Here is a 72,089-nt window from a genome sequence, read left to right on the forward strand (position 1 = left end):
ATGAACTCACATCAGTGATATCAGCATCATTATTGCCAACAAATCCTGACAAAAGTTCTCGAAGGTAGTACGCTGCAATCATAGGCAGTATTTCCAGCATAAACGAAGTATTTACAGCCCCGTCACGTCAGTGCCGTGATCAGGGTGGGCGACTGCAGTGCCTAATGACTCGGGATAGAACCTTGTCCGCAGCGGTCGTTTTTTGATGGAGGTGAAAAGCAAACCTCTGTGTGCGATGTATATGCATATTAAAGGACTCCAAGCAGTCAAACTTTCCTGAGCCCTTCCATACTGAGTGTCTGACTGATTCAATTTAGAACGTTAAATCCCATAAAAAAAACAAAGACTAACATTGAAACGTAGAAGTGATTAGCATATTCAAAATTTCATATCGTAAGGAAGGATGAACGCATATCAGGTGAGTAGAAAGCAGAAATGATGGTTCTAGCTGCCTGTCTTAAAAATCAACACAACACAAAACTAAAATCGTCTATCGCGCAGTCGTCGTTTTTAGCACTTCAGAAGTTTGCTATTCAGAATTATTCAAACAGATCAACAATTGATTATTGCAAACGTCTACACCTAGCGAAGCGGTACTTAAGTGAGTATTACCCTATCTAACATCATGAACCTAACAGTGAAGTTGGTTTATGACTCACGCGGATTAGGCAAGCATAGATTAGCATTTATGTATATGAAATAAAGACAAAAAATGCGAGCAGCGCGAAAATGTGATCAATACAAATCTTGCGTCTAAACACAGTTCACGGAAGCCGAAAGAAACATTTCCAAATATCAAATATGTCTTTTGTTTTCAGCTCAGCCCTCTCCTAAGAGAAACTGCTCCCTTAACTAACTTTTTCAGGTATACTTTAAAGGCTGAAAAGAAAATGTTTTACTGAGGAAACGTTTTTCGCTGTTCCACACAAAGAGCGAAAAATCACCTCCCGTTTGAGGCATCAATCTCTGAGGTTGCTTACGTGCGAAGCAACACATCGCCAGTAAAGGGGAACATTTGCATGACTGCCTTCATACGAATGCTAACATATACTATGAGAAAGCACAGTGCCCTTTCCAATTTCAGCCCCTGCTGTATACACCAGCAGTTAATCGATGGCGAGTGAGATATATGGCTTGTTGTTAATGCTTCAGAGTTATACCGTTCTGAATACCTTTTTATCAACTAGACAATAATAATAGTGAAAAGACCTCAGCAGCTAGTATGTGTGAGCAGTATTTCAAACTATATGTAACCTGCTTCATCCACCCTCCTTCCCCTTCAGTACAACATGACAATAGTTTCATAGGAAAAAGAGACACGTATCTTGAACTTTTAGAATTTAAGAAGTTTCGTGAATATTAATATTTTCAATAATGATTGCAAGCTTTTCGCAGGCTTTATGCACTCGATGAGTCTCATGTATGCTGGGCGACATCAGCCTGGGTCTAGGCTAGGTGTTTTGTCTGGTAGCTACAAGTGGCGAAGCGACAAAAGACAAGATTTATCCGTAACAATATGTCTTGTAGCATGATCATTCATCAGTCGTGTTAGGATGAATTCCCAGCCCTAGGTCAGACGATTCATTGAAGGACCTTCGAGTGAACTCAACAATGGGGGCAGAGCCATCCACTCCGTGTGGACAGCAGTGAAAGTGGCACTACGATCCACATCGGTTGGACCACCAAGAAAATGTTATGTCAATATGGCCTTGAACTCCGTCCAAACAGAAGACATACTCGCTCGACGGTGCGCCCGACCTTAACTTTATTGTGCTTCCAACCGAGAAAAAACAAATTGGCAGTGGCTTAGCTCGGCGACGTCAGGATATATGTAGCGACTGGTACGTTTACTTGGCTTTGCTTGGAGTGGTAATGTACGTGTAGCAATGAGAGACATTGGGCATGCATACATTTTATTCATTTTGCTGGACAGCGACGAAGGCTGCCCGATTATCTGTGAAGTATATAGCATGCATAGGTCTTAGTTTTATCTGTACAGTATTTCGATTTCGCAGTCTGCAAACATAGTCTCATACATTGAATTACTCTCTGATCTCCTGTCCAATCGGTGTCAAAGTCCCTCGCACACACAACACTTCTTTCCAAACGAATTGTTCACAAGGTCTGCTTCAAACATACGGGTCGCACATGCACTTTCGGACACTCGAATGGAAGGATCAGTCGCACAATGTGCCTTCAGATCCTCTTCTGTTGTCGCATGTTGAATTAACTCTCCCATAGGGCCAATCTCGGCGGCTAAGCTCCGTTTATACCACTCGGCAGTCTGGCATAACAGTACACTGGCAAGCCGTTCCTCTCTCTGCTCGGGCGTCTCCGCTGTTCTATTCGCCTTCTTATGCTCAATCGATCTTTTCTGATATGCGCTGCTTTTTACTCTCTGCCGGCTGCTAGGTTTGGCGGAGAAAAAGCGGAAAGACGTCCGTGTGCTGTATGCGATGTTAATACACGTTGAAGATCCCGAGGTAGTCAAATTACTCCTTGGCTCCCCACCATGGCTCACTTTTGTTTCTTTCCATGTCCTATCCCACCTTCCTCCCCTTCGGTGCAGCGCGGTCAGGTGTCCACAGAGCAAATGTGACATATAGTGCGCCTTTCCTTTCCCAGCAACCTAACCAGCGGTTGCTGCGAAACCGCGCAAGGAACGGTGCGACCACAGCGCGGCAACCGCCACAGAGAAAATACGCAAATAGGCTTAGCACCGAAGCCAACGTGTGCAGCTCGATACTCTTACACTAGCATTATTCAGGAAAACAGAGTGAAAGCCTCCACAAACTGTTCCGGTAAATGGCCACGACACATCCACACTCGTGTAATTTTGAGCTACCACCAGTAGAGGTTAATGGACATTTGATGTAGCCAGTCGTCACATTTACGTCATTTGCCGAGACGTAACATTAAGATGCCTCGTATGGTGTGAAGTGCGTCAAGTAAATGACGAATTTCTTACATGGCGAAACCGGCAAAAGGCGATTTTTCGGAGTTCCAGTTCCCACACCTCCCTCTCTCAACTCGCATTTCTATTCAGGCATGTTGCGGCACGCTATGCGGCTTTCGCAAAACACGACTGTGATAAACATAAATTTCTCTCGCTTATCATTAGCACTGACAATGCAATAGCTTGACAGAATATTTGTTGCCTCCCATGGATGACAGCAAACATAACAATGTCAAACAATACAACATAAAAAGCGCATGATGGCATCGCTTCGTGGTCTTCGAACAGGCGAGGATCTTTGTGAAGGCCTTATATATCATTTTATAGAATTTCGTTTTCATGTGCATGAACTGCACATCATGCAAGGCTGAACAATTCCAAAGAAAGGACAGAATTCATGACGAAAAAAAGAAAAAGCCGTCGAGTCTCTTTTTAAATATTTTAAGTTCTCACGCGAATAAAGCTGTGAGAGAAGCCGTAGCGTAGAGCGCCAGAATTATCTACCACCAGGACTCCTTTAACGTCAGCTCCATCGGCAGTACACGAGCGCATTGCTTTCCTTCCATCGAAAAAAAACGTGCCAGCGATGATTCGATCTCGCGTTTTTTCTTTCAGCAATCGAACAATGTAACCAGTGAGTCATCGCGATAAAGTCATAATACTGATTGCAAGAGACTGTACACAGGATAGTTGAATATATCCGATAGTGAATACGTTTTTTGGAAACTAGGGAAGACAGCTAAAGCACTCTCTGCAGGTGTGTTGTAGCAAGTGAAAGTTATGTGAGCAACACAGCCCAATATTAGATAATTATTTAACCGAAAATGGCCAACCAAAGTTTTGTTTCTTGTTGAAGACACAAAAAGATTGTCATATGACTTACACCATGCGGCGTCCACTCTGGACCACAACGGCGACAAAGCGGCTGCTGTCCCCTGTGAAATTCACAGACTAGGCTGCCGTCATATTAAAAAATCTTTCCCTGGTCCACGTGCACGGCCATGCACGTGCACACCATCCTATATCTATATGAATGTTAAGTGCAGAATATTGATCCCAGTACATTACGATACTCTACCTGTACGGTCGGGGGTGATGCTGCCGTACTGTGCGGCATATGTGCTGCCCGAGTTAACGTAGCCCAGTCAAAATGTACTACAGAAATACTACAGAAAAAATAGTTTGTCGTATTTTTGGCATGTCGTAATTGTGTTGTCTCTCTTGTGTAGTATTTCTGTAGTCTTGTTGTGTAGTGTGTCGCATGTCTCTAGTCTGTCTTTTGTAGTATGTCGCAAGTATATAGTCTGTCTTTTATACTGTTATCCTTCTGTAGTCTGTCCCCTGGTGTGTAGTATTTGTGTAGTGCGGCGCATTTCTGTAGTCTAGCTTGTCAAGTAGTTGCGATAGATAAATTAACATGCAGCTGCGGAGCAGTAGTCCAGCTCTGCATTCCATGCATTCTTAAGTTAGGCCATGCACATCAAAAACACCTTACTCGGGGCAAAACAATTTATTAGCACAATACTCCCGGCTGATGACGTTCCTTTTCCTTCTGCTTGTGCGAGTTCAGCATGCCCTAGCTGAAGAAAAAGCGAAAGACTAGAAAGACTGTGAGACTGCATGCCCATAAGAAATACACGTAATCTTTGCAGAACTCATAGGTATGCAACATGTCAACAAAATGTCACCTAGCTGTGCAGACCACTGCAAAATTTGGGAGACATCTGTTGACTGCGACAACACATTTCGAATGCAGTGCATAGCTCGAATGACCAATTATGGAGAAAACTACACAATTTTTATAAGAACAACATGCTTCCTTGATAACAGGTAGTGAACTCTCACCCATCCTGATCTTTACTTGGCAATTTGGTCAACTTGAACTCTGTACGGTCCTAGCAAAAGTGTGCATAGCTCTAATGGTGTCCAATGCTGGTGGGTCGGAGGCACTTATTTGTGCACCAATTAATACAAACCTCAGGCATTCGCAACTCCTAGATTTAATCTATACAATGCTCGACAGATCAGTGGTGCACGAGGTGGATAAGAGGCGTTAGGAGTTTTTTCCCTGCCTACTGGCTTGTAGTTTGCTGACTGAATTGCAACAGGCGATATTCCTTTTGCTCGCCTCTCACTGGCAACATATCAGAAGAGCTCGACAAGGAATACAATCACCACACCCATGGTGGCAATCATTACCTGCTACTGGGATGCTGAACAAATTAAAACAGCCAACCAAATAATTCTGCCTAAACTGTACAGAAGAATCAAACGCGACCATGAGAAGATATTTAACGCCGCAGGTCACAGCACTTCTCGCCAGGCACCTTGCCTCCTTTTTGTGGTGCTTCTGCAGCTAATCGGCAGGGCAGGCCTTCACCTCCAGGTAGTGGCACAAGGAATCTGCAAACTTAGGTAATAGGTAATATCAGTGTGGTTAAATATCAATATTACAATCTGATTTGGAACAAAGCTACAAACACTCATCCATAAGACTACAGTGCAGATACAACCTGCAAAGCAATATGGGAACAACATGAAAGCAAGAACAATGCATGCAGCATCAATGTCCGATACAAATCGACTAATTGCACAATTACTGTAAGGGTATGGGGAATTATAACCATGTGGATGACAAAAAAGTTAATGCAATTAGAAATTGTGACACTGTTTGCATATATACTACAGACCCCAGTGCAATATGGGTTGCAAGTTAAGTTTGCATCAATTATCGACATCATAAGGCTGGTTCCTTCCACTGTAGGACAAAATACAACCCATCTGATTTTCAATTCTCACTGTTTTGCTCTACCTGCAGCCATCTGCCCTGCTTCAAGCATACCAGCCATATTTCCCTACCAAATTCTTTTCTATTTACAGCTTACAATTTCCTAGTCTCTGAAACTGCTCCACTACTCAAACTGACCACAAGTTTCCCTTATACCCTCGTTACACGGCTGGCTTAACCATGGTTACCGAACTTAACCATGGTTAACCGCCAATCGTCGTTCGCTGCTGTTACACAGCTCACCGCCGTTCTCGGTTACGGCAGCTGTTACTCATTAAGTACAACAGCCGAAGCGACGTAGTGATTGCCGGAATGAGGCTGCATTTACAAATATCCTATTTATAAATGGTTCCCGGAGTGTCGTCCTACGAGGCCTCCACAGCGTGCTAAAGCACCGCACGATGGCAGCACCTCCTCGACCGCCGTAAACATCACCGCGGTGGCCCCTCCTCCCGCAAACCGTACTTAACAAAACAGCGTATCGCTTGTGCCAATGTCAGAAATGAAGGGAGCAAAATTTGTTGGTGTCTGGAATACTGAGCAGATTATCAAAAACGAATCACTCTTGAGAATCGCTTACCAGTGGCAAATTGCTGGTAAGAGCGATAACCGCAAAAAGCAAGTTTCTGCTCAAGCCAAGCTAGCTGCCGCTGGTGCAAATTGTGCTCAACCGCCCTGCTTGTACTAGCTCTGCGAGTAATGCTTCGCCAAAGTACCACATCATTCTTTTACTATGGCAGATTAGGATTCACAAACGTAGTTTCACGAGTAGACCAATTACGAAAGCGTCGCTCAGTTCCAAAGCGCCGACCGCCGCTTGTGCTTAGAAATGGTTTGGTTTATGCCTGGAGAGTAGTTAAGCTCTTCTGCAGCCGCTTACCGCTGGAATTACCCGGCAAAGAGCTGCATTGGCATCCTTCGCCATGGATTCAGCAGTGCGTGGCTACAGTACATGGGCGGCTGTAGTAACTGATTAAGAAAAATGAATACAAAAAGCTCAATGTATAAGAAAAGGTCCACACTGTTAAACTCCTGGGTCTATTGCTAGCGCATAAAAGGAGGACAACGATATGAATGACTGGAAGTGTGTTTTTCATAAGACGACGTTTTTTGATGGACTTTCTGCTGCTCCAAGCACCAATTTACTGTAAAAACCAATTACTACCGGCAACTATAGGGAACTAGGAATCATATTTCTAGCACTAAGAGACAGAATCGTATAGTTTTTTGTACGATTCGCTTATAGTAGGGGGCCAAACTTTCATCCTGGTCGATAAAAAATGTTTTGCGCCTGTTTTCTAGTATAGATGCACCAATGTCATTCACAGGTTAATATACCCACACAGGCTTTTAGGAGCGCTCTTATTTTGTTCGCTTCACTCTATAGGAGAGGTGCATGAGCACAACTGCAACGTTCTGCACGAGCGCTTGCAGCGAAATTTGAGCGATCTGCTCTTTTTTTATTATACTTGAAATATTTTTATTTAAATGCACGTTATCTTATACTGCCTATTTTGCACCACTCATAGCCGAATTCAGTTTGGGGAATTAAACTCTATATACCATATGTACCATAGTTAAATATGCTGCTCGATCAGAGCTAGGTTTTACGTGAATATTTAATTTGTTCTGCAGGTTCCTGATGACCTTGAAAATTTATTGATCTGAGAAATAACACCGCGTAACATTGCCAGGATACTAGCGATGTTCACTCGCTTTCTAGGACTGGTTATGAAGTCACTCGTTGAAACTCGTGAAAGTGAAAACAGAAAAAAGCTACTTCAAAAAGCTACTTCATAAGACCAGGCCTGTGTTAGCAATATCGGGTTGGAGCGACCGCTCAAGATAACTGCAGTTACCTTCGCAGCTGCTTTTGTGTCCTTTTCTGTACGAACACGTGGGCCCTGCAGGTGAATCGGTTGTCACAAGCAGTTTTGCTGTCTTCGATTAAGATTTAACTTCGTATGGCTTGACAGTATATAAAACAAATCATCCGCAAGGTGCAGGTGTTTGCGATTGCGCTGTTCGTTGTGCAGTCAAAAAGAAGGTGCGACAATTAAGATTTGTGAACAACCTGATCAAGTTGCAGTGCAGGCAATCCGCCGCCAAAGGCTCTACTTGTAGCGCTCACGCTGCCCTTTGTTCTCACCTTTATCTGACCGTATGAAAACAGGTGCCATTTTCTTCCTTGCGACTCGTGGTGTAACCAACCGCACCACAGATTGCAGGAATATCCAGAACTATGCTTGAAAACAAAACAGACGGCTCGGGTTTTTGCCTACACCCCAAAAATCAGTGCTGTCACCAGTGCCACCGCATCTCCACTGACGTCGCTGGCTGACGCTTGTCTATATAGTATCAAAAGCGTGAGCAAAATGTCATCTAGCTCTGCAGACCCCAGTAGATCTAGGGAGCGATCTGTTTACTCTAAGATAGAACACATTTCACATGCACTGTACTGCCCTAATGTTCAGTTATGAAGTAAACTGCACTATTTGTTATAAGGAAAATGCACTTCCTTGAACAGCTTGTGGGGCGAATTGGTGCGATACCCAGAACAGCAGTGCAATGGAGACAAACACGAAGAGAGAAACTCTACGCAAGCACACACTACCAATTATAATTTATTTATTTATACAGAGTACCTACAGCGCCCCCACTGGGGCATTGTTGTAGGGGAGAAAGAGCATAAAAACAAACAGACGACAATACAGTAAATTTGACAGATGATGCAATGAGACAAAAGGAAAAAAAAAGGAGAAATGTTGCACAAAACTAAACATGCGTACGACACACTAGATAAAATAAAAACTACGAAATGCAGCACTCCTTTGGCAATACAATAAACAATAAAGTGGGAAAATGACGCAATGTACTCAGGCAAATAATGAAAAATTGCATAATAACAAGCACGCGTGCGATATAGGCGACGGAAAAAACAATAACAGAACAAAATGCACAATGATCATAAATAATGCTACACAGATGCTCATGTAAAAAATTATGTTAGTAGTAATATTAACAGTCATATTAATGTATTATCACAATCATATTTGCAGGTGATTTTGTAAGGTGGTGAATAACTGTGTGGGAAGGGAATCTATAATTTACCCTGGCAAGCAGTTCCAATCATGTATTGTTCGTGGAAAAAAACTATTTTTGAACGTGCTTATTCGAGCATTGTACTCACGCACTTTAAGCGGATGGTCAGTGCGGGCTGAAATGTAAGTTGGTTCGCATATGTATTTTTGTTTTGGAAGGCCTGTTTGACCGTTAATAACATTATAGAAGAAAGAGATCCTCAGATATTCACGCCTCTGTTCGAGTAGAGGTCACCCCAAATTGTCTCGCAAATTTAAAGACCTTTCTAAGAAATTGAAATTGCCAGAGACAAACCGGGCAGCCCGTTTTTGGACGCGCTTCAGTTGATCAATATTCGGTTTTGTGTATGTATCCCAGGCGACGCAAGCGCATTCATGTATAGGACGCATGTTGGTTATGAATAAGGTCTGTTTCAGTTTGAGTGGAGCATCCCTAAAATTTCGTCAAAGGAAGTTTAATGTGCTACTGGCTTTAGCCGATATGTAATTTGTGTGGATTCAATGACAGCTCACTCGAAAAAGACTCCTAAGTATTTATAGGTCGAAACAGCAGATATTTCCGCGCTCCCAAGAAAATAATCTATTTGGAAGAATTGTTTCTTTTTAGTAAAGCGGACGAGATTGCTTTTGGAGAGATTTCGTGACATATTCCATTCTTCACACCAAGAAAACACGGAGTTCTGGTCATGTTGCAACATAGCTGCATCTGTTTCTGAGGAAATGTTGCGGTAGATAAAGCAGTCGTCTGCATAAAGTCTGATTTTGCTTGAAATATTGCTAGTGAGGTCATTTATAAGCATTAAAAAAAGAAGTGGACCTAAAATTGAGCCCTGCGGATCACCTGATGTCAAACCCACGCTTGCTGAACTGATTCCGTCACGAACTACACACTGTTTCCTTCCCACAAGATAAGATTCTATCCAGGTCAGAAGTATAGCAGGAATATTTAAAAGTGAAAGCTTCTTTAGTAATAGGCTTCGGGCAATTAAATCAAATGCTTTCCTAAAGTCTAAAAAAATACAGTCGACCTGGCCAGCGGAGTTTAGGGAAGCGGAAATGTCATGGGTGAATTCTACAAGCTGTGTTTCATACGAGAAACCAAACCTAAATTCATGTTGTGTCGAAAAGAACAAGCTATCGTCTTGTAGATGGCGTGCTAATAGGGTATATATGACATGATCGAGTGCTTTGCAAAACACTCTCGTCAGAGATATTGGCCGATAATTGCAAGTTTTAGTTTTATCACCGTTCTTATATATGGGAACGACATTGGCACTTTTCCAGTCGAGGGGTAAATCGCAATCTTCTGACGACTTTTGAAACAAACCAACTAGGTACGGGGCAACAGCAGCAGCAGAATTTTTTAAAACGTGATTAGAAATGTTGCCAGGCCCCGGGGCAGATGTGACTTTAATTTTCTGTAATAAAAGCATGATTCCCCGTTCAGAGATTTCAATTTCATTCATCCTGGTGTGGATGCTTGGAGACTGAAAGGCAGTCTTTGTATCAATAGGATCGGAAAACATCGACTGGAAATAAAGATTGAAAGTGTCAGCTTTGCTTTCTGAATCTCAGCCAAAGTCATTTCCATCGATTATATCAGGCAGAGTGGCACTGGCGTTTTTCTTACTTCTAACAAATTTTCAAACTTCCTTTGGGTTAGTTTTCAGTTTTTGCCCAAGTGTGTTTAGTATGCTCATTTAGCCTTACGTATTTCTTTGGATAAGCTCTTAGTTCATTTTTTTTTTCAGTTCAGAATATAGTGCAGGCGCAGGCGCATCGCAGTATTTACGAAACAGGTGTTTCCGTCTGTTAATCATAGCTCGAAGCTGACCATTCATCCAACGCTTATCGTCACGACGCTTGGCAGAAATGAAACGAGACGAGATGAACGTGTGCGATAAAGATAATATTTTAGTTTTAGATAAGTTCCACGATGAATCCATATTCAAAGACAGTCCATGCGAAATAAATTCAAGAAGGAAGGCATCGAGTTCCTGTGATAATGAAACATAATCCCCTTTTCCATAAACAAATCACTTCGCGTGCTTGCGTGTGCTGGCACTTAGTTGCAACACAAGACAACCTTGCGAGAACTATATCATGGTCACTTATACCTGGCAGGTTATGGCAGAAGAGACTAGGCTGGGGTCATTGGTAAAAAGCAGATCTTTAGCACTAGTAGAGCTGACTCTCGTGGGGGTTTGAACAAGCTTGAACAATGAATGGGCGTTGACGACTTCCCGGAAAGCAGTATACGATAAAGATGTAGCGTTAATTACTGGTTGGAAAGAAGACCATTCTGCGCAATGCATATAAAAGTCCCCGCCAAGAATAATTATGTTGCATATAAAGCTAATAATGCGTTACTAAGTTGAAAAAATGGATCGGGACTGGTAGAACCGGGAGGCCTATAGAAAGAACCGACTGCTAATGAAGTAGCACCACCGAGTAGAATTTTGCACCAGACAGCCTCACAGAAACTATCTATGTTAACTGACATGCTTCTCAAACTGCTATGCACAAGTAGGAACACACCACCACAGCCTGTGTTGCGATCTTTCCTATACCACCGTATAGCCGTGCCTCCGTTCCATTTACCACGTCTGCATTCGTTACTTCCAAGAGTGAGAGGAACTGATCAGTTTTATGTTTTCGACTACGGCAGTTAATGACAATGCCGACAAGTTTCCTTTTAACAGCACTTTGTTGGTTACCTGAGTGGCACAGTGATGGCTACTGGCCTACATAAGTAACAGTATCCGTTTCAATGTTGTACACGAGAGTTCTATTGTCGAAGTTTAGCTTATTATAACCGTAGTATCATTTTTCCTCCACGTTATTTAGCAAACTGGATAAGCTTTTTTTTTTGTTGCCGAACTTTTGCACAGTAGTCTTCACTTATTGCCCAATTAGCATTCTTTAGCTTTCCAGCATTTGAAAAGACACGGTTCTTGTCTTTAAAAGACAAGAATTTAACAGTCAAAGGTCTCTCCTTGTCTGGCGCATATTGCCCTAGTCTGTGCACTATTTCAATAGTCGCTGCATCCACAGAAACATTTAGGTTTTCAGAACAAAAAAGAGATTATCTTAGTTTCAGACTGCTCCCACTATTCATTTTCATTGTAATGGTTACAGTGGAAAATTAAACTATTCCTTCGGGATTGGTTCTCCAAATCATTATGGGTTGACTGCAGCACCAGGCATGCGGCACCAAGTTTTTCAAAATTTTGCGATAAACGCTCTACTTGAGGCTTTAGTGGAAGAACTAGCGACACATTATCTTCAACGAGCTTGACGTTATCAGAAGTGTGGTTAGCGTTTCTTCAAGCGTCTTTTGTTCGAGCAGAACGGAACGCAGCTCTTCGAGCATCTCGGACTGTTGCCGCTGTATCACCCGAGTAGTCATGATAGTGTCGAGCACCTGCATTTCCTTCTCGGAAGATAAAGGCCCTGGGTTTTGCTCTATGTCTCCCGAAAGCTATTGTATTGTCTGAACCAGGTGCGTGTATTTTGAACAGATCGCGGTAAAATCGTACAAAAGGCGTAAAAGTATGCACACAGCCGCTTTGGGATCCAGCGCCGACTTTCTAAACGATTTTCCATTAGCAGAAAGGTAAGAATAACGAGCCTGAGGAAGAACACGATCTAAGCATCTGGCTGCCATGTCGGCACCAGATCCCGAAGTGGCTTCGGTGCCACAACTGCTTATGTAGGTCACGCTCGTGCAGGGGTTTTCAGGGTTGCCAGTCGACGATTCGTTCCATTGACGGGAGTGTTGTAAGGTCCAGTGGTGAAACGCCGGTCCGAAAAGCGAGAGCAGCAGGGCAGACTGGTTCGGTAGCGGCGTCATCCTTCAACAGCAGGGGCGTAGATAAGGCGGCAGCATCGAAAATCGCCATCATCTGTAGGACCTGAGGAAGAACACGATGTAAGTGTCTGGCTGCCATGTCGGCGCCAGATCCCCTTATTATAACACAAAACGGAAGCCCAGCTTTCACTTTCACATCCAAGCACAACTTCCTCCTCTACACCCAAGTACATCACACTAAAACAACTACTATTTCCCAAGCAGATATGCCTGGCCAACAATAGATGAAAGTAACCCTCCCATCCAAGGTGAAAGGTGGACCTTTTATTTCCTAAGCTAGCCATAAGGCATACTATAGAAAATGCTTTACATGATTTTTGAAATGAAGTTTGCAAAATAAAAAGTGCACCCCTTAAATTGTCCGAACAAGATAGTTACAACCTCCGCCGCTTGGACGCAAACTAAAAGATCGCCACTCATCTGCAGCTGCTACGAATAATATTCACTCACAATGCATCTAAAAGGAGAGTACCGTTTGTGAGTCTTGACAGAAAAAAACACATCAAGGCAGCCCTTCTTGCAGTTGCTGATCACTTTGGCTAATCGGCTCAGCTGCAATTCATTACATAACGTGATACCATTTGCTCTACTAGCTTTCTTCTTCGCAAGCACAAAATTCTTAATTGTTCCTAAATTCTTCAGGGTCGCCTTCTCTACTATAGACCAGCCAGAACCACTGTGAAGCCCCCTTCTTCAGTTTGAAGACGAAGGTTATCCTCTGAAAACATTATCATGACTTTTAGAGTATGTTCCTGCGGTACTAGATCCAATGTCTGAGAAGTCCTTGCGGTACCATCCAGCCCATTCAATATTTCCCTAATGCACCACACAATTCTGGGGGCTTTGCAGTGGTTCCGGCTGGCCAATACTAACACAAGGTGACCCAGTAAGTTAAGAATTGTGTGCTTGTATAGAACAAAGCTATTAGATCAAAAGTCATCGCAGTATGTAATTAACTGCAGCTGACCAGATTGGCCAGGGCGATCAGGGATTGCTAGGGTTGCCTTGATGCATTTTTCCCTGCTAAGACTCACAAACTGGATTGCCCTTCAGATGTATTGCGAGTGAACGCAATTTGTGGCAGTTCCATATGTGTGGTGTTTTTTTAGTTTGTGTCTAAGTGGCGGAAGTTATGACAGTTTTGTTTTGATGATGTGAGTGATGGACCTGGTCTTGCCTTTGCTGCTTGAACGCTACCTGGGATGTGAAGGTTGAGAACATTTACTGTTGGCCAGACATATCGGCTTAGAAAAGAAGAGGTGTGCGAATGTGAAGTATTTGGGTGTAGAGAGGGAAATTGTGCTTGGGCGTCAAAGATGAAGCTTGTTTTCTTTTTTGTATTACAGTTGGTAGTTTGCGCCTGTGTTGCGTTTCATACATAGTGCTTGTCTTTGTTGTACCACACTTCCTTGAGGTTAGGTAGTGAGCTCTCATTTATACTCATGACATTAACTCAAAAATTCAGTCAACTTGGACTCTGCACGTTCAATGTGATTCGTCAATGGTGTTCAATAAAGACATTTTGTTCCACACCAGTCAATACAGCCTTGGGCATTCATAAAACCTTGCTTTGAGCTGTGCAATGCTCGGCACTTCAGTGGTGCAAAGGATAGACGAGAGATGTTGGGAGTTTTTTCCTGCCTACAGGCACATACTTTGCTGACTGCATTACAGTAGCTAGTGTTCCTGTGGCTGGCTTCTTACTTCAGAAATATGAGAAATGTTTAACAGCAAAAATAATTGAACTAGTGATGAGATTCATGAACTGCTATTTGTGAACTAATTATAGCAGCCAAAAACTTCTGAAACCTAGAGTAGCTCATTTCGAATGGTAATGTGAGATCGCAATCAAGCCATCAAGTTGACCCTTGGATCAGAGCGGCACCAGAGCTGCCACCCCTAACCAGAGTAGTTTGCAGGGGTTGGTAAAAAGGGCTTTAAATCTCTGTCTTGTGCTTTCACACAATGCAGTAGCTTACTACTGCATGCTGATACATATGGGCCAGATGATAGAGGCAAAAATAAGAAATTAGTGATTTAGCAAATAGCAAAGTGCCCAGAATATGAAATGAGCATGGGCAGGACATGTAGTGTGAGGAGAGGATAACCAATGGACGCTTAGCATAACAAACTGGATTCCAAGGGATGGAAAGCTTAGCTGGGGCGGCAGAAATTTAGGTGGGCGGATGAGGTTAAGAAGTTCGCAGGGGTCAAGTGGATGCAGCTAGCACAGGACCGGGTTAATTGGAGGAATGTGGGAAAGGCCTTTGCCCTGCGGTGGATGTAGTCAGGCTGATGATGATGGTGAAGGTGCATGTATATGATTGTCAATCTTGACAAATGACAATAAATATGTAAAATAGATATTAATGAGACAGCTGTACAGTGCAGTACAGAACTACATTGACTGCCTACAGAGCTAGCCTTGAAGACAGAATATGGAGCTTGAAAAGCTGCCCACAGCACCATAACACTACCTCTCAGCAGGAGTGAGTTGTGGTCAGTGGCTGCCAAAGCTGAATGAATCAGGAAGACTGCATTCCTATTAAACGATCAAACTCATTAAGTTACGCTCATCGAGTTATGTTTAGTTTTCACTCAAAAAGAATAAATATTGGTGAGAAAGGGCTGAAGACCATCCAATAATACCATAAACCCTCTTCAGTATTGTTTTGGTATTATGAGCAGAAACACACCTTTTGGCTGCTTTCCTGCCTGTTGTGAGACTGCAGTATCAGCCAAAGGGGCCTTGGCACTCCCAGTGGTTCACTGGGTTTGGAATAAAAACAACAATTAGTGTTTTGTCCCACAAATGTTCTACCCATAAAAAGGATTTTTAAATGTGCAATAGCAGCACAGCACATTCTAGCAGAAAAAAAACTTTTTCTATTGCTGCAGTAAAAGAACACGCTTAGCAGTGAGAGAACAGCTAGCATGAACCGAAAAACTATGAAGGAAATATTCAAGATACGTCATACCATCAATTGTGATATACTAAAAGACCGTGGCTAGTGAGAGGGGTGCGTGAGGTGTGGTCCGCACAGGGTGCAGCGCTCAGAGGGTGTAGCTAGGCAATGAGAGAAAGGAAGTTGTGGGGAGCAAAATGAATTAATATGTAAAAGCGCGCACCGGTACTGCTGAGACACTGACTGCAGAATGCGACCTACTTATAAATGAATTGTTCTGTTTAGAGTTCTTGAAAACACAGGCCTTAGTTTATGCCAGAGACTCCATGCCAAATTATTGTTGGACTAGGTATGTAGGTGTGTGCACCCTGAAAACACCAGCATTAATCCGATAACCATCAGAAGCCCCTGCACAAAAGCGTTTTAAAAGACACCCGTCGGCAGCCATACTGCCATGCCTTTTTTTCTTTATATGCAGTTCACTCTCCTTTCTCAAGCGGGCACTGCGGGCAGTAGCTCTCTGGCGTTCATTTATCTCCTGTGCCTTTCTCGCTCCAGTCACATCCACCTCCCACTTTCAAAATGCAGAAAGGCACAGAATGCCTGTTGTTGAGTGGAATGGCAAGTTGATCATGACGTGCTGACTACAAAAAAAATATGAGGAGGGAACTTTCAGAAGGGCCAGGTACTTTAAAAGGAGAATTGAGAGTGAATGTACCCAAGGGTGCTCACATAGTGCATTATGCAGTTACCTATTTTCTCAGTAAAAGGTGAAATCATTGTTAAAATGAGAAATTCAACTGAAAGCATTAACACAAGTTAGCCTGGGGATGCCCGCTGTCTCCCAGCTCCAAAAGGCTATTTGGCGCTTAACATTTTCTGTTGGTATGGGACCAATAAGCATTGGTTAGTTTGCAATCTGGATTCAGGAATCAATCTGCACCTTTTTGAGGTACAATATGACTTTCCATACTTCTCATACTGGGCAATCACCTGCCTTAATTAAGCCGCCTAATTAGGTCACTGAATGTCCTCGCAACTTACACATGCTAGTGTTTCTGCCTTTTTTGGAAATATGTGCTTTTGCCCTAACGTTTTCCTGAATTGTCATTCGTGGGGCAATATCGCTGCATCTAAGGGCTAGAACTAAAAAAAAAAATTACTCTTCATCGCTCTATGTGGTTGGGTGCAAAAGCAAACTTGACTTCAACGGAAAGCATGAGGACAGAGGAGGAAGTTACGATTTGGTGCTTAAAACATGGAAACAGGGAAGGGGGTGTCATTCCTTTGCATCGGGTGCGCGTGACCCCAGAGACGCCAGTGCTAAAACAAAGAAATGTATTCCTTTAATATTTACCTTTTATTTCAGGTTATTTTAAAAAATCTTCAATCGTTTTACGGAAAATTTATTTGTCTTAGCATACCATGTCCAGAACAGCTGCTCCTGAGCGAATTCATGACAGTGTATTGGTGAAACAATTGCAACAGCCAGAAAAGTAAACAACTAAATGCTCAAAGCAGTGAGACTGCAACTCAACACTAATACATCACACCACTGGCTTGCGCCAGTGTACTCAACTTCCCATCTTAGCATCCTCTTCAGGAAAATTACACGTGCCCTTATTCCCCCGTTTACATTCCCCCTCCCTCATAACTTTACGAGATTGGAAGTTTCCTTAGAAGAATAAAAGCTGGACCGGCCTTTACCCCGTCGGTAACATGCTGATGGGAATCTCAAGCAGACATCGGACCAACCATATGCTCGAAGTGTTCCACACCAGCTGAAGAAGTGGGCGTTCGCCACCTGCTGTGAACTTGAACAGGGACAAAGGCATCAAGGACACAGATTCTGCGGTAAGTGGGACTAACCACAATTATTGTGGAAGAGGACTTATCGAAATATATCACCGACAACTATAAAAGCTGGAGCCAGTTCCGGTTCCCTACAGGAAATAATTTACATGAGCTTTTATAATATGCCTTATGGCAAGCTTTCGTAAAAAAAAAGTGATGGCAAACTTCACCTTCCCGCTCAAGGCCGCCTGGCAAACTTGATAAATTTCTAGTGTGCTATCCAGCTGTCCTGATGTTGATGGTCATGATAAAGAAGAGGGCACACCATCAGTGAGAAAGCGAATCGTGCTGTCGCAGAGCACTTGGACGGCAGAAATTAGGAGGTATTTTTCCTGTTTTCTTTTTTTAATACCTTGAGGTTGTTGTCAGTCACATACATCATCTCACCCTGCCAGTTTGGGTAACACGACCTAAGGCATTGCATCAGCCATTAACATGATGCTCTCTTTCTGCTCTAGAGCAATAAGTAACTGAAACTGTAAAAAAATTGCCACGGGAATTGCTTGTTCTTTAATACTCTCTTCAGCATTGTTTCTGTAATGCGTTCGACACTTTTCTCAGCGAGTTCCCTAACAACAGCTTTAATTTAATGGCTTAATACATTGTACCTAATGCAAATGTCATGAGGAGATTGTTAGGAATATGAATCGCAAACATAATCCTTCATCATGAAAAATGAAAGGTGATAAATAATGGCATCTGCTACCAAAAACCCAGCTTACACTGAAGGAATACAGCAGCGGCATCAACAAAACACATTTGTCAGCAAGCCAGAAATTGTTTCATAACATACTTGTTTCAAAAGAGCTGAGAAGCAAGGCACGTTGCCTGGGTGTTGCCTCGGGCAACGAAGAATAAATGCAGACAGCGTCCATGAGCGTTATTTGACTTTTGCGCCAGCCGAGCAAAACTTCAGGCAACAACACACCACCACCCCATGCACTTAAAGGTAGCTGACCGTGTTTTCTGGTTTCCATGCATCAAGGCAGCACTTAAAGAAAACTCTTTTTCATCGCTTTGTTGCATGCCATAGTATGGTGTCTTGCAAGCAGTCATGCAGGCTTCGAATGAAACCAGCTGTACTGGTGCCGCATGTTTCCCTTTCTCCTTCATGCAAAGTATTTGACCGCAGAAATGAGCACAAAGGCAGTATGGGACCATACGAGTGTCTATGTTTTAGGAGCAGTGAAAGAGCATTGCCAAAGTTTTTTTTTTCAGCCAGACAAGGAGCTCGCCAATTGTTCCCGTAGAAATCTCCACAGTGTAGCTGGGTGACAGGTACATATTTCCCGACAGTTAATGTTAAAGTGGCGAGATGGTTGCCAAACCTATGCAAATGTGCTGTTACCAGACGAAGGTTGACCTAATGTTCCCGCAGTCTGAACAAGGCATAAGAGTTTACTTAGTGTGATTGTATGATTCTATCAAAAACGATGACTTGTTTCAGTAGACTTGGCACTGAGTCCGACGGTAACGTTTTACTGGACTGGGGGCCCTCGATAACAGATAAGATTATTTATCTGATTTCATCCAAAAACTTTAATAACTTCTTACCATTTGAGATCGACATGCTCCTAAAAATATGTCATGGCCCCTAATTGAAACAGTGCTAAGAATATCAAGCCCATTGCAGAATTGCAGAGGCAATAATAAAAACAGTATCCAAAAAGGAGTAGCACTGCAACAAAACACGCCATCTCTTACTGTACATGGTTGAAGTGTACATTACAGTAGCTACCGATGCTGCATCTCGGGTAGTTTTCCAGCATACCTGGCCGCCGTACCTCGTTCTTGCAGCAGTTTGATAGATCACGGAAATTGCACTGCTTTTCTACAGTGCAATGTACACTCCTCTTCATTACAACCATGAACAGTAGAGGTGCCCAATGTCACACTAGAAATTGATGTCTGCAATCACCCATGCAAGAGTGAGAGCGAAAGTTTTCACAACTTTTGGCACTTTGGCCGCAAGCAAGCGGCACTACACAAAAATGTAGCCCTACTGATGCTCTGTGGCAATGAGTGGTGGCCAATTTAATTTTTCAGCTGACAATACATGACATATACTACATAGAATGTACAAGGCTCAAGCATTTACGCTCTTATAATTTTAGCAAGATTCATAAAAATTATGTGCCTGCGAGAACATGCAAATGTCTGAAAAGTATAAACATTTCCTACCTGATGGCTGTGGCAGAAGTAGAAGTGGTGCAGTGCTGCAGTGAGACCTATGGTTTGTACTAGCTGAAGGCTGTATGGGACTGAAAGTTAAAGAAATACAGCAGATTGTTTAATTTCTAACAGATATCTTTGACACTTTCAAAATTTTGCAATCTACTGACACTTAGGCTTATGCAACTCAAGCGGGGAGGAAGAGAAAATTTCCTCTCATCTTAAGTTTTTTTTATTGCTGAAGACCACTGGTACTATTTTACCCTCCACCTCTGTAAGAGGACACTTCAGAGACACTAATGAATTTTAAAGGACACTGAAAAGAAATGGTAAGTCAGGTTACACTAGCATGGACCTAAAGCCACTACGCTGGTCTGATTGGTTATTCATTTACTTTCATTTAGAGTTTATATACATACCACACTGTTTAGTATGCAGTGGGTTTTATGCATTTGAATTCTTAGATATACAGCAGGAAAATAGTTTACGAACATTATCTATATTTGTGAAGAACATGAAAACATCTGTAAAAAAAAAAGTTCACAACTGGTGGCTGCAGTGGAAGTATGACCAGTGCAGTGCTGCAGGGGGAACTGTGGCTTGTATCGGCTGAAGGCTGGCTTCGGACTGAAAGCTAAAGGAGCACATAAGATGGTTTCATTTCCAGCAACTATCTCAGACACAGCATTCTAAATTATTCACTCTTTTGCAACTTAGGTGTATGCTATTTGGCTTCCTACAATTGCTTTTTAATTCCCATGGCTTGAGTACTTGCACAGTTACCCTAACAATCACATGAAAGCATCGTTGTCAGGCAAAAGGCCAGTCAATTGCTAAAAAAAATTAATGAAAGCATCCTTGTCAAAAATAAGGCCAGTCAATTGCTAATAAAACATTAATGAAAGCAGCGTTGTCAATTGCTAAAAAAGAATAATGAAAGAATTGTTGTCAGGCGAAGAACCAGTCAATGGATAAAAAAAATAATGGTTTGGTTTGTGGGGTTTAACGTCCCAAAGCGACTCAGGCTGTGAGAAACGCCTTAGTGGAGGACTCCGGAAATTTCGACCACCTGGGGTTCTTTAACGTGAACTGACATCGCACAGCACACGGGCGACTTGCTTTTCGGCTCCATCGAAAAGTGGCCGCCGAGGCCGGGATTCGATCCCGCGTCCTTGGGAACAGTAGTGGAGCACCGTAACCACTGCGCCATCCCGGCGGGGCAAAAAAATAAAATAATGAAAGCACCGTTTCGCGTCAGCGCTGGTATGCGTGCCGCTACACGGATTCGACTACCTCCAAAACCTCGCCGCACGCTCGTCGGACCACCAAGACGCTTTGCACTGCAGCCCCGTGAGGCAGTGCAGCCAGAGCTCGTGCTTCTATAGGGTGTAGGGCGAACTTTCCTCTCTCTTGCGTGCACTCCCTGCTTCCGCACTCCACTTGCATTTCTTTGATTTTGCGAAAATGAAGTAGGCTATGAACCTCACAGCAAAACCCAGTAGAACTGCGTCTAGCCGGACCACAGCTATCGCGCAACCCTTCTTTGTGCGTGAAGGGGGGGGGGGTGGTCGCGGATCCCGCAAATAGCTTGGTAGACCCCTAAGGTCCGCGGTGCTGATATGGCGCACTTTGCCTCATGATTTGTTTTTCACAGCTATCGCGCGACATTTCTTTCCGTGCGAAGAAGGGGGGGGGGAGGAGGGGGTGTTTATATTACGCATTCTGTCCTGTAGTTACCCATGATTTTTTTTTCACAGGTATCGCGCGAACGGGCTCCACAAATCTCTAGATGGACCCTTGGAGTCCGCAGTGTTTATATTACATGCTTTGTGCCTTAGATACACATGATTTTTTTTTCATCTATCGCGCGAACAAACCCCGCAAATCTCTTGATGAACCCTTAGGGTCCGCGGTGTTTATATTGCACGCTTTGCCCTCTAAGTTACTCATTAATCTTTTTTTATCCGCACAAGTCATAGATTGTGTGTCTGCATAATTTTGCTTTTACGCAAGCTTGCCATAAGGCATATTATAGAAACTCGTGTAAAATATTGTTGGTAAGGAACCGGAGCGGGCTCCCACTCTTGTCGTTGTCAGTGAGACATTTAGAGAAGTCCTATTCCCTTGTTGTGGTTAGTTCCACTTCGCGGAGAATTTGTGTCATTGATGCCCTTGTCACTGCACAAGTCCACAGCAGGCGATGAACATCCACTTCCGCACCTGGTGTCGAACACTTCGGGCATGTGGTTGGTCCGATATCTGCTTGCGATTCCCATCGGCATGTTACCGTGGGGGTAAAGGCCGCCCCAGCTCATCCTTCTAAGGGAAACCTCCTCCAATCTCGTTAAGTTACGAAGGAGTGGGAACGTACACGGGGGAATGAGGGCACGTATACTTTCCTTAAAGGCCCCCTGAAACGGCCACCAAGGAGCCACTGATAAATGTGTTCAGTGTGTAGAACAAATCCTTTTGAGCATTAACCCAAAGTATATCTCCTTGGGACAAAGCCACCGATTTATTATTAATTCTAAAAAAACGTCGTGTTTTGAAACTCGCGGGCAGAGAGGTCGTCACTTGGCGGTGTCGCATGGAGCTATTTCCTTAAACCGTGACGTCACGGGTGAGCTGACTGGCAAGGCTTGCTAGAAGCTACCATTTGCTACGGCCACTGCAGCCATGACGTCACGGACACACTTCCGGTAGCTGCGAAAGTCGTCTGCTCGTGCGCTGCTCGAACTATGTGCGGGCTGTTGTTACACAGTTCGCCGCCTTTATCGTTTAGACGGCCATTGCCCGTCAAGTACAACAACCGAAGCGACGCAGTGACCGGCGGAACGAAGCTGCATTTACAAACATCTTATTTATATGAGTATCATCCGAAGAAATGTCAACAGCACGGTCAAGCACCGCACGATGGCAGCCCCTCCTCGACCGCCGTAAACACCGCCGCTGTGGCCCTTCCTTCCGCATACCGTTCGCTAACGACACGGCTGATCATTAGGAGCGATGTCCGAAATAAAGCGTGCTAAAATTTGTTGGCGTCTGGAATACTGAGCCGAATATCAAGTATGAAGCCCTCGTGAGGATCGCTGACTAGCAGCAAATTGTTGGTAAGAGCAATAGCCGTGATACAAGCAAGTTTCTGCTCAAGCCAGCGGCCGCTGGTGCATTTCCGCTCATCCGATCTGCTCGTACTAGTTCTGCGATTAATGCGTCGCCAGAGTTAATCCTATGAATATTTTACTATGGCAGGATTCACATAAGGCAGTTTCTTAAGTAGGCGATTTACGACAGCGTTGAACAGGTCCAAAGCGCCGACCGCCGCGGCTTCGAAGCGAAACAACTCAGGCATAGCGACGACTAGGGACGGTCACGCACGGCGCCGTCGTTCTACCGCGGCGGGTGGGGCGCGCGAGCGCGCCCCACCCCCGCGGTAATTGTGTAACGTACATCAGCCTGCTCGCGGCATCCCGTGTTGCAAGAGTTGCGAACTAGTGTACTTTCGTAGCTAACGCCGCGCATTTTTTGACGTTCTGCTCAGCAACAAGCTGTTCAAACGATACTGCAGGCAAGACAAGGACTGAGTACGCAGTCGCTGCGCTGTCGACCGTAATCGAAGATGTCCGGCGGCACCTTATTCTATACATCGATCTTTAAACGTGATACAGTGGGCAAACGAATAACTTTGTGAAGCATACCCGCTCATATGTTTCGCGCATTCGGGCGCCTCCCACTGAGAACAGAATATCTTGTAGTTGTCTTGATATGTCTATAATGGACACATATATCTTGAGCTACCAAAGACAGCTACAAGACGTCGCTTAGTGCTAGTCTAGAGAACATCATCGGCAAGATGTCTGGAACCTGTCTTGCGAAGGATTTTAATGTTTTCAGCTAGGCAAGGCAGCTAATAGCCGGCCTACGCAAGATGTCTCTTAGAGTTCTGCTTCAGAAGTCTACCATACTTCCTCACAAGTCGTTTCATGGTCACATATGCGTCTGTAATACAATATGTACACAATTTAACTGTACGACACTGTTCTGCATGCTCTAAGTATAAACTGTCCAAAGTTCTAGGAAACGTTTCAGCTTGCAAAATGCTGTATCCAAAATGCCAGCGGTTTTGAATAAAGCATGCAATCTGGGCTGTTTCCAGCATGCAGGACCAATATGGCACCAAGAAATGCTGCTTAGGCAATGGGTATCTGTACACAATGTTCAAAAGCTGCTGACACCTTCCTTTCTGCATCGTTTAATTGGTGCCGCCCATAGCCCCACCAGTGTTCGGCCTGGGGGCGCAGTCCAGTCGGCCGGAAGACTCCAAACTCCGAGTGTTCACTACGGCAAAGTAAGCTAGCGATGTATCCGTGTGGGATAAAAGCCAGTATTTCGCGCAGAGGAACGATTTGCTGCGCCGATGTTAATACGGAACGCCAGCTGGGCACGATCCGCCATTCACAAACTTCGCGCGCCGTGGCCGTTTTGCACCCCTCCTCTTTACAGCGAGGTAGAAAATAATTCACCAAAATAATTACGCAAGACGCAAGTTGTATTTACCGTTTTGAAACAAATACGTCATAAGTAACAGTTAAATTTTCCTTGTAGAGCTTGTTTTATGAATTATATTTCAGATTTCTATTGTTTCTAAAGTTATTGTATCAATGCGCTGCGCGGCCGCCGGAAGTTTCGTCGTGTCCAGTCGTGTCTTCACGTTGGGACGTTGGTTTGTGACTGTATTGAAATGTATCCCGCACAACGGCTGCTACTTCTGGCTCCAAGGCAAGCTTCGCCTGGTGAGTAAGAAATTGGTTCTTCTAAATGAGTCACTTAATGAAGCAGTAAAATGACTGAGTGTTTTATTTTTCCGATAAAAATGCTGCAAGGACCGCTCTATGCTTCCGCGGGCGCAGGATGTATGGGCGAGCAAGATTTCGAGCGTGAACCATTTAGTCGGTACGAAAGGCGGTGTTTTATGGCGCATCTATAGTTTTGTGCATGCAGGAAGGTTTAGCGCTTGTGATTCGACTCGCCGCGTTTCGTGAACTGCCATTGGCGGCGGAACCTCGCGATGTAATTCTTCAAAATAATGAGCTCGGCAATCCGCCGTCTTTCGTTGATTGCCGCTGGTTCTAACACTTCCCAGAAAACACAGTTCAGTTCAGTCGTTCAGTCGTGTCCGACTCTTCGTGACCCTATTGACCATGCACGCCACGCTTTCCGGTCTCTATCTTCCTAACATCACATAACTTCATCTGCAGTGCCTCGAGGATGCCATCTAACCATCGCGTTCGCTGCCTACCCCTTCTCCGGCAACCCTCAACCTTTCCCAACATCAAATCTTTCTCCAGCGACTCCTCTCTTCTCATCAGATGACCAAAGTAGCTGAGCTTTAACTTTAGAATTTGACCCTCCAATGAGCAGTCAGGGTTTATGGTCGACAATATTGACTGATTTGATCTTCTGGCAGTCCAAGGAACTCTCAAGAGTCTTCGCCAGCACCACAATTCAAACGCGTCAATTCTTCGGCGGTCAGCCTTTTTCACAGTCCAACTCTCGCATCCATACATCACAACTGGAAAGACCATAGCACGAGTTATACGGATCTTGGTTGGCAGACTAATGTCTCTGCTCTTTACTAGGCGGTCAAGGCTAACCATTGCTCTCTTTCCCAGAAGCAGGCGTCTCCTAATTTCATGGCTGCAGTCTCCTTCCGAGGTAATCTTGGAGCCCAAGAAGAGAAAATCTGTCACTGCTTCCACTTCTTGTCCCTTGATGCTCCAGGACTTGATAGGGCAAGACGCCATGATCTTTGTCTTTTTAATGTTCAGTTTAAGCCCAAACTTCTCACTCTCTTCTTGTACGCGCATCAGAAGTCTCTTGAGTTCCGCTTCACTTTCTGCAATTAAAGTGGTATCATCCGCATATCTAAGGTTGTTGATACGTTTTCCAGCAATCTTCACTCCAGCTGAAGACTCGTCCAGACCGGCCTTCCTCATGATGCACTCTGCATATAGGTTAAATAGGCAGGGCGACAGTATGCAGCCTTGCCTCACTCCTTTCTCAATCGGAAACCAATCAGTAAGACCATGCCCAGTTCAGAAAACACAACTGGGCACTAAAGTCTGCATGCTTAGCGTGGCCTTCAGTCTGCAGCAAGGTACAGATAATACGTACCCTCGAGTGGAAGCCGCGCATTGTTTATGGCAGCCTGCAGAGCGCTACGCACCAAGTTATGCCGCGGTTGCGAAAAAGAAAAAGAACGATCTCAATAAGCCGCCTTAGAAGCGATGGTAAGGTGCATTCTGGCCACAGCGACTCTCTTAACTGCTAGCAAAACAATTTCGGCCTGTTCACAGGCAAACGTTGAAACACATGGTGAGATAGGAACGGTGTACAAACACTCTGCAGTGATTTAATTTTAATAGTTCATAAAATGTTTACAGTCAGGCATTACATTGCCAAAACAACACCTAGTCCGTAGATATGCAGGGATTAAGTGATTTTATATTTTCATATAGTCAGAAAGCACAATTTAGTTCTTTAAGTTCCTCAACTGCATGCTGTGTGATGTACTGGTGCTCCATTTGCTTTGGTCCTCAGGGTTTTTTATTATTATTATTATTATTGGCGGAAATGTTTTTTCAAGAAATTATAAGCATCAGTTCAATTGGTACTGAAGAAGGTCGGAAGCAAATCTTTCAGAGGGACCTTGTATAACAAAAAGCCTAGTATAGATACCCAAAAACATATCAATTTCGTTTGCTTTCCTGCTTCAGGGCCAATAGACTCTTCCTGTCCAGAACTGGGAAAAGAAAAGAGAGTACTGAATCTTAACTGACTTTTAAGACATATAAAATGAAGCCATGTTATAATATGAGTCCAGTTTATGCCTTCTGGCCGTCCTCAACAACAAAGCTGTGACTCCACGTACATTTTTTGATAGCATATGGACTCCTGCCACAGTGAAGGCGTTTGGCAGCAAAGGTGAAATGTCTTCATTTAATTTAATGCCGGTTTTCACATTGTTCTGTTGTGTCCGTGTCTGGTGCTCTTGTTTTTTTGTGTCTGTGCGAGTTTTCATGCAAACAAAACACTTACCCAACACTCCAGGCAAGTGAGCTATGCATTACATTTGTTTTGCTATCTGGGTGCATGCTCACTGTTTAAGATATTGCTTTCATTTGTTCTAGGAAAAACTGGTGATGCATACATACATACATACGTACCTACATACATAGATACATGCATAGATACATACATAGGGGATGCATTCATACATAGATACATGATACATATATTTATTTCCTCTCTACATATGTCAAATGAAACCTTTGGCAAGCTCACAGGCAGAAACCTTACCCAGCATAGAAAGTGATTCTCAATAAAAAAGGACCGTATAAATCTTGAAAAAGGTGGTTCTCTTCAGGTGTCTTTCGGTGAAGACAAGGAAATGTTTTAGCCTTCGAGGTCATCAAGGAGATCTTAATGTACATGTCTTATACTCAGCACTATTTTGTGCTGCTAGTGCATGTCTTGGTTAAAGATATTTCTATTGTGCACTGAGTACTCTCAACCTTATCTGACGTATCTTGAGGTTAAATTCTTATCCCATAGTGAAATCTGCGCCAGTGTTTTGTATCAGTGGTTTGCTTTATTAAACTTCACAAGAAATCATTAAAGCACTGGAACACCTTGCAGGTTGCTACCACCTCCACAGCTGCCCAGCAACTATCCTTTTCCTGTCTGTGCTGCAAACACAACTTAGCCATGAGGGCCACGGGACTGACATCTCACTGGGCAGTCGTGGGCTACTGAATGAATACACAGGTATGGTTTGACTGTGCCAAAAACTTAGAGTTACCAACAGTGGGACTTTTTCCTTCTGTTTGGGAGCTCATATATCTAAATAGTGCTTTTGATTTTAATCCTGGCAGGTGTGACATGGAAAGCCTTTAACACCAGTGAAACTTGGTTTTGCCGACGTCACAAAAGATTGGTTGGTGTTTGCCTTGTGACCAAGACCAAGTCCACATCTAAAGGCGCTGCGCAACCACCATGAACAGTGCGACAATAGCAAGCAGCTGGAATCAAGGCAGCTTATGTGCTCAGTTACAACTGAAGATTGCAGCTTTGTAATTTCTCAAAGGTAGGCCTCCAACAATTGACAGAGAGGAGCCTCCCAATCAAGTGAGCCACAAAGGAATTCCTCATTTCATGGCAGTAGGTGACAAAAAAGAGGCAGTGCAGTTGGTGTTCAGTACAGGCAGGGAAAAATGTGCCCAGCCTAGTTACCTATTGACAAGGGCTGGAGCAATACCAGTGTTGAGAACGATCTGATTGGCAGAAAAGCCTCCTTTGAGGGGTATTCGCCCCTTCATTCTTAATTTGTAACTGACTGCAGTGGATGTGATAGCCCCGGCAGTTCGGCAGTTTTCTTTTTTTTTTCAATTTTCTCTCTGCCCTCTAGGGGTTGTACAGAATAACAGATGCACAACCCGCGCCAGCTCCCTCATTTTACAATGCTTTCATGCCAGAATGTTGGCAGTGGTATTCAGACCTTGCTGTTTTTTTCAGTGCCTTTTGTCCTTGCGTAATAACAGGCTATTTAGCATAACACAGTCGCACACAAGACAGAGGATATCACCCACTTACAACTGTTCACGGAAAGCACCCCATATACATAGCCTACTCAGATGATGTGCACGGGTATAAGACAACATGAAAACAGCCCCAATTTTGTGAAACTATGCGTGCGATAAATTTTTGTTCAGTCTCACTAAAAAACCAATTTGCTGCTGACACAGCTGAAGCCTGCTTTTTTATATGAAGGGCTTCTAGTGTTTCATGAGCCGTTACCCACAGTTTTCACAATTGGTGCAAACCCTACACTGCAAGACAAGTCGCTCACTTTCATTGTTAGTGTATTTTGCATGTTCCCTAAGTTGACCATTCACGCAAAGTCCGGCCTGTCTAAAATAAGGTTTTTCTACATGACAGTAGAGTTTCATAGATGGTGGTGCACTTTACGAAATGCCGGCCATGTCTCTTCTGACAGCCTACCTGTTTGCTTTCGTAGCTTATGTGATGGCTTAGCTGAGCAAGCATTCAGGCAGCAGAGGATACCACCTATACATTAAACAGCTTCGAGCTGTGTCAGCGACATTTCAGTTTTTCTTTGAGGCTGAACAGATATTTTTCTCATACCTGCTTTGGCAAGATTGGTGCTGTTTTTCTGTTGTCTTGTACATATGCACATCAGCAGTGAAAGCTATGTGTCGACTGCTTACCCCTGAATAAACAGTTGTAGTAAGTGCACGTGGTGTCTTCTTTCTTGTGTGTGTCTGTGTTACGCTAAATACCTTTTTTATGTCTGAAAACCAACTGTCTCAGCCGTTAACTTGCGTCTTTTCATACCAGCAAAATGTGAAGAGCAGCCCCGTATGCAACCCTGAAATTGATTCTTTTTTGTTTCTTTTGCTGTGCCTTCTGTACTCCTCGCAAGCTGTTTGCTGCACTACAAAAGGTAAGGGCAGTATGTGCCATTGTGGCTGGTTCATGCTGCCCTTATCTTTTGTAGTGCTGCAAACAGCTCTTGAGATGGAATATAGTGAGTGGTTGGTGTGTACAATAACAGGGTGCAAACTTTTTGCTCCATTTCTTTTCTTGATGGTGCCTTCTAGTGTTTCTTGTACAGTGATGTGCGACCCTTACCTGCTTCCTTTTCCTTAGTCCTTTCTTGTAACGATAGTAGAATGTAACTATTGTCACGTAGTGGTGACGAGGTCGATGACACAATTGAAGGGTCGATGATTGCACTAAAGAAACTGTTTATTTGGGCTGACTTGCGCCCGCAAAAGAACTAAGCAACTCGGCGGCGGCGATAGAAACAAACGTGCTCGTCGATCGTCGAACAAAGACTGCCCGTCACACTCGGCAACGCTCAATTTAAAGGCTGCACGAACAATCTAGATAACGTCGCAAACAGCTACCAGCACGGGCTGGAACATTGTGGAAAGACAAGCGAGTGGCCGGAACCTTCGAGACAGATCTCGGTGCGTCTAGCGCTACAACAAAACTGATAAAGGTGTGACTCGCGACATCGAGCAGTAACAAAGATTACGGAACTGATACGCGGTCCAGAATCAGAGTGATAAGCCTGTATGCCGGCGGCTGTTAAAAAACAACAAATACTGTTTTGAAGGTTTCGCGGCATTACTCCCCCCTTAAAAAAACATCGCCTCGATGTTCAAAACAAAGGAACTTAAACATAAACACTGCAAAGTTTAAACACCACAGATTCATTAACGCGCGTAATATGGCTTCACTCGTATACAACATGTACAATTTCTGGGCGTGCGTGTCGCCGTTGTGATGCTGATGTTCCGTCGGGAATGACTTCATAGTCCAGTGGTCCGACGCGGCGAAGGATTTTGTATGGCCCAAAGTATCGACGCAACAACTTTTCACTTAATCCGCGACGGCGAATTGGTGCCCAAACCCACACTTGGTCTCCTGGATTGTACTCTGCGTGGCGTCGTCGTAAATTGTATCGTCGGCTGTCGGTGCGCTGTTGGTCTTTAATACGCAGCCGTGCGAGTCGTCGGGCTTCCTCTGCATGCTGCAGGTAGGCGGCGACGTCAAGGTTGTCTTCGCTGGTTACGTGCGGCAGCATTGCGTCGAGCGTCGTCGTGGGCTCCCTGCCGGTCACAAGCTTAAACGGGGTCGCTCTGGTCGTCTCCTGGACTGCCGTGTTATACGCGAAGATCACGTACGCCAAGATGGCGTCCCAGGTCTTGTGTTCAGCGTCGACGTACATAGCGATCATGTCCGCGATCGTTTTGTTCAAGCGCTCCGTAAGGCCATTGGTCTGGGGATGGTACGCAGTTGTTCGTCGATGGCTTGTGTGACTGTATTCCAGGATGGCTTGCGTCAACTCTGCCGTAAACGCCGTTCCCCTGTCCGTGATGAGCACTTCTGGGGCGCCGTGTCGCAAGAGAATTTGTTCGACAAAAAATTTGGCGACTTCTGCCGCGGTACCATTTGGTAGTGCTCTTGCTTCGGCGTAACGGGTAAGGTAGTCAGTGGCCACGATGATCCACTTGTTACCCATTGACGAAGATGGAAAGGGGCCGAGGAGATGCATCCCAATTTGTTGAAAGGGCACGATTGGGGGCGGAATCGGGTTTAGTAGTCCTGCTGGTCTGTTCGGCGGCGTCTTGCGTCGTTGGCACTCACGACACGTCTTCACGTAGTGGGCAACTTCGGCAGGCAGTCGCGGCCAGTAATACTTTTCCTGGATTCGACGCAATGTGCGCGCAAATCCGAGGTGGCCTGCTGTGGGCTCATCGTGCAACGCCTGCAGAATTTCTTGCCGAAGGGTTTTAGGCACTACGAGAAGCTGCGCGGTCTTGTTAGGTGCGAAGTTCTTCTTCACGAGGAGGCCATTGTTTAACGTGAAGGATGATAAATGTCGCCTGAACACACCAGGAGGGGAAGCGGTCTTTCCTTCCAAGTAATCGGCTAGCGCTTTCAGCTCAGGGTCTGATCGCTGTTGTTCTGCGAAACTGCTGGCGCTTACCGGTCCCAAAAAGGCGTCGTCGTCATCGTCCTTCGGGGGAGCATCGACGGGAGCGCGGGATAAGCAGTCTGCGTCGGAATGCTTTCGGCCCGACTTATAGACTACAGTCATGTCAAATTCTTGAAGTCGTAGGCTGCATCTGGCAAGGCGGCCGGAAGGATCTTTCAAATTAGCCAGCCAGCAGAGCGCGTGGTGGTCGCTTACCACCTTGAATGGTCGGCCGTATAGGTATGGACGAAACTTAGAAGTGGCCCAGATGATTGCAAGGCACTCCGTCTCGGTCGTCGAGTAATTGACTTCGGCTTTTGTGAGTGACCTGCTAGCGTAGGCGATTACTTTCTCCTGTCCGGCACTCTTCTGGACGAGAACGGCTCCTAGGCCCACACTGCTCGCGTCGGTGTGAATTTCGGTCTCGGCGTTTTCATCAAAGCGGCCAAGTACAGGAGGGCATTGCAGGCGGCGCTTGAGTTCGTCGAAGGCTTCTCCTTGCGGCGCTTCCCATTTAAAAGGTACGTCAGCCTTTGTAAGCTGCGTCAACGGTTCGGCGATCCGCGAAATGTTTCTGACAAATCGTCGATAATAAGCGCACAGCCCAAGGAATCGGCGCAAAGCTTTCTTGTCGTCAGGCGGTGGGAATTGTGCGATTGCAGCTGTTTTCTCCGGGTCTGGGCGAATACCCTCCTTGCTAATGATGTGACCTAGGAACCGGAGTTCTTCGTAGGCGAAGTGACACTTCTCTGCTTTTAGCGTTAGTCCCGATGACTTGATGGCTTCCAACACTGTCTGTAGTCGTTTTAGGTGGTCTACAAAGGTTGACGAGAAGACAACAACGTCGTCCAAATATACCAAACAAATTTGCCACTTCAAGCCTGCCAGGACTGTGTCCATTACTCGTTGAAACGTGGCTGGTGCGGAGCAGAGGCCAAATGGCATCACCTTGAACTCATAAAGGCCGTCCGGTGTGATGAATGCGGTCTTTTCGCGATCTCTTTCGTCGACCTCAATTTGCCAATATCCGCTCTTCAGGTCCTTCGATGAGAAGTACCTTGCATTGCAGAGCCGGTCGAGAGTGTCGTCGATGCGGGGAAGCGGGTAGACATCCTTCTTCGTTATGCTATTCAAGCGGCGGTAATCAACGCAGAAGCGAAGTGTGCTGTCTTTCTTCTTGACCAAAACGACTGGTGCCGCCCAGGGGCTGTTCGAGGGCTGCATTACGTCATCACGTAGCATTTCCTCAACTTGATCGCGAATGGCCTGGCGTTCTCGCGGCGATACACGATAAGGGCTTTGGCGCAGAGGTCGGGCTTGTTCGTCCGTTATAATGCGGTGCTTGGCCAGTGGTGTTTGTCGTACCTTCGATGATGACGAGAAGCACTCCCCGTAGCTTCGAAGAAGACTAAGAATCTGGTCTTTCCTGCTGTGGGTCAATGCCGGGTTGATGTCAAATTTGGGCTGACGGAATTGGTCCGGTGAGTCTTCCAGCGTTTGGTCGTGGAGGGCGAATACATCTTTGAGGTCGGCTAATTCGTCGAGAAAAGCGATCGTCGTGCCCTTGTTGAGATGCCGGTATTCTTCGGTGAAGTTTGTTACCAGCACCTGAGTTTGACCTTTCCGGAATTTCGCGATGCCTCTTGCGATACCGACACCTCGTTCTAAGAGCAATTGGATATTTCCTTCGACGATGCCTTCAGCAGTTTCGATGTTTGCGCTACCTACGCAGACTGCGATGCTTGATCGGGGCGGGACGGTCAATTCCTCATCGAGGACGTTTAGAGCGATGTGTTGCATCGACGTCGTCGTAGCAGGAATGGCTTTGTCTGCAGAGAGCTTGATGAGCTTGGATCGCAGGTCGATGATAGCCCTATGTTCATTTAAGAAGTCCATGCCTAAAATCACGTCGCGGGAGCACTGCTGCAAGACCACAAAGCTGGTTGGGTAAGTACGCCCATTTACGGTTATTCTTGCAGTGCATCGTCCCGATGGAGTAATCAGGTTGCCACCTGCGGTGCGAATCAGCGGGCCATCCCAAGCGGTGGTAACTTTTTTGAGCTGAGAGGCTAACGGTCCACTAATGACTGAATAGTCAGCTCCGGTGTCTACTAGGGCAGTGACTCTGCGACCGTCGATATCAACTTCAAGGTCACCTGTTCGCGTCCTCGCATTGCACGTGGGCCTTAGTGTCCAATCTCGGCTTCGTCGTTTCTTCAGGTCATGGCCGGGGCATACCGTTGTTACTTCGCTGGGCGGCGGTGTCTGCTTGCACTCTGGTCGTGTTGTCGTCGATGTCGTCGTGTGGAGTGGCGATGAAGTGGCTGCGTCGTCGTTAGTGGTCGTCGGCGGCGGAGGATCTTCGTCTTTTCGCCGTTGAGCAACCTCACCTCCAAAGGTTGCTGCCTTTAGTTTCCCCTACGGGGGCTTGGGGACCTTCCGCGCACACTATCATCATAGTTACGTCCTGGCGACGCAAAGCGGGCCCTGTACGGCGATGGAGACCTGAACCGACGGCTTGGTGGCGCAATCTCACCGCTACGCAGGTAGTTGTCAATTTCTTGTGGTCGTTCACCTGGGCGTGGTCGTGGAGTGTCGACTGCAAATCCGCGGAGACCGATTCGTCGGTACGGGCAGTGCCGCAGAATGTGGCCGGCCTCACCGCGGTGGAAGCATAATGGCCGGTTGTTCGCTGTCCTCCACGCATCGCACTTCCTGGGGCTTGATGGTCGTTGGTAGGCTTGGCGGGCGGGAGCCAAGGGGCGGTTTTCAGAAACAGGCCGGTAGCGGCGAGGGCTCGGAAAGTCATCACGTCGGGGCGGAGGGCGACGTAATGCACCAGCGTAGTTCATCGCTGTTGCCTCTTGTGCTGGAAAAGTCGCAGCCGTCGCTTCAGGAACGCCCAGCGCCTGCTGGACTTCTTCACGGACGACGTCCGCGAGCGTCGCCACCTGGGGTTGTTGCGATGATGCCTGCCTTCGGCGGAGCTCCTCTCGCACGATCTCCCGGATTAGGTCGCGAAGGTTTTCTCCGCTTGCAGATGTGCTGGGGTAGTGGCATAAGTAGTTTGGTTGAAGTGGTCGCTCGTAGTGGCGCATCCGGGTATCCAACGTCTTCTCGATGGTCGATGCTTCACTCTCGAATTCTTCCACAGTTTTCGGCGGGTTCCGGACAAGCCCCGCAAGAAGCGACTCTTTTACGCCTCGCATTAAGAATTTAACTTTGTCATTTTCGGTCATGTTAGGGTCGGCGCGGCGAAACAGGCGTTTCATCTCCTCTACGTAGGCCAGGACGGGCTCGTTTGGTAGTTGAATTCTTGATTGGAGGAGGGCCTGAGCTCTTTCTTTTCTGACAGAACTTGTAAAGGCCATCAAGAACTGTGCTTTGAATATCTCCCAATCCTTGAAAGAAGTCTCGTGATTTTCAAACCAAATTCGGGCATGTCCTTGAAGAACAAAGTAGACTTGCCTTAGTTTCGCGGCGTCGTTCCAGCCGTTGAATTCTGCCACATGATCGAAAAGGTCCATCCAGTCTCCCGCATCTTCATCCGGTCGTCCATGGAAGCAGGGGGGCTCACGGGGTTGGACGAAAACAACCGGTGCTGTAGGCTGGGCCATTGTCAGTGTAGATGCCTTCCGAGATCGAATGGGGTCAGGCAGCAGACCGTGTTCGGGTTGTAGGCCTTGAAGTCGGCGGCTGGCTCGGTGACCTGTAGGCTGGTCTTCCAGGGCGACAGGAACACGGCTTGGGTCTTTGCTTGAAGGATCAAAGGCAGCACCTCCACCAGATGTCACGTAGTGGTGACGAGGTCGACGACACAATTGAAGGGTCGATGATTGCACTAAAGAAACTGTTTATTTGGGCTGACTTGCGCCCGCAAAAGAACTAAGCAACTCTGCGGCGGCGATAGAAACAAACGTGCTCGTCGATCGTCGAACAAAGACTGCCCGTCACACTCGGCAACGCTCAATTTAAAGGCTGCACAGAACAATCTAGATAACGTCGCAAACAGCTACCAGCACGGGCTGGAACATTGTGGAAAGACAAGCGAGTGGGCGGAACCTTCGAGACAGACCTCGGTGCGTCTTGCGCTACAACAAAACTGATAAAGGTGTGACTCGCGACATCGAGCAGTAACAAACAAAGATTACGGAACTGATACGCGGTCCAGAATCAGAGTGATAAGCCTGTATGCCGGCGGCTATTAAAAAACAACAAATACTGTTTTGAAGGTTTCGCGGCACTATGACAGGCATGCTTCAATTCCATTTTTTTTTTTCAGTGCATTCTAGTGATGCTAACAGGAACAGCAGCAGTCAAGCAGTCAGCTTTTTTTTGCAGTGTAGATTTTTTAATGGATTTGATGCCGTGCCTAGTGCTCAAGTGTTTTTACAGTTTCCAACACGATATATGTATGACCAGCATTAAGGTGTTGGCATGCATGCACATATAGTATTATGAAATGGAACGCAGGTGAGGATAGTCCTTTGCGAAAGCACTTTTTTCTGTATACTAAAGCTTTTCCATTCAAATTTGTTTCTTTATTTTATTTTGAACAAACATTATGCAGATCGTTCGTTTAACTGCTCAACCAGTTTTGTACACTTTCGCATACCTATTCCAGTTTATTTCTTGTCATTTCCTGTTCTTGTTTTAAATATGGATGTTTTCATTGTTTTTGTAAAGAGATCATTTAAGCTTGGAGAGAACTGCATTATTATCTTGTCTTTTTCATACCGCTTGTAGTCTATTCAGTTTACATCCCCATTCCAAAGAAAGGCAGTGCCAAAGATTGTTCTAACTACCGCACGATCGCGCTTATTTCTCATGCTAGCAAGGTGATGTTGAAAATCCTCCAAGGTAGGCTGCAGCAGTATGTGGATCGGGAGCTTCCGGACGTGCAAGCTGGGTTTTGCAAGGGCAGAGGAACTAGAGACCAAGTTGCCAACCTTCGCTGGATCATGGAAAAAGCAAGAGGGTTCCAGAAACCCATCTACTTCTGCTTTATTGATTATGCGAAAACGTTTGACTGCGTAGATCACAGCAGATTGTGGCAAGCTCTCCAAGAGATGGGAGTTCCAATTCACCTCATCTGTCTCCTCAGGAACCTGTATGAAGGGCAAGAGGCCACAGTCAGAACTGGGCATGGTCTTACTGATTGATTTCCGATTGAGAAAGGAGTGAGGCAAGGCTGCATACTGTCGCCCTGCCTATTTAACCTATATGCAGAGTGCATCATGAGGAAGGCCGGCCTGAACGAGTCTTCAGCCGGAGTGAAGATTGCTGGAAAAGGTATCAACAACCTTAGATATGCGGATGATACCACTTTAATGGAAGAAAGTGAAGCGGAACTCAAGAGACTTCTGATGCGCGTACAAGAAGAGAGTGAGAAGTTTGGGCTTAAACGGAACATTAAAAAGACAAAGATCATGGCGTCTTACCCTATCAAGTCCTGGAGCATCAAGGGACAAGAAGTGGAAGCTGTGACAGATTTTCACTTCTTGGGCACCAATATTACCTCGGAAGGAGACTGCAGCCATGAAATTAGGAGACGCCTGCTTCTGGGAAAGAGAGCAATGGTTAGCCTTGACCGCCTAGTAAAGAGCAGAGACATTAGTCTGCCAACCAAGATCCGTATAACTCGTGCTATGGTCTTTCCAGTTGTGATGTATGGATGCGAGAGTTGGAATGTGAAAAAGGCTGACCGCCGGAGAATTGACGCGTTCGAATTGTGGTGCTGGCGAAGACTCTTGAGAGTTCCTTGGACTGCCAGAAGATCAAATCAGTCAATATTGTCGACCATAAACCCTGACTGCTCATTGGAGGGTCAAATTCTAAAGTTAAAGCTCAGCTACTTTGGTCATATGATGAGAAGAGAGGAGTCGCTGGAGAAAGATTTGATGTTGGGAAAGGTTGAGGGTCGCCGGAGAAGGGGTAGGCAGTGAACGCGATGGTTAGATGGCATCCTCGAGGCACTGCAGATGACGTTATGTGATGTTAGGAAGATAGTGAGAGACCGGAAAGCGTGGCGTGACATGGTCAATAATGTCACGAAGAGTCGGACACGACTGAACGACTGAACTGACTGAACTGAACTGTAGTCTATAGTTTCTGTGCCTTTACCTTCGTAGTTCATTGTTGAAAAAATCAAATATATGATTTATACAATTTGTTTCCTAGCACCTTTTTCAGTTATTGCCGAATCTCCCAAAGAGCACCTAACGATGGCTGTTCACCGTGCAGCGTGGCATGTTTTGTATTAAAAAATATGTACAGATCTCACCGACTGTTCGCAGTTTCAATGTCTGTGAGAATGAATGACAATGTGCATCATTCCTTTCATGTCATGTATTCATGATTTGGCTCTTTGTGGTGTTTTCTTCCTTGGTACAATATTGTCACGGTATTGGCGACTAGGGCTAGGTTATCAGATCCGGTGCAGGTAGAATTAAACGGTCTAAGCTTTAGGTACGTCCTTCTAGTCCGGAACCGATTCACTTTGTCCTTTTTCTCCGAGCGCTACTTCAACGTCTTTCGCTCCGAGCGTCCCCTGGCATTCCTCCCTCCTTCAGCGTGACGCACACGGCACATCTGCACACAGGTGGACAAAAGCAAACGTAAAAAAAGTTTGCAGATGCCGTCATTAAGTTACCGCGTAAAATACGGCTTCATGCGCAGGACATGAACTGTCTCTGGACGAGGCAGCCGACGACCTCTCTGCTCTGGGCCATCTGGGAGGACCTCATAGTTAACGGTGCTGAGGCGCCGCAAGACTTTATATGGTCCGAAGTAACGGCAAATCAGCTTTTCTGATAGGCCACGGCGTCGAACAGGGCTCCACACCCACACCTGGTCCCCGGTGTTGTAGGAAGCTTGTTTGTGGCGGAGATTGCACTGGCGTGAATCCTTGTTCTGTTGCTGGGCGATGTGGACGCGTGCTAGTTGGCGTGCTTGCTTAGCATCGTGGGCAAAGTGTTCGACGTCGGTAGAAAGCTCGGTATCTGTTTCGCAAGACAGCATTGCGTCCAGCATCGTCCGAACCTCCCTACCGTAAACTAGGCGATACGGCGTGAAGCGTGTCGTCTTTTGGACTGCCGTATTCTACGCGAATGTCACATATGCTAAGATAGCATCCCAAGTCTTGTGCTGGGCATAGACATACATCGCCAGCATGTCCGCAATGGTCTTATTAAGCCTTTCCGTCAGCTTGTTGGTCTGCGGATGGTAAACAGTAGCTTTTCGATGCGCCGTACCGCTGAGATGAAAAACTTCGGCCATTATTTGTAAAGTAAATGCAGTCCCCCTGTCAGTAATAATACAGGTCGGAGCACCGTGCCGCAACATGATCTGGTGTACAAAGAGATTGGCAACCTCAGATGCTGTACCACTAGGTAACGCTTTGGTCTCGGCATATCGAGTCAGGTAGTCTGTGGCGATGATTATCCAGCGGTTGCCCCCGGAGGATCGAGGGAAAGGACCGAGAAGGTCCATGCCGACTTGATCAAACGGTGCGCGTGGTGGTATTATGAGCACGAGGAGGCCTGCAGGCTTTGATTGCGGAACCTTCCGACGCTGACATTGCTTGAAGCGGAACATAGCGCTTCAAGCAATGCTTAACATAGCGCTTTACATAGCGCTTAACATAGCGCTTTACAACAGTGGCAAGGTTGGGCCAGTAAATTTCTTTCGTATTCTAGCAAGTGTGCGAGTATAGCCCAAGTGACCAGAAGTTGGTTCATCGTGGCACGCGGAAAGGATTTCCTCTCGCAGAGCTGCGGATACCACGAGGGGGAGGTTTTCGACTCGGATCTAGAACTTTGCTTATAGAGTACACCGCTTCTCAGGCACAAAGTTGAGAGGCTCCGAGAAAAGCACTTAGATATTGCAGCTGACTAACCTTCTAAATAATCGATCAGGGCTCGTAACTCTGGATCAGCACACTGCTGATGAGACACATCTGAAGCATCAACAGCTCCGAGAAAACTGCGAGTCACCCGTGTATGGTGAAACGAGCTCGACGGGCGCATGAGAGAGCGCGTCAGCATCTTCATGCTTATGTCCGGATTTATAGACTATAGTGAGGTCAAACTCCTGTAAGCGAAGGCTCCATCTCGCCAGGCGGCCGCATGGGTCACGCAGGTTGGCCAGCCAACAGAAGGAATGGTGGTCAGTGACCACTTTAAATGGGCGACCATAAAGGTAGGGGCGAAATTTTGCAGCAGCCCAAATAATGGCGAGGCATTCCTTCTGAGTAGTTGAACTGTTCATCTCGGCGCGGGATAAAGTACGGCTGGCCTAGGCGACGACTCGTTCCACACACTCTTGACGTTGCACGAAAACCGCCACAAGGCCAATGTTACTGGCGTCAGTGTGGATTTCTGTCTCACCGTGCTTATCGAAATGGGCTAGAATAGGCGGCGATTCGAGACGGAGACGCAACTTAGTAAAAGCAGCTTCTTGCTCGAGACTTCAAACAAAAGGGGTGTCTCCCCGGGTGAGCCGAGTCAGCGGTTCAGCAAGATCAGCGAAGTTATCGATAAAACGGCGTAATAACTGCACAAGCCGAGAAATCTGCGAACAGCTTTCTTGTCAAGTGGAGTCGGAAATTCCGCAACAGCAGTAAGCTTGTCAGGGTTGGGCTTCACGCCGGCAGCGCTTACGTCATCCCCGAGGAATTTAAGATCTTGGTAGCCAAAGTGACATTTCTGTGGCTTAAGTGTCAAATTAGCGGATCCAAGGGCTTCGAGTACTGACCGCAGGCGCTTAAGAAGTGCAAACGATTCTGCAAAGACCAACACGTCATCTAGGTAGACTAGGCAATACTGCCATTTAAGTCCGGAGAGGACAGTGTCCATCATCCGCTGAAATGCCGCCAGCGCCAAACAAAGTCCGAAAGGTAGAACTTTAAATTCGTAAAGTCCGTCGGGTGTGACAAAGGCCGTCTTTTCACGATCTCGCTCATCTACCTCAATCTGCCAGTAGCCACTTTTCAGATCGATTGACGAAAAGTACTCCGCTCGTCGAAGACGGTCGAGAGAGTCGTCAATCCGCGGCAACGGGTAAACAACCTTCTTAGTTACGGCGTTCAGCTTGCGGTAATCGACGCAAAAAGGTAACGTGCCGTCTTTCTTTTTAACTAGAACAACTGGGGAGGACCATGGGTTATTTGAAGGCTGGATAACATCATCTTCGAGCATTTGTTTAACTTGTGACTTAATAACTTCGCGCTCGGTCAAAGAGACGCGGTAGGGGTGGTGGTGAATTGGGCGCACATCATCGAACGTCACGATCTGGTGCTTGGCAATGGGAGTCTGATGCACTTTTGACGACGATTCAAAACACTCTCTGAATTTGAGTAACAATGAAAACAGCTGTTCACGCTGGCTCAACGATAGCTCTGAGCTAATATCAGGGTTGTCGAGGGATGTGGGCGGTGGCGCGGTTTCTGTGGACAAGCACTCGGAGACTTCAGATATGCGTTCCGCGAAAGCTATGGAAGTATTCTGAAAAAGGTGTCAATACTCTTGCGAAAAATTGGTAACAAGTACCTTAGACTGACCACAGTTAAGATGGATCAAACTGCGAGCCACGCAGACTCCCTGCGTCAACAGTAACGAGAGGTTACTTTCGGCTATTGCATAACTATCGTGAAGTGCATTGCATTCGACATTAACGAAGGTGCAGGTTCGGGGTGGCACCGTGACACTGTCCGTGTAAACTCGAAGTACATTGAGTGGTGGCTGTGTACTGCTGAGGGCCACTGCTTTCTCAGTAGAAAACGTGACCTTAAAATCCCGGAGGTCAATAATTATGCCATATTCACCAAGAAAATCTACGCCCAGACTTAGATCACGTGAGCAGCTTTTCAGAACGAGGCAGCTTGCCACAAATGTCGATTCTTGAATTTGAACCCTGGCCGTGCACATGCCAAGAGGAGTAACCGGATGACCACCTGCAGTGCGAACGTGTGTGCCAGCCCACGGAGTCAAAACCTTCTTGAGAATCGTGGCAAACTGGCTGCTGAAAAGAGAATAATCAGCGCCAGTATCCAATAAAGCTGGAACATGGCGACCATCCAGTATTACTGGTATGTCCAATGACAGCTGCTCTCGATTATCAGGCTTCTGAGTGTCTGAGTGCTCTGCGTCGCTGTACGCAGTATGCTTCACCTGCAATTCGTCGTTGTTGCAGGCGCGTTGTTGCGGTGTCCGTTCCACCGGCTAGTCGTCATCGTTGCGGGTGCGTTGTCGCGTCATCTGTTCCCCCGGCAATTCGTCGTTGTTGCGGGTGCATTGTTGCGTCGTCTCTTTCACCGGCAATTCGTCGTGGTTGCGGGTGCATTGTTGCGTCGTCTGTTTCACCGGCAATTCCTCGTTGTTGCGGGCGCGTTGGTGCGTCATCGGCTCCACCGGCAATTCGCCGTCGTTGCGGGTGCGTCGCGGTGGCATCGAGGTAGCGTTATAATCGGCAACCGCGGACTTTTCCAATGTCGATTCGTAGTCTTTCCGTGTCCGCGTCGATGGGGGGCCTCCCGCGCAGCAATGTCAAGCGAGCCTACCCCCGAAGGTCGCTGGTTTCAGTTTTCCCGCTGGGGGCTGGGCAATCGGCCCTGCGCTGCCCATGAGGACCTCGCAGCAGATGGCGAAGGGCGAGCCCTGGGCGACGGTGATCGAGATTGCCGCAGACCAGACGGAACACCACGGCGCTGGTCATTGAGGAAATCTTCGACGGCTCGGGGTCGTTCGCCGTTGCGAGGCCGCGGAGAATCGGCGGAAAAACCTTCGAGGCCCAGTCGACGGTAGGGACAGCGCCAATAGACATGACCCGGTTCGCCGCAGTGAAAGCATAAAGGCCGTCGGTCGGGGGTACACCACTCGTCTGCTTTCCGTTTAGACGGTCGGGAATCCGTTACGTACTGGATCACGGGGGCCGGTGTTGTTGGTGCAGCTACGTTAGCAGGAATGAGGGTCGGCGATTGGGGTGGGGAGTATTGTAGCACCTAGGCGTAAGTGGGACGCTAACACTCAGGTGGCGTAAGAGGAGGAGACGGGCGAGGTTCACCGCTTGGAAACGGAGGCCGGAGCGCTTGGTGCACTTCGTCGCGGACAACGCTCGCAATGGAGGTAGAAGCTGGTTGAGGTGCGCCATACAGCTGCCTGAGTTCGTCGCACACGATCGAACGTGCGAGCTCACGTAGCGCCGATGCGTCCATGGCATGCGATGGTAACTCGGCAGAGACGGAGGTGGCGTGTACGGTACGATTCTGTGCCGAAGCTCGCTGCTGAAGCAATTTTTCTATCGTGGATGTTTCCGCAAGAAATTTTGCGACAGTTTTCTGTGGGCTGCGCACCAGGCCAGCAAAAAGCTGCTCTTTAACGCCAAGCATGAGGTAGCGCAGCTTTTTGTCCTCGGACATTGTAGGGTCTGCCCGCTTGAACAGGCGTGTCATGTCTTCGATATATGCCGCGACGGTTTCGTTAGGAATTTGAACCCGAGATTGGAGAGCGCGTTCGTCCCGTTCGCGGCGATCTGAGCTACCGTAAGCAGCCGCAAGATGACGCTTGAACTCACTCCAGGAAGGCAGCTGGTCTTCATGGTTCTCGAACCATGTCCGAGCGCCATCTTCTAGGCTAAAGTAGACGTTGCGAAGCCGGGCGGCGTCATCCCAGAGGTTGAAGGTAGCTACCCTTTCGTAGTGCTGCAACCAGTAGTCGACGTCTTCATAGGTGTCCCCGCGAAAGGTATTTGGGACGCGGTGGTTCAGAAACGTCACGTAAGTAGGGGCCGCTCCAGGCATTGCGACGACGTCGTGGCTGCCGGTAGCCATAGCCGATGGGGAAAACTCAGGTGGTGGGCCTCGTTGCCTGCGGCTGTTGTGGTGAACAAGCGTTTCCTCGAATATATGACCAGCACTCCTGCTTAGCGGAGGGGTACGGGACATCAGACCTGACCTCCACCAGATTTGTCACGGTATTGGCGACTAGGGCTATGTTAACAGAGCCGGTGCAGGTGGAATTACACGGTCTAAGCTTTCGGTACGTCCTTCTAGTCCGGAGCCGGTTGTTGTTGTTGTTCTCCTCTAATGTGATGGCACATACCCACACAGGGGGATCGGCCAAGAATTGGGGTGCAGAGATATTAGATTGTGAGATGTATAACTACATCGGGAAAAAAAATAAAAAATAAATGCTAGGGAATAGAAAAGCAAATGTAAATATGATAAACCAAAATATATAAGAGTAAATGCTAACGCACACAGTAGGAGAATAGTAAGATTTATATGTACAGAATAAAACTTCAAAGCATATTAACCAGGTTGACGTTTTGTTTCTATTAGGAAGTTTTGAATGGCATTAAAAACATACCTGTGGCTGTGCCCAACCATGGTGGCACCGAACGATAATAAAATTTGTTTGCTCAAATTAGGAGGCAGCTGTTGTAAAGGCTTCTCTAAGTACCGTTTTCTCATCATGGTAAAACGGCAGCAAAATGTCAAGAAATGGTCGATTGTTTCCGGTTCCCAGCCGAATGCGCAGACATGAGAAAGCGCCAAAGGAGACCTGTGCATATAGAAATTTAGGGGCGGATTACGGCAGCGTAGTCTGGTTAGAGAGACCTCAGTCTGACTTGATTGACATGATTTCCTATTCCAGGAATACTTGAGGTGCAGGTAGTCATGCGAGGATAAAATAGATCTAGACTGCGTTCTTAATAAGGCACGCCGCCGAAATCGTGCTGCTGTTATGTACGCGGTTGCCGGGAGGATGGGCAATACAAGGCCGTTCAGAGAATCTTTGGCTAGTCTGTCTGCAACCTCACTGGCTGTCCCATTGCTCTGTCCTGGTACCCACACTATATGTATGAGGCTCAAATGTGAGGGGAGCGATGAAAGAAAGGTGTTTAAAATTGGCGAGTCTATATTCGAAGAACGCGACAAGCACAAAGAAGAAGAGTCTGTAATTATAGCCACTGTTGAGTATGTTGGGTCTAGTTTGCGCAGAGCATGCACCACCGCCAGCAACTCCGCCTGGAAAATTGGAGTAAAATCCGGAAGACGGACTGAAAAAGCCCAGTCTAAAAGCGGACAGTATATTCCAACGCCGGCTTTTTCATTAAATTGAGAAGCACCCGTTGCTATTGTTATCCTAACGGGAAGACTTTGTAAATGATCTTCTAATAATCCATTTAAAATGTGAGGTGGTAAGTGTTTTGCATTATTTGGGAAAATGTCATCATAGACAATTTGAACCGACGATGCACTTACTTTTGTTGAAAGGATGTTAGAAAGGACTACGTGCAAAGGTTGTAACAGATTTTGCACTAGAATTACCTGCGGGGTATGAAACCGAGGCCACCCGACTCCAAAAAAGGAGTCTGGCTCGCAACAAAAAATTGATATGGAGCGGTGGAATTGTGATTCATATATTTTCAGATACGTCTGGACAGTCAAGAATTGTAATCTAGTTAACAACGGTGGTATTCGGGCTTCAAGGTGTAATACATTATTAGCCACGAATTTGGGGAGCCCAAGGCATAATCTAAGCGCTTCCCGCTCTAAAAGAACAAGCGGACGAATTTTGTAAGCAGGTGAACCAGAAAATAACACAGATCTAAATTCTATAACTGTGCGGACATACATACCATAAATCATTAAAAGTGCGTCTCGCCGCATCCCAGACCTTGGATTGCTTAACCTGCGCAACATACCCGCAGCACGTGCCCCCTTCGCTGCAACATGTTCAATGTGATTCCTCCATGCCAGATGGTCATCGTAAATCACCCCTAGATATTTCAAAGACTTAACTTGAGGAATCATTTCCTGCTTAAATGTTAGAGAAAGATTTACCGGATCCTGAATTTGGAAAACAAGGAACGCGCACTTTTTAATGTTTAATGTAAATCTTAAGTCATCTAACCAATTTTTAAGGGAGCTTAGGTACGATTACAGGCGCCTGTTGAGGGATTGAATGTCAGGTTCAGCCGTGAAGAATGCGATGTCATCCGCATAGACATACGTGCGAACCTCCTGATGAGTGGGAATTGAACTCAATAAAATGTTAAAGAGCACGGGCGAGAGAACGGCCCCTTGAAGGACACTTCTGGTTTGTTGATATTTTCCAGAATGCATTCCATTCAATGAACAGTAAAATTGTCTGTTTTGTAGGAATGTAGATATCCAATCAATTAAGTATTGTGGAAAACATAGCGATTCTAATCTGTGCATTAAAATTCGGGGCTCTACGCTATCATAAGCCTTCTCTATATCTAAAGTCACCAATGCAGCATGCATTTTTGCGCCGCGCAAGAAGAATTGGACTCTCAAGGTCGGTATGTGCATTCCATATTGAAAATTTTGCTCGAAATCCGATTTGACAGGGACTAAGAATATGTTTTTGTTCGACAAACTCGGTAGCCCGTTTGAGTACGACCCTTTCAATTAATTTTACCAAGTTTGATGTTAAACATATTGGTCTGATATTTTTCAAAGTTCCAAAGCCGTTTCACTTCGTCCTTTTTCTCCGAGCGCCACTTCAACGTCTTTCGCTCCGAGCGCCCCCTTGCAATACTAGGCTTTGGAGAACCGCATTTTGTCATTTGCATACTGTTGCTTGTGGCTTTCATTGCTTTTAGCATATGTGAGATTGTTTAAGTTGCCTATTTGCAATGTATAATGCTAAGGAAATTGAAAAGTTCTGTAGTTTACTCATGTCATTTTGTAGCATTGGGTGCAGTTACTACCAAACTTTCCAAAGAGCACCTAACTGATGGCCGTTAACCGTGAAATGTGAAACGCTTTGTATAAAAACATACAGTTGTCATTAACTAGACAACATTTGTATGTGTGAGAATTAATGATCTATAATTGTACATCAGTTTAGCTTGCATAGTAACTGAAGCTGTGAAAGAGCACTGTGGGTGTGTAATGGCAATGCAGCTTTAGTTGTAGTAGCATCTGATGAGACTATATTTTATGTCTGGCAGTGGTGTTGAAAACCTCTACAAATACATAAGCATTTCAGACAGTTTTGCTGGAAATAGCAGTGTTAAATAATTGAGAGCCCTGAAGAAGGTTCTAGAGCTCATTTTGCATTCAGAATCTATCTTAATGATTTCTAGATATCTTGCAAGACGTCTTGTAGCTTTAAAAAGTGGGTGCATTAGCTGAGCTGGAGACAGCTACAAGATGTACGAAGACATGTATAAAAATGTCTTTCATGTCATGTCAAAGCATCTTATAAATGTCTATCAGCTGTCTTGTGTGCCACTTCAGATGTCTATAAGGTGACTTGTTTATCTTGGGCAAAATGCCTTATAGCTATCTTGTAGACTGACTTACGTTTAGTATGTTACTTGTCTTCCAGATTTCTAGGAGATATCTTGCAAGACGTCTTGTAGCCTAAAAAAGTGGGTGCATTAGCTGAGCTACAAGTTCGCTACAAGAAATATCAAGACATCTGGCAATGTCTTGCATATCTTGTCGAGACATATTATATACGTTTAGTAGCCATCTCAGAGGTCTACTGAGACATCTATCAGGCATCTTGTTTGTCTTGGCAAGGCAGTTTATAGCCGTCTCATAGATGGGTTGGTGTTTACTGGGCGGCAAGTAGCCTCCGTCAACGGACGCCGCCATAACCTCGGTTAACGACTCAAACCGAGGTCGCCAAGGTCTGTTTTCGATAACCGCGGTTAGTGGTGTAACCATGGTTTGGTCCGCCGTGTAACATGGGCTAACCACAGGTTCGCGGTTACACTAACCATCGCTGCACGAACTGGCCAACTCCGCAGGCGTGAGCGAGCGAGGACGGGTTGACGCGAGTACGCCAAAAAGCGAGCGAACGCGCGGCAACCGGAAGTTCGTCGAAGCGACTAATTTCTGGGCGAAGCTTGGCACTTGCTTGCATTCTTTATTTTTTATGGCTCTCTTCGGCTTACGAGTTGAGAAGAAAAATTGGAAGGGTCCTTTTTAATCGCCGATATCTCTGGTGTTGCAGAAGCTAGATCGAAAATTTTTGCGGGAGAATGATGAGTGGTTCAATATCTATCAGTGTTATGGCGTTGTTTGCCCTTCTTGGGGACCCATTTCAGGGGACCTTTAAAGACGATGCTAAGATGGGAAATGCGGAGCGGGCATCAAAAGGGAGCCTGGTGGGGAGCGCATTAGTGTTTGGAACTTCGTGTGTGAGGTGGTCAACTTTTCTCTGCTCAGCGTTCTCAGCATCGTCTTGTGTCCAATGTATCTGCATGCGTATCTTTGTTTTTTTTATTGAGTGCATAGACTTCCTGGGTTACGCATAGCGTCTTTGTTTCTTCAGTTGTTTTATGGCGGCTAAGGAGACTGTATAGATGTGGGCTTCTGTTATGGAATCTATTTTATTTATGGCCTCCATAGCATCGCGGATTGCATAGAGTTCCATCACAAGTGGGTCCGGGTATTCTGAAAGATATTCTTTAAGTACCTTTAGTTCACTGTGTGTTGGACTAGTAGCTGCCGTTCTATCGCCATTTTCTATAATTAATGCGTCCTTATATGCAATGCAGGTACCGGGAAATGCATCAATCAGAGGTCGAGGTGCCAGCTTTTCGTTGCGACGAAGCTGAGTGGTCTTGTTTGTCGTAATAGTCGTGAATTCTCACGGAGGGGGGTCAGCCATTGGTGGTGTTTGAACTGCCACTTCGTTGTACAAAGATTCTATGGGCATAACGTACTTTTACTTTATATCCCTTGTTGCCTCTCGTTGTTCAATCAATTCTGTCAACAAATTTATCTGTGCAAACGCTTGGAGAATAGGGATAGGGGTACGTTTTGATAAGGGCGTGTTAGTGGGCATTGCTTTCCTATTTATTGTTTCCAATTTCACCCACTGCCGCCTCGTGAGTCTTTGGAATTGGGCCTGGTATAGTATCCTCGGCTGTAACCCCGATTGTACAAGACGTCTTGCCATGTCCACTCTAGCTCCTCCTCCCTTAGACGAAGTGAGTTTTATCAAGTTTAAGGAAGTCGCAGCTACTTTTTTTCACTTTATGCAGAAGCCATTGTGTTCCTCTTCCGGATTTTTTTTTAGGACTGCTGCAGCTGAGGCTCTAAGGGAGCACTTCAGGTGAGGGTCAAAGGAAGTACCTTTGCAAGACAGACAGAACCACCTTTGCAGGCTGCGAGGTTAGAAACTGGGTTTGGGCCCACTGCGGAGGAGGGGCGCGCAGCGGGGTTTACGGAGCTTCTCCCAAACGCACACCCCGGGAAAAGCCGAGCGCCGTGGCTTTCTTGTTTCTTGTCCCTTGTTTTCGTGTTCGCGCTGTTTATATTAATAATGAATGAGTACCAACTCGCCCAACAAAGTATCTTGGTGACTCTTCGCGTTGCAAATTGTTTTCTTCCATTCTTGTTTGCAACATGAATGTAACTGGACTTTTAGGGGGACAGTTCCAGACCTGCATATTGGACGTCCTCAGCTATGGTATTTAAAGCCTCTTGCAAGTACCGACTCTGTCTCTCAAGTTGTTTATGAACAGACCAAACCGTGACATCATCTGCGTATATTGTGAACCGCACTTCTGGTAATTCAGCGAATTTCCACGCCTGCATGTTTACTTGCACTGATTTTCGCACCTCAAATATGAATAACTGAATTCACACGGTGACATGTCTAAAGATGCACAGCTTGAATGTGTACAGAAGTGAAGAAAGGCTTACCTGTCGACGTACTCATCGCTGCCTCCGACCGCAATGGAACCACCGCTTTGAGTAAACGACGCTCGCTGGGATTAGGGAAGAAGCTGATGCCGACATGACACGCAGGTAGAAGTAAAATACGGCAGAGAACACAAAGCGCGAACTAGCCCACCGTGATTCAACTAAGCAAACAGCCATTTGCAAACAGCTGTGTAGAATGGTAACTGCGGAACAATCACTCATGAGAAGGCGCAGACGATATATACCGGGTGTCCCAGCTAACTTGAACCAAGGGTTACAAAATAATATATTTGAGGTAGGTGAGTGAAATCAGTTGCATACAACTACCAGCATGCTTGCGCACTACAGGCAATTTTTTGTTTCGCAATTACTTAATTGGCTAATTATGTTAATTTTTCTAATTTAATAAATATCGACTTTAGACCAAACATGTGAATTGGAAACTTGTAGAGCACCTTCAGAAACCCCCATTCCATTAATTGCGATAAAAAAAGTCTCACGTGTATCTTTTTTTCCGGGCTCAAAAGAAAGCCCGCGAAATACAAATAATACCACGTGACTAGCGCATTTTTGCGCCGCGATTGTGGTGCTCTCAGTCGTGATTTGAGCGAACGAAATCAGCTGCGGCCGTGACCCGATTGTCCCGTTGCAGCGGCAGGCAGAAATGTTGGCGATGGTTGGAGCGAGCTCGAGCTCGCCCGTCGCCACCGCGATCTTGGCCAGGCACCGCGGCAGCCTACATCACGACAAGCGGATGACGATAAAGAACAGGCAAATGAAGATGCAGCGCTAATTTTTGTCGAGTCACATGATGTCATCTCGCCCCTTTACCTAAGCCTGTATGCGCAGATTCAGTGGCTGATACCGTATCGCTCATCCGTTAGTCGTGACGTTCGCTGATAGGAGAGAAGCAGGCCTTGTTGAATCTCCGTGGTGTCGGCTCGCCGCTCTCGCCGCTACTTGCACCGTCACGTGGGCCAGCTGTCCGATGCGTGCGAAGAAGCCATTGCAGCATATCGGCCTGCCGCTTTAACGGGGCCGAGATACGGCCGCCGCTAATTTCGTTCGCTCAAACCACGACTGAGAGCACCACAATCGCGGCGCACAAATGCGCTAGTCACGTGTTATTATTTGTATTTCGCGGGCTTTCTTTTGAGCCCGGAAAAAAAGATACGCGTGAGACTTTCTTTATTGCAATTAATGGAATGAGGATTTCTGAAGGTGCTCTACAAGTTTCCAATTCACATGTTTGGTCTAAAGTCGATATTTAATAAATTAGAAAAATTAACATAATTAGCTAATTAAGTAATTGCGAAACAAAAAATTGCCTGTAGTGCGCAAACAGGCTGGCAGTTGTATGCAATTGGTTTCACTGACCTACCTCAAATACATTATTTTGTAACCCTTGGTTCAAGTTAGCTGGGACACCCGGTATATATATATATATATATATATATATATATATATATATATATATATATATATATATATATATATATATATATATATATATATATATATAAATGCAAACGCGCCAATAATTAATTGAGGCTGTTTTTAATAAAATGAAAATTAAACTGGTTTCAGAAAGGTTTCTGAGAGCCAAAATAAAGCTTTAGTTTTCTTTAATTTTCAACCAATGGCAAGCATTGGCAGCCCGTCCACGGGAAGTTTGAAATTGTAGATTGTTGCAGTATGTGTGCTTTAATCCACAAAAATTAGCACAATGGTATCCTGGCGAGTACTGCCCAATATGTTCCCTTTGCGAGGATCAGAGGGCAGACCTATAGCACATCTTGTTTAAATGTGAAACCTTGAAACCGCCGGAGGATCTGTAGGTTACAGATTCGGAACAGTGGGAGGCTGCATTGCGTAGCTCTGATCATGGCCGGCAAAACGTCATCACGGCCTGGGCCAAGCAGGTCGCCGATAGACATCGAACGACGACCACCCCTGGGGCTGCTTTAGGGGGGGGGGGGGGGGGGGGCGTCCTCTCACGAAGAAAGAACACACCAAATTCTCCTCAATAAAGTTTTCACCTCCGAGTTTGGGAACGATGATAAATGTAATAGTTACGTTATCCTTGGTACACTGCGGTAAATTAGTTTTGAATATATAATGACCGTCTGAGTCCGACAGCGCCTGTTTCGAGACGCTCAGTTAAATCATTTTGTAAAAAAAATCTCTTGCGCGACACATTATCAGCGAAAGAAGTGCGTCGCGCAACACACATCCCGCGAAAGAAATGCGTAGCGCGACTCACATCCTACGAAAGAAATGCGTCGCGCGACATACATTCCGCGACAGAATTTAGTCGTGCAACACATCCCACGCAGACATCAGTCGCAAGATAGAACCTGCAAAAGATATTTCTTCCGTGCGAAACAAACCGAGACAGGCATCTTTGTCGCACGACAAAGGACAAGAACAATGTTCATCGCACGACACCGCCCACTACAGACACCTTTGTCTCAAGAAAAAAGACAAGAGAGAATCCTTTCTTGCGACAGAACCCACTACAGGCAATTGTACCGTGCGACAGAACCCGCAACACAAGCCTGTGTCGCATGACAAAATGCACGACTGAAACGCTTGTCAAGCGACACTAATATGTGTGGCGCGATATATATGTATTCACGGCACAAAATTCGTTCGCGCATTTTGATCAAGGGAAAAGCTACGACGGATGAAGCCGAGCCTGTGGTTGGCATCGTTACTAATATATTCAATGGGAGCCTTCCACGACAGATCATCAGTTATTTGAACACCAAGATACTTATACTTGTTAACTTGGGTCAGTGGGGTGTCATCGAGAGAGTATGAGTACAAAATGTTGTGATTAGTCGTGCGCGTAATTCTCATTAATTTACTTGTCGTAACGTTTAGTTTCATAAGCCAGGTGTTACACCAAGTTCCAATTATGTTCAGATCCTTTTGAAGAGCGCATGCATCATCTTGGTTAGTAACTTATCTGTATAAAATACAGTCACCAGCGAAAAGTCTCATTTTCGAAGTAACTGAGGAAGGAAGATCATTATTATAGATAGGAAAAGATGAGGTCGAAGAAGTGATCCTTGCGGAACGCCAGAGGTTACGGGGGAAATGGGGAGTCGTGATCGTTAGCGTTTACATACACACTACGATTACTTAAAAAACACTCAATCCACTTTAAAATCCCATTATCAATATTTAATTTCCTTAACTTATAAAGTAACACTTGGTGTGAAACGGTGCGAAGTCGTTGCGCATTTGTAAGAAAACAAAGGCAGTGTCTTTTCTCTGGAGTTTTCATGTTTCGATAGGTCGTTTAGAGCGTTTCGAGAGACACCACGACCGCTGTGCCTCTATCTCGTGAAACACTGATGATTACCGCACAACTAAAGCTGGAATTGAATAATGTGGGCTAGCTAACATGCATAACCAACTTCACAGCTGATCTTAAGGGCCCTCTAACACAGTGATTACTGCCAAAATGTTCAATGCGGGCTCAATCGCAGGCGAGCGTAGCCTGCACCACGGCCCAGTATAAACAGCGGAAAGAAAGCCTAAAACGAGGAAGAGAGAAGTTTACCGAGCGATGGGCCCATGAGAGAAAAAACAAAAGCATACAGCGCTTATAATGTATAATATTTGGCGTGTTTCTCAAGCTTTTGCGCTCCTTCTTACTCTGCGTATGAAGCAGCCGAGCCCTCGGTCATCGCAACGCTTCCCGAAATGTTTACATACAAATAAGGTTTAGTTACACGCAATATAGGGCCATCGCTGCGGCGCTTGCCGGTATTGTAGCTCGGTCGCACTTTTTTCCTTGAAGGTTTGTACTAAAGCTCCGTGTTCAGTGAAAATTACGCCCACGGTAGCAGAGCACCACCGAAGAGCCGGCGTTGGTAACTTTGCCAGCGATGTCAAACTCCACGTGTTAAAATGATTCCAGTGCACATAATCGCGCGCATAGACACCCAGAACATTAGTTTTAAGTCGTGAGAGCAGACAGCACGCTCCAATGATCAAGAAGTTGTAATTGTTACAGCGGTAGCAATGACCTGTAGACTGCGAAAAATGAAGTCCCAACCTTATAAATGCGGGTCATGACATAAAATACAAGAATGTTTCATAGAAATCCAGTTCTCGGTTTACTGATTTGTACCAATTCATGCAATAAAGAAAAAAAAATCTCTGCGTGACCGAGCGGTTAGCGTGCTGAGCTAGTGATTGATATGTTCCTAGGGACTGAGTTCGAAGCGCGATTGGTGCGCTCACTTTTTTTCCCCTTCTTAGGTTTTTTTGTGCACTGAACTTGTTTCGCTACTTTTTACTTTTTAATTTTTATCCCACGCCTTTTTTGCTCCGGGCGAACAGTGCCGCCAGTACGAAGCGTCCCAGTATGCCGCGTCCCAGTGCGCCCAGTTTCCAGCGTCATACTGGGACCATAATCATGTATGGTGCTGGGGCGCTTGGACCCAGTGGCACTCGTTTTTTGCAACAGGGAGGAGTGATCCCGTGCGAGAATTAAGTCAATGGTGAATGCAATTAATTGAGTTTCACATAAATGATGCTTACGAAAACCATTCTGTGAATCTGTAAAAAACGAAATAGATTCCAGACAGTCAACAACGTGTGAATATATAATATGTTCAAGGAGCTTACATAGAATAGATGTTAAGGAAATAGGCCTATAGGTATGATGATTATGAATGTCACCAGACTTGTGGACTGGAACCACTTTGGCGGTCCTCCAGTCGTCAGGCAGTGATGCGCTATGGATGAACTAGGTAAACATATCGGACAACGTCAGGGATGTATATAAACATGTACTGTTGAAGAACTTATAACTAACATCGTCAACCCCTGCAGCTGAAGCAAGAGTTCCTTTCTGAATAAGCCTGGCAACACCTTCTTCATGGATAGTTAGAGGCTCCATCTGAACCGATTCAGAAACCGCAATATCGGTTAAGATGGAAACCACGGAATTACTAAAGGACGAGAAAAATGTATTGTTTAAAGCAATGCAGCATTTCTTAGGGGGAACCGGGATATTGTTTGTAGAGCGAAGGCGGACTTCTTTTTTTTTGCGCATATCAACGACGTTCCAAAATTTTTGCGGGTTGGAAACGAGCAAATGAGGCAGTGTGTCATGATAAAAAAACATGCTTAGCGCTGTGAAGCGCCTGCTTGTACTGTGATGCCACATCACGATAAAAGTGCCATTTATCAGCAATTTTTGAATTTTTCAGCTGCCGGAAAATGCGCTTTTTCTTATTTAGGAGGCGCTTTTGCGATACGTTGAACCAGGGTGCTTGTTTGGAGCAGGAAACGCGACGAGTGGGAATATATTCATCTATGAGATCATTCACAATCCTTTTAAATATGTGCCAGTTTTCTTGAGTGGAACTGCGGGAAGAAGGTGTTGGAAAAGCGCTCGAGCTCCGCATTAATAGCTTGAAAGTCCACCTTGTTGTAGTTCCTAAGCAGCTTGTATCTTTTTGGAGAGCGAGCCGAGCCTGAACGATATAGTTAGGTGGATAGCACTATGGTCACTTAAGCCCGGAAGAAAGCTGATTGAAGATATAGCCTCAGGAGAGGTGGTTAGCACAAGTGCAAGTATGTTGGCAGATGTCTGAGTAACACGGGTTGGTTCTTTAACGATGTGATCAAGGTTGAAGGTAGAACTCAATTCAATGAATGCAGTAAATTCTGACAAAGGACGTAAGAAATGAAAATAGGGGCTGTTCCATGAACAATAATAGAGCCGAACGATGCGCTAGTTGGTCCCACATCTCTTGAAAGAAGGCAGCAGAGCAAGTAACACCAACACAAAGCACAAGAGGCACACACGCGCAGACTAGGACAACACTGCACTGACAACTATATTAACTGGAAACCGCACATGTTCTTCCTTCACTTTACGCATTACAGCCAGCTTCTTTCTTGTCGTTACCATCCTGCCGGTTTGCGCAAACATTCTACTTCCTTCTTCAACAAAACCACCGATGACAAGCTGACACATTGGTCTCCCAAGTCACAGATTGCATATGCTTCATAAATCTCTCTGGCTAACTTGTCCTTCATCCTCTTCATAACCTTAACATTGTGAAGGTCAGCCGGACATTTTTGGTCTCTACAATCAACTCAGTCTTTGCAGCGCACAGCCAGATTTGTAACAGACTTGTCCGATATTGCCTTAGCGTGCTCTCTAATCCCTTCATTGAGGCATCTTCCTGTCTGTCCAATATATTTCTTTCCACAATGCAAGGGAATCTCATGAACAACCCCCTGAATACACTCAGCATACCTAGTCCGGTGCGAAGTTTCACATCCAGAGTTGAAGTCCTGGTTATTAACCTGCACACACATCCCTTTAGGCCTGTTTGGTGCCGTCGGAATAATCCAGATGCCGTGTCTTTGACCATTAGATTCTGGGTGAAGCCATGCATATAAGGTGCTGCTGACCACTTGTTTCCTTGAGTAAGGTTTTCTTTTCGAATCCTCCGCTTGATCGGCAGGACAAGATAGATAGATGGATTTATTGATAGGAAAAGGCAGATAGGTTTGCCCGAATAATTCAAATCTGGCCTGCTACTCTGGCAGAATTCAAGACTCAAATCCAGGAAGCGCAAAGCACCTTCCTTTGGAAGTTCCTAGGTGAATCTTAGATCAGGGCAACTTTCTTCAAACACAGCAAGGGCTCTGTCTTTTAGTTGATCAGTCGCCTTTCCTTTCTCTAATTCACACAATACCAAATAGTCGTCAACGTAGCGAACTTTCTTTACAATCCCTTGAAATCGCTTAAAGGTTGAAATCGCCAAAAATATAAAGACGAGACCTCGGAAACTAAGAAAGAACCGAATTAGAGGCGTCATGTACGTAATCGCAGAAGCAAGGCTTTGAGCTTGGTGGTCGATAGCATACGCTGAATAAAACGTCCTTGTAGTTTAAACGTAAGCGCAGAGAAATTCCAGTGAAGAATTCACGGGAACGCTATAGGAAGCAATTTCATCTGATACGGAAATCAAAACACCACCACTAACGCTCTCACAGCAATGAAATCTATAAATGTTATAATTTTTTTTCACAAGTTAGCAGTTCCCGAGAATCAACTTTTTCAGACAGCCACTTTTCGGTCAGGACAATCACATCGGCAACACACGTATCGGCTAGAGCTGACAATGAGTCTCATTTATTTAAAATGCTGCGAATTTTAGTGAAAAGACTCGAGTAATTAGGATTCGTAACACCTGAACAGCTGCGTTTTTCTGTGGCGAACCTGAGAAAGAAGTTGATATAGGCGTGTTTGGTGCAGACAGAGGGGATGCAGGCGTGGCTGTTGCGTCATTTTCAGAGGCACACCCGCTAGGCGCTTCAACGTCGCATACGGCATCCGTGTCGGCAGAATATACGTAACATTTTTTGTTTACGTAGAGCCTGTTGTTACGCAGGTAGTATTTATGGCCACTTGCTTTACCATAGTCCATGAGCTTTTTCCGCGAAAGCATAGTCGCTCTGCAAAAGTACTCCTGTATAGACACGCCTGTATTCTTCAGTTTTGTTCTCTGAGCCCAAATGTCATCATTAACTTGGAACGCGCGAACTTCACGACAATCGGTCGGCATTTATTTTCAACGAAAGCTCCAAGGCGATATGCCCTTGCAATGCCTTCATCAGTTAGTTCCAGGGAGAATGAGCTCAGAAGGCGTCTCCGTATCTGCTGCTCAGACTCCGCCCATGTTTCATCTGTTGCATCATCGACACCGTAAAATATAAGATTATCTTTTCGAGTCTGATTTTCAAGTTCATCAAGCCGTGTCCGCAGAAGATAGCTTTCATCAAGAACAGCTTTAGTTACGAAGTCTTTCACGTCAGCCCCATCCAGAAGAGCTGTACAATCGCTTGCCTTTGCTTTGAGAGCTGCCAGTCGAAGTAATGCGTCTGACACTGTGTCTTCCAGATGCTTTTGACTGGTCTCTAGCAGTTCTTGACTGACCTTTACCTCGCTCAAAGATGCCATTACTTCCCCAAGGTGCGATTCCATAGATTTTTTGAGGTCATTATTTGCAACTAATATATTCTAGTTACTCAGGCTTTGCTTGTTGAGACCAGGGTTCGACTCTACATCCCCTGACAACAAAAGCAACTTCACAACATGAATGCAATCGACAACGCTGCATCCCAATATGTGTGGGCATGGGACAAGCAGTAAACATCGATTACTAGTATGCTTAGAATATAGTGAAATTGGGCAACTGACCTGCGCAAGCAAGTAGAAAGGCTTTAACACCAATATCGCTGCTGTTCCGCGCCCACTCAGGAGGCACTGAATTCTTGCATAGAAGAGTCAAATAAACTTATTTCTGAATCATTTTGCTGCCTCTTTTTGAATGCGTTGTTGCTTGCGAGTAAAAAGGTTCATTTCACTGGTTGCCACAGAAAGATAGAAATAACAGGTTTATCAGTGAGTGTGGAGTTACCGGTGTGCCCTGCTTACACTTAGAAGTTAAAAAATTTAATCGCTTAATCATACAGGATAAACTGCGGCAAGGCTTGTCAACACTGCCAAATGCGCATGTTTATAATAAAAAAAGCCATTGATATGACAATATAAAGAAACCATTGTTTTTTTCAACCTTGGTAATACCAATCGATTAGGAAGGCCATCATATCTGAGCAAATGATGGACAATCCAATAGTAAACGCATATTTGTAGTGTCATAGGGGATGAACACTGGATCAGTGATGGTGGGAACGATGGTCCAATGTAAGAAAAAGTAGTCATTTCTCCGAGAGCCAATATAGGTATGACATTGAAACACCGGTCTTCCAACATTGAACCACTGGTGGTACAAATGTGGCGTGCTGTTTGTGAACGCGGAAATGTATGTGATGCTCGCTTCTTTCAAGACAGGAGCCCTTCAGAGTGCACTTCGGGATACCGTATATTCGAGTGGAAACCGGGCGTGCAGAATGGAGGCTTCACGCCTTCTATTACAATTTCTGCTAGAAACTGTTCTTGACTCTAGATGATGACAGCTGAAATGGACTATCTTCTACTGTTAATCTATGTGTGCGTACATGGTGACTTCAGGAGTGGACTATGTTACACTGTGATTGAATGTGTGTATAGGTGACGGCAGTTCGAAACGACTGTGTTTTACTGTGAGTTAATTTATGCATACATGGTGACTTCTCGAGTGGAGAATGTTATACTGTGAGTAAATATGTGCATAGGTGACTGCTGGAATAGAATATGCACTATTATAGTGACTGTGCACATAGTGGGGCAGATTTCGCAACACATAAGTGGCGCTAATGTGGAGAAGTTGCCTACAGAATAAGCAAGGCTAAGTCCACCTGTAGCATATACAACTCAACTCTATTTTCTGCTGAAGAACAGCACCAATGACCAGGCTGGAAGCATCCACCACGATACGACTGGACGTGGGGGTGCCAGGGGGGATGACAAGGGTTGAATCGGCGAGGGCTTGTTTTGCAGCTGTGAAGCAGCCTGAGCTTCGGAAGACAAGGAAATCGCAGAGGAGGATCTGGTTGCGCGAAGTAGGTCGGTCCGGGGTAAAGGGTCTCGGAGCATTACGGAAAAAGCATCGGGAAAAATTCACTATTCCCAGGAATCGCGGAGCTTCCATAAGATAGTTGGTACTGAGAAGACTTCAATAACTTGTATGTGAGAAGGCAATGGCCGAATTTCTTGCGTCGAGATGGGTTGGCCCAGAAACTAAACATAAGAGACGTGAACACATTGCTGTGGCTTCACGATCAAGTCAAAATCTTCGAAGCCTTGAAAGAGTTCCCGGAGGTGACGCTTCTAATCTTGTGGTGTAGGCCTGGAGACTAGAACGTCGTCGTCGATGTAGGCAAACCCAGCCAGACGTCCACGCGTCACTTCAACAATGAATCTTCGGAGCGTTTCAGCTGCGTTGCTTAGCCCAAAGGGCATACGCACGCACTGAAGTAGGCCCAAGGGTGAAGTTATGGCCGTCTTCGTGATATTTGCTGGTTCAACAGGGATTTGATAGTACGCTTTTAGAAGGTCCACTCTACTGAAGTTTTTGCATCCATCCAGGTGTCCAGTGAAGGTTTGAATGTGTGGAAGAGAATAGCTGTCGTAGACACTGCGAGCGTGGAGAGCCCTTTAGCCGCCACACGTACTCCGCTCACTAAGTTCTTTATTAGGTACTACATGGATCATTGAGGCCTAAGCACTGGACAAACGGTGAAAAAAAAAAAACGCAGAGAGAGCATGTGGTCGATTTCCCATTGAACAATCGCCTGACGCTCATCCGTGATCGGATCTCTGGCCCAGCCTTCCGGTTCCTCGCCTCCCTCCCTCCACCTGAAAACCCATTCAATTAATATATGTGCCAGCTCATACAGGTCACCCAGACAGCGAAGTAGTTCACTCTTGCTCGAGGATAAGTCAGTCGAGCCGAGACTGCTTCAACCTGGAGTGATGCTCGGGAGCGCATCGTATCGTAACAGGAAATATCTCTCCATTACCGTGATTAACGAATCATTTACCCTCCTCCTAATAAGTATCTGACTAAGCTACAACAGGTGACGTGGCGCCATCTTCAATCCTGTAAATTCCCATTCTCTGCTTTCTTAGCTTTTAACGATCCAGGACTGTTCGCACCACTGCGCACACTGTTTGGGTCACCTAAACCTAATTTTTAACACATTATGATCATATGCTCGGATGTCCACCCTCCAGCCACATGGCAATTATCCGACCTCGAGCGATGGGAGGATGCGGCGTCCAGCTCTGACCCCGCCGTTGAAAAGCGGCTGACATACTGGGATTTGGGAGTCGTTGGGAAGCACCAGCTTCCGGCCACAACACGTAGCCAAGGTCCGACCCGTAATTAGGATGCAATCCCTTAAGGCTCCCAACATTGCAAAAAGGTTCCACCACCACCACCACCACCGAAGAGATGGCGCGGACGAGCTATGAGGGATGGACCACGCGCGACAACGTGGTGGGTTATAACATGCTTGGGTGCCTGGTGGAGATTAGAAGTCCTCGTGACTTCGGGAAAGTCTGCAAGGACTTGGGCGTAAGAGTATGACCGGATGAGCATGCGGATGCCAGTGGAAGCGACAGCCGATTTAACGCCAGTGATGGAAAGACGCGCCGTGCTGTTGAAGAGACGATGGGATGCATGCTGACGTCCTGATCAAAATGCATCAAGAACACTGATCCGAGGATGGGATGATGGACATCGGCGATGAAGAAGACTCATCGAAACGTGCGTCACAGGCCAAGATACGGAGTTAGGGACCGGAGACCATACGTGACGATGAGGTTGAGTTGACCGCACGCGAAGTAGGTCCAGGCGACTTGGAAGTATCTTCAGCCTTGGTGGACGGCAGAACGCTGCATCGGCGTCAGTGTCAACGAAGAATCGCACGCCGAAAATGCGGTCATGACTAGGAAAAGGCGGCAAAAGGTGAAGAGCGAGGTCACATGCCATCGTCGGTGATCTTGCAACGCGTTTACAACCCAATTGCATTCTGGAGTGCATGGCGTCACGGCGTTGAAATGTGCGGTGATACCAGCAGATACGCTGACTGCGAGGACTGGAAGAACGTGAACCTCTCAGCAAAGACGTACGGTGGCGAGGACTTGAGAACCCGTGAAGGGCACGAGAGGACATGTGAGGGGCATTAAGAGATGCGCCCAGCTGATCGATTCGAGTCTCCAATTGTAAAATGTCGGAGGGCTCTGTTGGAGAGGAGACGGCGGCGACGAAAGAAAGGATGTCATAGACTCAATCAGCTAGCTGGGCGAAGCAGTCGCGGGTCAAGTCCCCCGCAGAAGCCAAGGCGATGACAGTTGACTGCAGCAAGGGCTGCACGAAGCATTCTCTCAGGAGTGTGCCGCTCGAGTCGGCGTTACATTCGCCCAGTAGCTGAAGTATGCTAGTGAGTAGCTGGAAGGGGCGGCGGTCTCCAAGCTCTTCGCAGGTGATCAGCTTACTGAGGCGCGCAGTCTCAGACGCCGTGGAGCTGTCCAGAATGCACTGCTTAAGTCGCTGGTAAGGAGTATCGCCCAAGGTTCTAAGGATGACTTCCGACAACTCTTCATCCACCTCAGCAGGCAGGATAGAAAGTATGTGATGAATCCGGGATGCCTCCGAAGTGATGTGGCGCAGATGAGAGATGGCTTCCACCTAGGCAAAGCAGATTTGTGGCTGCTTGGGCCAGGATGTCAGCAAGCCGGCAGGCGGAGCTGGTAGCTGCGCAGTCCTGTGGACGCAAGGCCACGTCAGGTGGAAGGTCGGCCGAGAGTGGTAGGTTCCTGAGGTCGGTCACCCTATGGGCCGGAGTGACCACTGCAGGGAAATTATGGGGCCCCAGAACAAAACGACCAGCCTGCAGGCTTCTTGAACCGAACAGCCCGCGCCGTGTGTGCGTACGCTGCAGGCACAGTTCAACTTTATTTTCTTTTTTCGCCGGCGGGGTACGCTGATCTCAGCGCCTCCGCTTTACGTCGTCGCTGTGCGATTCCCATGATTGTGTTTAAAAATGCAATTTCACTCAAATACGTTTCTTCAGACTTTCCATAGAATGACTTGTAGCATGCATGTAATAAAATCTATAAAAATGGATCCCTCATTTTGTTTTTAAATATGCATAAGTTCTAGCTGTTACTGCTTTACGGAAAAGATTGCGGAGATAAACCCCGTGTTTCTTCAAAGAAGCTCCAAAACTCGGCTATTATATACGTTCCACTTATACTGTGAGCTGTGGATCATGGTGGAACAAAAAGGCTGTAAGGTAACATCCAAAACGATAACTAAAGTTCTATTCTCAGAATTCCATTCAATTGCTTGCAGTACGCGTGTAATAAAAAATAGGAATATGGATCCCTGGTTTGATTTCAATAATAACACAAAATTATTCAAACATATCGTAATATTGCATCAATATGCTATCAGCATGACGCAAAAGATATCCTAAAATTGAGGGGCAATGGGGCATATTGTTACCAATGTTAAGAACGGCTTGGCATATATTGGGCTAAGGCGGCAGAAATTGATCCTGTACACGCAGTATCTAAACCGGCCCAGCCCATAAGTGGTGTACACAGTACAAATTGGTCCAGTGTAGCCAAATCTAAGAGATGTCACTACTGATATTTTTTTCATCTAATAAAAATAGCTCCATTGCATCCAGTTTCTAAAGAAGGTTAAACACATATCTGGAAAGCACGGGATGAATTGTTCCCATATCGCCAGCATTTTAGAATAGCAGCATCAGCATTGGGGGAACACGTGAAAGACGGACCACCACAGGATGTGGTGTGGATTGTTTGGACCTATGTTATGCAAATAATCGGTACAGCTGTTCCTCTGTATGAGCACCGCTTGCCAATGCATTACTAATATTTGACCACTGCCTTTTGCTGCCTTGGTTTTCGTTTGCATAACCCGTGTGACGAGTCCCGTTACGTATGGCGAGTGGACTTGCGTTTCTTTCTGGGAAAATTATCTGGGACATCAGGACACTGCTTAATGCGCGCCACCACCTATTCCTTCAGACAACAATGGTAAGCCATGGTGTGCCTTTCTACCCGATAGTGGCGCAAGTTATTGTATTGAGGCTGTAAGAGAAGCTGTTGACAGAAGTTTCTAACACTAATCGCTCCCACATCATTTAATGGTTGAGTACAGAGCGTCACGTGCTTGCAGCCTGTCGCCACCTGAGTCTGCTTACTAGCAGGCCTCTGTCTCTACGTTGCAGCAGGCGAGATGAAATCTGCGCTGGATGGCGACCTTTCAGATGTCAATGGAGGAGACCTGGCAGCTGCTCCTATTAGCGAGGCAGTGGCATGTTACAGGCTTTTGCTTGACGATAAGCCGGAATTTGCTGCCTCGAAATTGCGAATGTGTGTAGTACTTTCGATTCTCGACTATGTGAGGCTTCGGTTTGTCCAGGTATTGGTGAATCCCCCCCCCCCCCCGCGTCAACGCCGTGCCGGTTAAGGTGTCATACCCAACGATCAGAGTGCTAACTGTGGCTCCCCGGAAGTCTCTCATACACGTTTTTCTAATGCGTCCTCACAAGAGCTAAGTGACAGTTCGTGTATGGAATGTTCAACGTCCACATGAACCCTGGAACTAAGCGCCGTAGGTAATAGATCATTTAGTTGTTACCATTGTTCTGTTTTTGTTGTCGCGTCGCAGGTATATCGCTGAGTCGCGCCGCCATCCGTGCATTGCACCCAGCCTTGTAAAATATGCTTTTCGACATCTGGAGGTATATTTCTGATAAGCTAGGAACAGATGGCGAAGTACGGTTTCTTCAGTGCTGGCACATGCGCTTCTTTTTTTTACAAGGAGGCAGGCTCTAGTTGCTAGTCACGAGTTATTCATTTGATGCCTTATTGATCTACAAAACATTTGAAGCATTGTATCGAAAGCTACACTATCTTACCCTGGAGCAATTCGTCGACACTTCTGTGCCTGAAATAGTGCCAACTTAGGCCTGTCATTTCATATTGGAGGGTGACATTAGAATCAGCCTGCCACGAGATTTGAATTCATGTTACCCCTATACCACCAAGGCCCGTTCATAAGAGGCACGAAAATTGGTTCTGCATCGCACGCTGGCGAATTTCTGATGCGTAAAACAGAATGCTGGTTTTGTTCAATACGATGCGTGGTCGCTCGCAGGCGATGATTTTGCTCCACATTCAGTTCAACTGTGTTGAACAACTAAAACGTTTACTGTAGGGCAGAGTAAGGGCCCTCTCATTTGTGATGTGCTATGTTATGTTCATTGTATAATTTTTATAGCGCATCACTGAATCTATTCACCGCCCCCTCCCTGTCTGACAACCCTAGAAGTGCGTGCTCTTTGTTGTAGATGATATGTATTGAAGTGTATGCTTGCCATATCTTCCATATGTTCATTTGGATAAATTCTTTTTATAAAAGGGTTCATGTTATAGCCCTCTCGTGCCTGGGTCAAAGATGTTGATTAAAACTGATTGCTGGGCCTATCTGTGCCTATTTGTGAGTGTCTTTTGCACTATTAACCTTTCCAAAGATGTTGAGCTGTCCAGATGCTGTTATAACTCTTTGACATCGCATCTCAGTCTAGATATGCTTTCGCGTTAAAATTCCCTAGCGCCGGCAGCGCGGCATATGACTCCAAAAGTGAATGTTACATGTGCGAATTTTGGCTGGCACATGCAAGCGACAGCGTGGCCTGGCCTCCTGGCTCATTTGCGCTAGAGTGGAAATTGATGAGCACGGCAGCACGCAAAGCGACAGGTCGTCCCTTTTTAAAACGTATCATATGTAGCGACAGCTTAGTTCCCTAATGCGGTGGCCATGAACACAACAAGCACGCGCCCTTGTTCCCGGCAGCTGGTACAGATCACGTTCTTTCTCTTTTTCTGCTTCTCTAAGCAGACATGGCACCTTACCTGCGTGCTTCGCCATCGGTTCAAATTATGTTCGTGGCCATAATTCATTGTTCTGTTATATTTTATATATCATACGGTCATCACGTGCTGATTAACTCGCAATGTGATAATAGCAAACATGTTTCAGTGCCTCAGACGCTGAAACCAGAAAATTGGTGCCGCACAGACTCATGGCTGTCAATAAACGTGTTTCTTTCGTTCGGCGCATGCCCGAGAATGTGAATGTTTGTGAGAAGAGACCAGAGCACAATAAAACAAGCCTTTTATACTTATCGGTGACTATTTCGAGTTATTGCAAAGGAGCCCAGAGGTAAGAACAGACGCTGACGCACGATGCCGTCACAGATTCACGGAAGAAAGCTTCGCGCTGGCGCAATTATTTAAACCATGTGCAGAACACAAGAGGGTACTCTGACGAATATTATGCAAGTTCTCTGCTTTCTCCACAAGAGCCACTTCAAAATTTGAGGGTTGCCATTCACGGCTAAATAGTTACTCAAGTTGTAAAGCATCATCATCATTAAGATTATATCCACTGCAGGGTAAAGGCCTTTCCGTTATTTCTCCGGATAACCCGGTGCTATGCTAGCAGCCTTCACTCAACCCTTGCGAACTTCTTAACCTCGGCCGCCCGCCTGAAGTTCTGCAGCCTCTGCTATTCATTTGTCATCTTGGTATCCGAATTGTTTCCCTTTCGTGAGCATCGGTTATCCTCTCTTCACAATACATAACCGGGCGTGCCTATTATCTTCACGACCTTTCCAGAGAGTAACAACCTTAATTTCTGTGATCTACACTGCACTCTTCCTGTTTCTCATTGGTATATGTACCATTTTCTAATAAATAGGTATCTGCATTGTCCTCAGCTTAGCCGAACCTTTTGCGTTAAAATCCACGCTTCAGCCTCATAAGTCGGTACAGGTAGGATGAAATTTATACTTTTTTAAGCTGAATCATGGCTGTTACGACAGAGTTTGTTACGGCACATGACAGTATAATCTGTTGTTCTCGTATAAAAGAAACCCAGTTTCGGTGTCATGCTCCTGATTCTTAATTATAACAGTTCTGCTTCATATCTCGAAGGACTGCTTTTTACCGGAGAATGAGGAACCCGATCATACTTCCAATAAAAGCAAAATTAACTGATGTTGGCCTTAGAACTTCGCTTAAGTTAGTAGTTATTGATAATAATATTCTTGAGCGCTACCAAAATGTGAGTTAGATATTTACAAGATGACTTGGTGTTTGTTTCTTGTATCTGTCTTGCGTTTTTCAATTCTCCCTATTGAAGAATGCAGGTTGTTAAGTAAACTATCCTAAATTGCTGATCTTATACATTATTCGTAGATTCTTCTATTTTCACTGTGAAATCATTTTAATCCCAAGAATATTGTAGCATTACAGGTTTGGGACAACATTAAATCAAATCTACTCGTTGACATATATACAACAATTCAAGGTTCATATCAATATTTAACAACTAATACTGGGATTTTGATACTATATTGATTGATTTAATGCCCTTTATTGAATGGGAAAGCTCCTGACCATAAATGAGGATAAAGGGGAGTAGACAGAATCTTCACTGTTTAGTCGTCACTCAAGTCACTTTGCTCTAACCAGGCCACTAAGCGAGCCATACTTGGCAAATATCATATGTGTTTAGCATCAGTTTCTAGAAGGGGACGGTAGTTCAGGCGATAGGGTTTGATCTCGGAGCGTCCAGTAGAAAAAGCAGGGTAATCCTAGAGTAGATGAGATATGCCGCCGCGAGTTAGAGTCGTACAGTGGGGGCACGTAATCGTTTTCTCTGTATACTGACGCCAGCGGGCCATATACGCAGCGTGTAAGCAGCATGGGCGATGAGCTTATTCAAAAAGACTTCTTGACTTCGGGTGAGGTGGGTTTTCCTCGTAAAAGGTGGGTCTGGTGTGGCCACCTGCATGTGATGCTGACTGAGGCTACGAAGACTAGTCCCAGTATAGTGCATATTGAGGCTAGGAAAGCTTCTGATGTATAACGCATATTAGACGACAGCTTGTCCGGCACCGTCATATATAAAAAAAAACCATTTTGGAGTTTTTAACATGCCACTTTTAGTGTACTTTGGGTTATTTAAAAAAGAAACACGCCTGTCATAATAATGGAGTATGGATATGCATGCATGGTTAATGCTGCAAAATTATAGACTTGTGTAGAAAATTTCTTCACAGAAAAGGAGATAACCAAGCATTGCTTTAGAGGTTAGGACATCTAATGTAAATGATGGCAAATGTTGCAATTTTGCATAATACTCGAGTTCAAGACGCAGCGATGAAGACTGTTGCATTCATACGAATCAAAGAACCCAGCAGAGCCTCACTTGCATGATACACTACCGAAAGAGTACTCCTTAGAGGCCCTTGTTCCGCAAAACGTGCATTGTACAAACACATAAGTAGAAGGCAAAAGAATATTCATTTAATTGCGCCTCGAACGCCCTTGCTGGGGTATAACATGAAGGCTGAGGTTTAGGCTTCTTTCGGTGATCATTTTAATAAATGCTTTGAAATGCGCTGGATGAGTCTGATGAAATGCATCGCCAGGATCTTTTGGAGATTCCAGTCATTTGCTCCCTGAACGAAGAACGCATTTAGAGGCACAGAGGTAATGGCAGTTGGCGGATTTGTCGCTTTAGTGTGAAAAAGTATGTGGAATATGCGGTGACAAAGCACGATAATACAGTTTCAAAGTGGTAATCATAAAACATATGAAAGGCACATTACTGGGAAATTTAGGGATGTGATCCAGTTGAGAGAAGATTAGATTTTGTATTCAGATCAGAGACACCGATATAAAATGAGTATATTATGAATTAACGAACAGTCATTAGCTGCGTATGAAAAGATTAATAGCCCTAAAGGTGCACAGCGCAAAACATATAAACAGGTTTACGTAGAAATGGAAGCCTGTATGCTCCTGAACTTATACACCAGTACTCATACAAATCCCAGCTATAGACCAGCTGTCATTTGCCTTTGTTTCGCAGCCTATAGAAATTGGAAATGTTTAATTGTGACGATACATATATTGTTTTCTTGATTCGCTATCAGGATTTAGCCTCCACTGTCACTAAAGATTACATGCTATATGCAACAAGCAATCGGGTCTCACCGCCCGCAACGATGAACGAGAAACGGTTGCTTCAGAATTTTAATAAACATTTGAACAGACAGAGGAATACAACCGCATATAAGCACAGTTGAAGGTACTTATATTATCGGTTTCAATCACTCTCTCGAGCTGCCTCAAATGTAGTACGGTAAATCAACTGAGATCAACGCCTATGTTACATAACAAACGGACTGCGCCACACTTTTGGTACAACTGATGGTACCACTGCTGCCACTGGTAGGTGCCTGCGGTGAGTACCTCGGACTCAAGGTGGTTTCTTTTTCTGCTGACCGCTATCCGATTTTTGATTACTTACGCATCGAATCAAAAATAGAGTTCAAAGGAGGGATTAGCAGAGTTCCTGCATGGGTGTACACATCCGTGAGCTACGTTTATTGCTGGCGATGCAAAGTGCTAAAGACAATATTGAAGGTAGCGCAAAAAATGAGGCCCAAGGATTAGAAGGACACTACACGAGCGCTTGCGCTGTGTCCTTTTAATCCTCGATCCTCGTTTTTTGCGCTACCTTCAACTTTCAACTTTACTGCTAAAGACTTTTTCTTCCTTATTACCTGTCTTCAAAGCAATGCGGTTTGGTTTGGTTTATGGGGTTTAACGTCCCAAAGCAACTCATGCTATGAGAGACGCCGCAGTGGAGGACTCCGGAAATTTCGACCACCTGGGGTTCTTTACCGTGCACTGACATCGCACAGCACACGGGCGCCTTGCTTTTCGCCTCTATCGAAAAGCGGCCGCCGAGGCCGGGATTCGATCCCGCGTCATTGGAAACAGTCGTCGAGCTCCATAAACACTGCGCCGCCCCGGCGGGGCAAACCAATACGCTGATCATAAAATAGCAATTACAATGGTCTACTTGTATTGTTAATTTTATATTCGAGAAGTCAGATCTGGCTTCGTCATATTAAAATTGCATCAGTGACAAAAGAGCCTCTATTTTCAAGAGCAACTGGATCAGCTCTTTGCTGTATTTCTACAAACCAGTGTAAGCTTTCGCAGAAGTAGATTCGGTCTGCTCTTGCATCAGAGGCAATAGCTGGACACATGTTAGAAAATGTAAAAGACTGCAGTACGTAGGCACCCACAAGACCACACGAAAGATTAAGCACTCTATAGCAGAGACCATAACAAAAACAAAAGACTACCATTGGAACAGTTATAGCTATTGGGGACACGTGCTTATGCCGACTATGCAAGTGACTGTCTACAGCTTACCGCAACAAAATTTAGGGCTGACTGTAGAAAATGCCAAACTCTGTTGCACATATACAACCACATGTCTATAAAATAGGTCAAAGCCTTCTGTACCACAGAATATAGCACAACCTAAAATGTGCTATTGCAACACCTACACATACTGGGCCAAATATCTATAGCCGGCCCTATGATTTATTTTCTACAGCTGACCATACAAAATATCTGTATTGCCTTTTTGTTTACATTCTGGATTTCATGAAAATAACGCTCCGAAGGCTTCTAATAGGTGAAGTTGTTTTCTTAATGTAGAAATTATCAATGGTATAGTCCGTCGATATCATGTTATCAATATAGCCCTATTTGGGTCATTTCTGTAGAAAATTGCTGTATCCTACAAATAACTGAGTAAGGCGGGAGGGGGGACTTTCATGTTAGTATTAAACATATTTTCTGCCTTATTCAGTTCAGTTCAGTCGTTCAGTCATGTCCGACTCTTCGTGACCCTATGGACCATATCACGCCAAGCTTTTCGGTCTCTCACTATCTTCCTAGCATCACATAACTTTATCTGCAGCGCCTCGAGGATGCCATCTAACCATCGCGTTTGCTGCCTACCCCTTCTCCGGTGACCCCCAACCTTTCCCAACATCAAATCTTCCTCCAGCGGCTCCTCTCTTCTCATCAGATGACCAAAGTAGTTGAGCTTTAACTTTATAATTTGACCCTCCAAAGAGCAGTCAGGGTTTATGGTCGACAATATTGACTGATTTCATCTTCTGGCCGTCCAATGAACTCCCAAGAGTCTCCGCCAGTACCACAATTCAAATGCGTCACTTCTTCGGTGGTCAGCCTTCATCACAGTCCATCTCTCGCATCCATACATCAAAACTGGAAAGACCATACCACGAGTTATACTGATTTTGGTTGACAGTATAATGTCTCTGCTCTTTACTAGGCGGTCAAGGCTAGCCATGGCTCTCTTTCCCAGAAGCAGGCGTCTCCTAATTTCATGGCTGCAGTCTCCTTCCGGGCTAATCTTGGAGCCCAAGAAGAGAAAATTTGTCACAACTTCCACTTCTTGTCCCTTGATGCTCCAGGACTTGATAGGGCAAGACGACATGACCTTTGTCTTTTTAATGCTCAGTTTAAGCCCAAACTTCTCACTCTCTTCTTGTACGCGCATTCGAAGTCTCTTGAGTTCCATTTCATTTTCTGCCATTAAAGTGGTATCATCCGCACTTCTAAGGTTGATGATACGTTTCCCAGCAATCTTCACTCCAGCTGAAGACTCGTCCACACCGGCCTTCCTCATGATGCACTCAACACATAGGTTAAATAGGCAGGGCGACAGTATGCAGCATTGTCTCACTCCTTTCTCAATCGGAAACCAATCAGTAAGACGATGCCCAGTTCTGACTGTGGCCTCTTTCCCTTCAGACAGGTTCCTGAGGAGACAGATGAGGTGAATTGGAACTCCCGTCTCTTGGAGAGCTTGCCGCAATCTGCTGTCATCTACGCACTCAAATGCTTTCGCATAATCAATAAAGCAGAAGTAGATGGGTTTCTTTAACTCTCTTGCTTTTTCCATGATCCAGCGAAGGTTGGCAATCTGGTCTCTAATTCCTCTGCCCTTGCGAAACGCAGCTTGCACGTCCTTAAGCTCCCGATCCATATACTGCTGCAGCCTACCTTGGAGGATCTTCAACATCACCTTGCTAGCATGCGAAATAAACGCGATTGTGCGGTAGTTGGAACAATCTTTGGCACCAACTTTCTTTGGAATAGGGATGTAAACTGACCTCCTCCAATCCTGTGGCCACTGCAGTTTTGTCCAAATTTTCTGACTTAATGTATACAGAACGTTAATAGCGTCGTCATGGTTGAGGTTTTGAAGCAACTAAGCTGGAATGCCATCAATTCCGCTAGCTTTGTTCTTAGCAAGGCTGGCTAAGGCCCATTCAACTTCACTCTTCAGGATGCCCGGCTCGGGATCAGTAATTACAACCGTCTTATGTTAGGTTTGCACATCCGGGTCTTTCTTGTACAGTTCTTCTGTGTATTCCTGCCACCTCTTCTTTATCTATGAGGCTTCAGTGAGGTCCTTGCCTCGTTTGTCCTTTATCACGCCCAGCTTAGACAGAAGCTTCCTTTGATATCTTTGATTGTCTTATACAGAGCTCTTGTGTTCTTTAGTTGGCTGTTGTCCTCAACTGCTTGGCACTGTATGTTCAAGAAGGCATTATTATCTCTCCTTGCTATTTTCTGAAAATCCGCATTGAGAACGTTGTATCTTTCTCTTTCCTCCATAACATTTGCCATCCTCCTTTCGTCAGCTATTTTCAGAGCCTGTTCAGGTAATCAATTCGCTTTCTTGCTTTTATTTTGCTTTGGAACTACTTTAGTAGCCCCTTCTTGTATTATATCACGGACATCAGTCCACATCTCTTCAGGCGCTCTATCTTCTAGATCTAATTCTTGAAATCGATTCCTCACTTTCACAGCATATTCAGATGGTGTTTGATCCAGATCATACCTGAAAGGCCTTCTAGTTTTCTGCGTTTTCCTCAATCGAAGCTTAAATTAGGCAACAAGAAGATGATGATCAGTGCCACAATCGGCCTCAGGCCTTGTTCTTACTGCTTGTATAGCGCTCCTCCATCTCTGCCGGCAAAGAATATAATCAATCTGATTCCTGTACAGACCGTCCGGTGAAGTCCATGTGTACAGGCGCCTCTTGAGCTGTTGTAAATGAGCATTCGCTATGGTCAGGTTGTTTTCTTGACAAAACTCTATTAGCCTCTGCCCAGCTTCATTTGGCTCACCAAGACCGAACTTGCCTGTAATTCCGGATACTTCTTCACTACCCACCTTAGCATTCCAGTTTCCTATGAGAAAAAGGACGTCTGATGATGAAGTGTGGTCTAAAAGGCATTGCAGATCAGCATAAAACCTCTCAACGTCAGCTTCTTAAGCAGTAGAGGTTGGTGCATAGACTTGGATAATTGTTACGTTGAAAGGGTGACCTTGGATCCAAAGTGAAATCATTCGGCCGTTTTTGCAGTTGTGCCCTAGCACTGCTTTGCCCATTCTTCTGTTTACTATGAGAGCGACCCCATTCCTTCTCCTGGATTGGTGCCCACAATAAAAGAAACAATGGTTGCCGGAAAGAAATTCTTCCATTCCGGTCCACTTGAGCTCGCTGATACCCAAGATATCGATGTTCAATCTGTCCTTTTCTCACTTGACGACATCCTGTTGACCTTGCGTCATAGATCTTACATTCCATGCTGCTATGTGATATACCTCCTTGCAACATCGGACTTTCCGGTCGCTTCCCGACACATCCACAACTGAGCGTCCTTTTGGCTTT

This window comes from Amblyomma maculatum, chromosome 2, assembly GCF_055883805.1.
Source record: "Amblyomma maculatum isolate TAMU_Amacu chromosome 2, ASM5588380v1, whole genome shotgun sequence".
Taxonomy (NCBI): domain Eukaryota; kingdom Metazoa; phylum Arthropoda; class Arachnida; order Ixodida; family Ixodidae; genus Amblyomma; species Amblyomma maculatum.